This window comes from Phacochoerus africanus, chromosome 11 (assembly GCF_016906955.1).
Source record: "Phacochoerus africanus isolate WHEZ1 chromosome 11, ROS_Pafr_v1, whole genome shotgun sequence".
In the NCBI taxonomy this organism is placed as follows: Eukaryota; Metazoa; Chordata; class Mammalia; order Artiodactyla; family Suidae; genus Phacochoerus; species Phacochoerus africanus.
Genome location: NC_062554.1, coordinates 50635519 through 50707607, shown reverse-complemented (window position 1 = coordinate 50707607; position 72089 = coordinate 50635519). Strand labels below are relative to the sequence as shown.

The window sequence follows — 72089 nt, the reverse complement described above, 5'->3', positions numbered from 1 at the left end:
TATATGTGTCCAGTTTCACAAGTTTAGTATTTACCTATCACCCAAGCCTATCTCTATGGATTTTTGACTCTGTCACCTAAAATAGACTATAATCTTCCCAGCATGTTTTTCCTTTAATTATGAGTTCTCTTTGTGTTCACCTTTTCATCTTTGCCCATGTAGAAACATCAATATATTTTTTTAACTTGAAAGAAACTGGTAGGGAGTTCCCTTCATGGCTTAGCGGTTAACGAACCCCACTAGGATCCATGAGGATGCTGGTTCAATCCCTGGCCTCGCTCAGTGGGTTAAGTATCTGGTGTTGCCTTAAGCTGTGATGTAGATCACAGATGCGGCTCAGATCCTACATTGCTGTGGCTGTGATGTAGGCCAGCAGCTGTAGCTCTAATTCGACCCCTAGCCTGGGAAATTCCATATGCCATGGGTGCTGCCCTAAAAAGAGAAAAGAAAAGAAAAAAAATAATAAATTGCTAAAATAACCTGCTTCAAATGGTAAAACATTTTTCTTTACTAAAAGAGTTGGATGTATTACATATCCTGTTCCTTATCTGAGTAGGGAGGAGATATTGATTAACTTTTAGAATTCTTTCTGTGTAAGTAAATTTGGGGGTTCTAATTAGCATTGCACAAATGTATATATAATAAAATTTCCAGAACCTATGGATTAAGTCAGTCACTGAAAAGACAGACTATCTCATAAGATTCTGGAAAGATTTTATTGTCTTTGTTTTGTTTTTTTCTCCAAAAGAGATTAAGAAATAACAAATTCCATGACCTACCTGGAACAGGATATTTCCTACAAATGAATCAACCATATGAATCAGATGAACTTAACATCCTAAACAGTTGTATTTTTTTTTTCATATATAAAGGGAAAGCAACGTTTGAGTGGAAAATCAGGAATAATGTGTGTAATGAATCAGAAAAACAGATTATTTACTTTGAGTAATCCACCTTACCCTTGTGCTTTATTTCTTCATTGCCTCAAGGAATAACAAAACATCTAAAATTTTTATGATAAAAAAATCGTAAGAGAGCACATAGGCCATGCCTTTTTAGATAACATTTTTATTTCTTTTTTTAAAAAAATTTGGATGGAAAAAATACATTCCATTGATTCTCTTGGTCTGAGAGGAGGAAGGGGGGAGATTATCAAATCAGAGAAATTATACAACACAACAAAATTTGCAAAAGTTTAGACACTGATTGAAAAACTCTCATTCCTACAATGCTAAATTATTCTCTTTATTCAGTATAGCAGACAGTAGCGCTATTCAATGAAATATGGAATTAAGTGAATTACAGAATGAAGATCTAGCTTTTTAAGGTAAATAATAGAATTGCTTTTGTATCTATTGACTTTGAGGAGCCTATGAACCAAGCATTTTGTGATATTCAAAATTCAGATGAATGCATGACTCCGAAACTAAAGAAAAGTTCAGGGCTTAAATGTAACCAAAAAATGTTAGATTACTTCTTTTGTGTATGAACAGGAAGATGAGTACAAAATATAGAACCCAAAGAGAACTGGGAGCATTTGAGAAGTTTGAAGGATTCTGAGTCCCTCCTTCACTCCTTTCCCTCACCATTGCCCATGTTATTCTATGGCTCAAATGCACTGTTAAATCACTAAGTTACATAAATAAATAATAATAGCTAAAGCTTAATTAGCACTCACTCTGAGCTAGAAGACACTATTATAACCCCTTTATTTCACATTAACCTATTTCATTCTCCTAACATCTGTAGTAGATACTATTATTCCCAATGCAGAAGAGTAAACTGAGCCATAGAAAATTAAGTAATTTGCCACCTTACTTAAGATTAAAGAATGAAATAATGTTATTTGCAGCAAATGGATGGACCTACAGTGAAGTACTAAAATGAAGTAATGCAGACAGAGAAAGACAAATGTCAAATTATATTTATATGTGGGATCTAATAAAAATGATACAAAAACAGAAACAGACTCACAGACTTTGAAAACAAACTTCTGGTTACCAAAAAGGAAACATGGGGTGGGGAAGGGTAAATGAAGAGGTTGGGATTAACATATACACACTACGATATATAAAATAGATTACTAACAAGGACCTACTTCATACCTCAGGAAATCTACTCAGTATTCTGTAATAAACTATATGGGAAACTAATCTGAAAAATAATGGATATATGTATAACTGATTCTCTTTGCTGTACACATTATATGTCAAATATACTCCAATAAAATAAAATAAAACAAATGATTACCAAATGGTAATTTCTGGAGCCTTCCCCCGAAATAGAGATATGGTGAGGTGTGCTAAGCATAATTACAACATGATTACAAGTTGGTCTATTTTTTTTGGCCATGCTTGGGGCAAGTGGATGTTCCTGGGCCAGGGATTGAACCTACACCACAGTAGAGACCCAAACCACTGGAGTGACAACACCAAATTCTTAACCTGCTATCCCACAAGAGAATTCCCTGTTTTAAGAGATAATAGTTCTCAGTTTTTCAGAGTCTCAGTCCAGGTTTCATGTTGTGAAAAAGCAGCCTCAATTTGCGTTTATTTTCTGTAAGGAAGTGGTGGAAATTTTGTAATGAGTCTACTTAGAGTGAATGGTGAAAAAAATAGAATAAGGAAGGTATGCAATAGGAAGGGCAGAAAGGAGCAAGAACAATAGGAAAAGATGAAAGGAGAGAGAGGAAAAAAGCAAACAATGAAATAAAAGTGTAAGCTTACACAGTCAAGTAAACAGGGTTCTAGTCCAAGTCAAATGCAGACTTACACTCTTCTGTTCTTCTGGTACCACTTATTCTCAGTCATTTTACTAAGGACTCTACAGACTGGCTTGGTCCTGGGGTCTTTAGACTTGCGGTGTTTCTGTATTTCTACCCTTGAGCTGACTAGGAGTCTGTGCAAATTAACTCTCAAACCAGACTCCACTGATTCGCTGATCCTTTCTCTAGGTTCTAAAACCTCCCTTAAGAGTGGATATCAGAGGATTAAACAGAACTGGCATCTCCAAGGGACCAGAATCCTTGAAGTCTGTTTTGAATCCCTAAGGCTTACAGGTAACATCATTTTCTCACTAATTAGTTTGGAGAAACTAATACTTTTTAGGGGGAGGAGGATGGGATATAACCAGTTGTTCTTTATACAGAAGATGATGAAAATTTTGCCCAGGACTATTCTAGAAGAGCTACCAGATATCCTGGAAAACATTCAATTTATTATCTATGAAAAGTGAAAAAATAGTGCTGCTTTAAAATTTTCATTCCTGACACTGAACAAAGGTCTCAATGATTGCTTCTTCCTCAAACCAATTATAGGGTTTGTGATTGCTGCATAGGAGTCAAAGCATAAGATTTTGAACCGTATGATCTGGGTTCAAATCCTGAATTACTTAAATTGCCTGATAATCACCAGATTTCTTTATCTATAAGGTTGAAATGATAATGTCTTTCATATTATAGTTTTATGAATGTCAGATGAGATACTGTGTGCGCAAATCAATTTTTGAACTGTAAACCTCTCTGTAAATATGAAGAATGAACACTATTTTGATTATTTTTCATTTAATACTAAGTACTATTTAAAATGACTGGAATAACGGGAGTTCCCGTTGTGGCTGGTTCGGTGGAAATGAACCCGACTAGTAGCCATGACGATGCAGGTTCAGTCCCTGGCCCCACTCAGTGGCTTAAGTATCCTGCATTACTGTGGCTGTGGCGTAGTCCAACAGCTGTGGCTCCGATTTGACCCCCCCACCTGGGAACTTGCATATGCTATACCTGTGGCCCTAAAAATAATTTTAAAATTTAAAAAATAAAATGACTGGAATAGGATCTTGAAGATACTTAGACTATTAGCATTTTTAATAACAGTTTTATTGAGATATAATTCACATAACATAAATTAGTTCATCCTTTTAGAGTATACAAGTCAGTGACTTTTAGTGAATTTACAGAGTTTTGCAGCCAATACAATCCAATTTTAGAACATTTCCATTACTTTCAAAAGATTCCTCATGCCCCTTTGTAGTCACTGCTTGTTCCCATCCCTAACACTAGGAATCCACTAATCTTTTTTGTCTTTATGGACTTGTCTTTTCTGGATAGTTCATGAAAATACAACCAGATATCATGTAGCCTTTTGCATCTGGCTTCTTCCATTTGGCATAATATTTTTAAGGTTCATCCACATCCTAGTATTTTTCAGTACTTTATTCCCTTTCATGACCAAATAATAATCCAACTGTATGGATACAGTACATTTTTTATCCATTCATTAGTTTATGGACATATGGATTGCTTTCATTTTAGAGTATTATTGATAATGCTGTTCTGAAAGTTTATGCACAAGTTTCTGTGTGACCATGTTTTCAAATCTCTTGGGTATACATCCAGAGGTGAAACGCTGGACCTGAATGTGAATTGAGGTCCTGAGAATATGATGGCCGAGAATAGAAGTACATGTGGAAGGTAATAGGCCTAATTATCTTTAATAGATTTTGAAAATTATTTGACCATTTTTAATAGATTTTAAAAATTATTTTACTTGCAACCCGCAAGCTTACACCTCATTTCACAGAGCTCAGCGGACCAGCTCTGGTCTGTTGTTGAGTCACTGGCTGCTCTCTCGGTTTCCAGGGAAACCAAATGAGAAAAAGGAGAACATAGACAGATAGGCTAACAATTAATCTCAAGCTTGCTGTTTCTTTTTCCTTAGTTCCTGATCATAGAGACAATGCTTACAGCATGGCTTATGCCAAATGAATATAAATCTATGTATAATGCTATGCTATAAATATTTAATATACCATAAAAATACTATATTAATAGTATACAATAGAAATAGTATATTTACTATACATATATACTTATATGTATAATATGCATTATATATACATATATAATGATGTTTATTATTTGTTTTATAATACTAAAGTACTATATTGTATATTATAGTATATACAGTATATAGTATATACAGTATATATATATAGTATATACAGTATATTATATTACTGGGGGTTTTGGCTAAAGATAAAAACTAATGACATATTTTTCTTATTTCTGTTGACATTTCTATTCATTAGCCACTCCTAGATTTTTTCCTAATGGCTACCTCCCATTTACAACTTTTTTTTTAATGTATAAGGTTTTTTTTTTTTCATTTTCACTGGATTACAGTGTTCTGTCAGTTTTATACTATACAACATGGTGACCCAGTTACACGTACATGTATAGATTCTTTTTTCTCACATTATCATGTACCATCATAAGTGACTAGATATAGTTCTCAGTGTTACACAGCAGGATCTCATTGCTTATCTATTCCAAAGGCAAGAGTCTGCATCTGTTAACCCCAAGTTCCCCATCCATCCTGCTCTCTCTCCCTCCCCTTTGGCAACCACAAGTCTATTCTCCAAGTCCATGATTTTCTTTTCTGTGGAAAGGGTCATTTGTGCCCTATATTAGATTCCAGATATAAGTGATACCATATGGTATTTGTCTTTCTCTTTTTGACTTGCTTCACTCAGTATGAGTCTCTAGTTCCATCCATATTGCTGCAAATGGCATTATTTTGTTCTTTTTATGGCTGAGTAGTATTCCATTGTGTATATATACTACATCTTCCTAATACAATCATCTGTGGATGGACATTTAGGTTGTTTCCATGTCTTGGCTATTGTAAATAGTGCTGAAATGAATGTGCAGATGCATGTGTCTTTTTCAAGGAAAGTTTTGTCTGGATCTATGCCCAAGAGTGGAATTGCTGGGTCATATGTATAGTTTTCTAAGGTATCTCCATACTGTTCTCCATAGTGGTTGTACCAGCTTACATTTCTACCAACAGTGCAGGAGGGTTCCCTTTCATCCACACCCAGCATTTTTTATTTGTGGAATTATTAATGATGGCCATTCTGCCTGGTGTGAGGTGGTAGCTCATGGTAGTTTTGATTTGCATTTCTCTAATAATCAGTGATATTGAGCATTTTTTCTTGTTGCCCATCTGTATATCTTCTTGTTGACCATCTGTACATCTTCCTTGGAGAAATATCTATTCAGGTCTTTTGCCCATTTTTCATTGGGTTGTTGGCTCGTTTGCTGTTGAGTTGTATAATTGCTTGTATATTTTAGAGATTAAGCCCTTGTCAGTTGCATCGTTTGAAACTATTTTCTCCCATTCTGTAAGCTGTCTTTTTGGTTTTTTTTTTTTTATGTTTTCCTTTGCTGTGCAAAAGCTTGCCAATTTGATTATGTCCCATTTGGTTTATTTTTGCTCTTATTTCTGTTGCTTTAAGAGACTGACCTGAGAAAACATTTATAAGGTTGATGTCAAGGTATGTTTTGCTTATGTTCTCTTCCAGGAGTTTGATGGTGTCTTGTCTTACGTTTAAGTCTTTATGCCATTTGAGTTTATCTTTGTGTATAGTGTGAGGGTGTGTTCTAGGTTCATTGACTTGCATGCAGGTGTCCAGGGTTACCAGCAATACTTGCTGAAAAGACTGTCTTTTTCCCATTTTATGTTCTTGCCTTCTTTGTCAGAGATTAATTGACCATAGGTGACTGGGTTTATTTCTGGGTTCTCTCTTCTGTTCCATTGGTCTGTCTGTCTGTTTTGGTACCAGTACCACAGTGTCTTGATGACTGTGGCTTTGTAATATTGCCTGAGGTCTGGGAGAGTTATGCCTCCTGCTTGATTTTTGTTCCTCAGGATTGCTTTGGCAATTCTGGGTCTTCATTTCCAAATTTTCAAATCCTATCAACCAGTAATACATATTCATATGTCATCTCCTTTTTTAGGCTTGCCTTGATATTCACAGATGAAATTAACCCCTTTCATTTGATCCCACTTCATGTTTTAACCATATTTTTTGAGAAGTAATAGGTTATTTTTTCACAGTTAATTATATAAATACCTCTGCCCAATTCATCTTCTCTTTTCCATAGCTAAGTGACTTAGTGGATACTCAATGAATGTTTGCTAAATTAATATACAAGTTAATTAAAATGGGAGGAAATCTACTCATATTTCAGATCCCTTCATGGAGAACAGATCTCCCAATTTAATACATTCATTTCCATCACTCAGCTTCACAGGCCTCTTTTCTCATTTTTAGGAGAGGTGTTAATTTGAGGGATCTCTGAGGTCTCTTCTAGCTCAAAAATTCTATTTAAAAATCATCATCTAAAAATAAGATATAATTATCATGCATTTAGACTAGTTCTTCTTGTGGGACCTAGTCTAAAGTTTTTCCCTTTAGCTCTGCTCACCATTGGCTTCCAAGTGGATATAGACTTAGCTCTATAAATAATGAAACTGGCCAGAGGGCTGAATGCTAGACTACATAAGAATATCATTTACTAAAGGACATCCAACTTGGCATTAAAAATGATGATAAATTTTCACCTATGCTCAGGCTCTGTGCTGAACCACTGTAGGGGGAATAAAGACGTGGTTAGCAGTGCAAGACATGTGGCACACAGTGCCTTTTCTTGGGGATTCACCATCTATAAGATGGGTAAGACAAGTACAAAGAAACTATAAAAATTGACTCTAAAAGGCAAAATCAATAGAAGGTTTAAATCCTAAGTTAGATACCAACCCATTCTTTTCAGTGAAATAATATTGGAGAGCAGAGTCCCTCACTTTGTTCTTACTTGCTCCGTGTTATTGTAGGTATGGTGTTTGGCCTCTCTGGGTTCAGGTGTTTCATCATGTACAAAATGAGATTATTGCTTCACATGATATTTAAGATCTCATTAATCTCTATTCTTTAATGTCTAAAAGGAGATAAGAATGTCGCTCTTAATTTTTATAGAGATGGTTTATTTATTGGGGGCCCTAAATAACTCTCATATTTAGTTTAAAATAGCAGCTTTTATTCTATTGGTGTATTATCAGAATTGTTGTCATTCCTATGATTATATCATGTGTGTGCACATGTGTATTTTCTGTGTGTATTTAAGGTAATTAAATATCCCTTACTGCTCTCAAAATAAATAAGAATGTAAAGTACTTCTAGATTTTGGATATCAAAACTGCGGGGGGGGCATGACATGAGATATAGTAAATTTTCACAGCATGCACTGATGGAAAGAATTAGCAAATACCGAGTTAAGTCATGAGAATCGTAAGGGTTGATAAGTTGAGCTTTCTTCATTCCCTTTTGAATTCACTCAGTAGCATATTGCTCACCCCAGCCCTGCTGCTCTAACTGCCCTTATGTAGTTCTGCTTTTCACTATGTGCTAGGCAAAGCCAGCCCAGATCACTGAAATATGATTGACAGATTCCACTGATCCTTCTTTTGCGGGTAACAAGATTCCACACTCAAAATACGTGGCCATTTGGAACCCTGACATTACAAACTCCATGTTTTCATTGTTTTGTCAAAGGTATTTAATTGCATCATAAACTGGCAAGTTGCATTTTTATCACTAAGTCTCACAGCATAGGATCTCTCTTTTAATGCAGTGATTTCAGAAGTAGTCTCACTTTCAAAATACTAGAAAAATTACATGAACGAAATATTTCATGAGCATGTGTGTGGAAAGCATAGGTTAGTGTATGCATATAGCACACGCATGTTACAGTCACACTTAGTTTTCCCCTGGGATAATAATTACAGAAAGAATCCAAGACCATAAAACTTTAACAAGCCTTCTTGCACCTCCTAAGCCAATTCCCAGTCTTATTAATCTGCTTGGCCCCGTTATGCAGCTCAGAACTGGGAACCAAAAATTAAAGGATAAAAAAAAAAATCCAAAGTCATAACAAGCATGAGAAGCATCTCATAGGAGTGAATACCTTTGAGATTAATTAACTAAAATGTTCTCTTCACAATGATTCCCTTAGAGAAATCTTATAGCTTGGCATAAGTAGTAAGAAAACTTTTGTAATTTTGTTTCTTATCTGGAACTTTATGTGACCTACTTTGGGAAAAAAAGACCATTTTCTGAGTTTGGAACAATGATGTTAATAGGAATGGACATAGGAAGTACGTGCTTTCATCAACAGCACAAATCATATGTTGTCCATGAGAGGCATGTGAGCAGAGCTGGGCTTGAAGTGTCTTAGTTTTTTTAGGACTATGGTGACAAAATACCACAAACTGGATGGCTGAAACACCGAAATTTATTCTCTCACAGTTCTGGTGTCTAGAGGTCTAAGATCAAGGTGACAGAAGTGTTGGTTCCACTGGGAGGACAAGGGAGGGATCTGTTCCAGCCTCTCTCCTGGGCTTGCAGATGGCCACCTCCTGGTGCTTCTTCACATGGTCATTCCTCCACATGTGCACCCCTGGTGTCTCTTTGTGTCTGAAAATTTCCTTTTCCTTTAAGGATACCAGTCATATTGGATTGGGGTCCAACCTAACAGCCTCATTTTAATGTAATTACCTCTGTAAGAGTCCTGTCTCCAAATATAGACAATTCTGGCAGACAGAGGCCTAAGACTTCAACATTCAAATTGTGGGAAAAACCCAATTCACCCCACAACAGAGAGTAAGACAAACGTAGGGCTGAATGCCAGCCGAAGTACGGTTTGGAATAAGTTACGCATGAACTCAATCTTGTTTTTCTAAATTGTAAAACAGGGATGATAACAATAAGTACTAACCTCATGGGGTCACTATGAGGATAAAATGATGTGAGAATGCTAAGGAGCCAGCATAGTAGCTTGGCACATGATAAATGCTATTTAAATTTTCTTAGTATTTTTTTCTTTCTTTTTTTATCATTTATTTATATATTTTTTTTTTCTCTACTGTACAGCATGGTGACCCGGTTACACATACATGTAAACATTCTTTTTTCTCACATTACATATTCCATTATAAGTGACTAGACAGTATTTTAAATACTTCCTGACGGTAGCTTCCATTTATCCTTTTACCTCTACAGTTATAATTTAATGTCTATAAGCTTGTTTCTTCTCTTAAGTCCACTCAGTCTAATATACTGTTTAATCTTGAATTTTTGCTTCTTTTAAATTATTTTGACAAAACCTCAATTTCTGGAAGTAGTTTCAAGCAACAACAGCATGTCTTTTTTTAAAAAAAAATTTTTCTCTTTTGCTTTCTTTTTTGTAAAGTATAGTTGATTTACAATGTTATGCCAATTCCTACTGTATAGCATAGTGATACATTCATATATATATATATATATGAATATATACATTCTTTTTTCTAATGTTATCTTCTATCATGGTCTATTCTAAGAGACTGGATATAGTTCCCTGTGGTATATAGCAAAACCTCATTGCTTATCCATTCCAAATGTAATAGTTTCCATCTACTAACCACACGCCCCTATCCATATCACTCCGTCTCCCCTCCGCCTAGGCAACCACAAATCTGTTCTCTATGTCCGTGAGTCTGTTTCTGTTTTGTAGATAGATTTATTTGTGCCATATTTTAGACTCCACAAATAAGTGATTGTACCAATTTACATTCCCACCAACAGTGTAGGAGGGTTCTCTTTTCTCCACGCCCTCTCCAGCATTTGTTATTTTTAGACTTATTAGTGATGGCTATTCTGACTGATGTGAGGTGGTACCTCAGAGTAGTTTTGATTTGCTTTTCTCTAATAATTAGTGATGTTGAGCATCTTTTCATGTGCCTATTGGCCATCCATATTGCTGATATTTCTTAAGAATTTTGTATCTTATTTACTTTTTCAGACAAATTGGAAACAGGGTTTTGTTTGCTTTTCTTTCTAAGGCGCTATTTATACCTGCCCAGAATATTTTAGTTCTGGCTAAAACCCAAATAGATGTTGGGTTGAGAAAAACTGTGTAGTTCCAATATTCCAATATCTATCACTTCTGTGAGTTCCTATATTTATACGGTTTAGCATCTAAATGACTTCCAATGAAGGAAGATAATAGCATCCATTCTTCACAGTGACCCTGTCAACTGGGTACCTATAGTCTTCTCATAGCACATTTGAAGAGCATGTGCTCAGAGAGCTTGCCTAACACCACACCAATGACAAGTAGGAAGTTAAACTCAGATCTGTCTGGCTACAAAGCCCAGCATACTCTTGAACACTGTTCTTTACCCCTAATATTCTTGAATAGTTATATCCAAAGGAAAACTGTGTGAAGTAAATACTGCTTTCCTATTGCTTTTTTTAAAAATTATAACTGAAAATATATTTCTTAAGAAACAGACGAGAGGAAGATAACACTTATCAAACCCTATTATGATCAAGATACAATGTTAAGTGCTTTAAAGAACCATCTAAGTCAATTTTTACAATTTAATGGTGTAGATTTCAATGTCTCCATTTTACCTGTTAAAATATAGTGATTTAAATAGTTAAATAACTTTTTAAAAGCCACAAAATGCATACATGTTAAGGTCAAATTAAAACTGTGTCTGTCTGATTCTGTCACTTCTCTTGGCTTAACTATTACTCTTCTTGTCAAAGAAGAGCGTGAATCTATTCCTAAAAGATGCTTAATAATATCTAATAAATGTATAGCCTATACAATGTATCATTCTGGCCATCAACAAAGTGTCATTAAAATGACACTTTAATGAACCCACAAGCATGCATGAGGATATGGGTTCAATCCCTGGCCTCACTCAGTGGGTTAAGGATCTGGCATTGCCGTGAGCTGTGGTGTAGGTCACAGACATGGCTCAGATCCCACATTGCTGTGGCTGTGGCATAGGCTGGCCGCTATAGCTCCAATTCAACCCCTAGCCTGGGAACCTTCATGTGCGCTGGTGCGGCCCTAAAAGACAAAAAAAAAAAAAAAAAAGGAATGAAGTTGCAGGTTCGATCCCTGGCCTCAATCAGTGGGTTAAGGATCCGGCATTGCCAGGAGTTTTGGTATAAGTTGCAGACACAGCTTGGATCCCGCGTTGCTGTGGCTGTGGCGTAGGCCAGCAGCAGCAGCTCCAATTAGACCGGAACCTCCATATGCTGCGGGTGTGGCCCTGGAAAAAGACAAAAAGACCAAAAGACCAAAAAAAAAAAGAGTCATATTTTCATTTATTGCTAACAAACGAAGGGCGGAACCATTCTGAACTGTAAATACCCACCTGTTTCCTTTTCCTCACCTCCCTGCATCTAGTTAACTGTTACTTTTGAGAATCACTTTGCCAATATTATTTTCATTTGATGAATTGATGCTTTATGCCATGGCATAAAGTTGAAAAACAAAAGAAATAGGAACTTAATTATGTCTGATATTGGGACATGTCGCAAACGAGACAAGTACTTAGCTTGGGTTTGAAAGGATGAATAGAAGTCTTTCCTGCAGAAGAATCAGGGAAGGGCATCCCAGGAGAGAAGATAAAATTTATAAAGTCACATAATTTTGACTGAGTCTCTTTTAAATGGTTTTTTGAAACTTCAACAACATCCATACACAATCATTTTTGCTTTCATTTACTAGTCTTTATTCTATACATTTCTGTTAAAAACTTTATTTTCACCAAGTGTACATTTACTCTCCTGCTTCTAAAGAATAGGACTTTTAGATCTTTGTAATTCCAGTGCTCAGCATAATACATACTCAATAAATGTGTTGTTTCTGAAAGAACAAGTCAGTGAATGAATAAAAAATTGCAAAGTGGTACATTTAGGAAATGGGGAGGACAATTTAGCTAAATAGTAGAGTATATGTGAGAGAGATGTATATGTTTCTGTGTGAATATATGGTTTGGGGGTCTCATTGTTAACTCCATAGATACTCGAAAGTTACTAAGTTATTTTAATTCAACCTATAAGCTATTGTTAAAATGTTGAAGGTCCTAAAGAAGCAGAGTAGTATTAAGCAGTTTGCATTTTGGAGAGACGCTAGTTTAAGAAATGAATGAATTATGACCATAGCATTTTCTTAGGACTTCTGCTCATATCCCTTCAGCCCCCTCCAGAGATCACCTGCAGAGGATGTCCTGAGGGCTCCCCACATCTGCCCAGAAGTAGTCTCTGGCCAAGGAGGTTTTTTTGGTCTACATATATGAGGCAGGTCAGCAACCAATGTGGGGCAGGGGTTGGTATAAAAATATCTTAGCTTCTTCTGCACCCCAGTAGGACAACTTGGAGATAGTTACACACCACTTTTTAGACAATCTCCAGTGGGTTTGGCCCTAGATCCCCGTAGTGGTAAACCATTCCTTGACATTGGCTTAATCGCCTGTCCTTTCCTGTCTCACTTTCCCATTTCATTACCATGTCTCTTGGGGTCATCTTCCAAATAAATTGGGTTATACCCAAACCCTTGTCTCAGTGTCTACTACTGGACAAATACAAACTAAATAAAGTTTTCTACTATTTTTCTCTTCCCTAATAGAAGGAAATTTTGTGGGGAGGTTGGTGACAGTATCTCTGTGTCATATCTATACATAGGTATAGGTATTGAAGGTATGAAGTTATGAAGAACCCACCCACACTTTCTGGCTTTTTAAAAGAAAAGAGTTCTTACATTCTGGAAATTCAAATTTATTTATAAATTTAAAAACAGCAGAAAATAAATACTGATATATTCACACCATGGGTACTACACTTTGGCAATAATGAATTACTTCCACATACAATGCAATGAAATACGTGTCAAAAAAGTAGGGTGAAGTGAAAAAAAGAAAATTTCAGTAGAATTAGATTAATATAATTAATAATAATAATAATAATATATAATATAATAAAATTTAAAAACTTGCAAGATGGTGTGTAGGGACACAAACATATGAGAAGAAACTTAAAAACAAGGGAAAAATAAATAGAAAATTTAGAAAAGTGATGACTTCTCGAGGGAGTGAGGGGCATGGAATCAACCCAAGTTTCTCTGGGAACATCCAAGGCACAGATGCTTCTCTCCTCCTTAAACTAGATAGTAGGACTCAGGTGTGTGTTATATCATAGTTTTGTATATAGTTTTACATATTTTCTATTAATTTTTTTTTTTACTATTTAATGAAAACATTTTTCAAAGACTTCCAACAGGACAATGACTTATTGATGTTATAGAATATTATTGAAACAAGCATTAAAATAATTTTTTTAAAAAAACAATAGGATGTAGGAGTTCCCGTCGCAGCGCAGTGGTTAACAAATCCAACTGGGAACCAAGAGGTTGCCGGTTCAATCCCTGGCCTTGCTCAGTGGGTTAAGGATCCAGCATTGCTGTGAGCTGTGGTGTAGGTTGCAGACACGGCTCGGATCCCGAGTTGCTATGGCTCTGGCGTAGGCTGGCAGCAACAGCTCCAATTGGACCCCTAGCCTAGGAACCTCCATATGCTGCAGGAGCAGCCCAAGAAATGGCAAAAAGACAAAAAAAAAGAAAAAAAAAACCAAACCCAAAAACCAAAAAACAATGGGATGTAAAATAAAGGGCTGATACATAATTGATGACATTGTTTCTCACTAATTTAGCATCCCAGTAATCACAGGCATATCCTAAGTGAACTAGTGAAACAAAAATACTATTCTGTTAGCTTGAATAATTAGTTTTGTAAAGGTAAAGCCAGTATTCTTGACCAAAAAAACATGCAAATTAGGTATTGAAAACATTCATTTTTGGACTAGTTATTCATTCATTTCAATCTATTTGACTTCGAACAAATCAGCAGGGAGAGCAAGGAATACACAGAAAACTTCTCTCCACAATCCACCCCCCATACCCCACCATGCAGGTAGCCATCATCTCACCACTGCCTGCACACACATGCACACACGCGCAAGCGTGCGCTCACACACACACCCCAAATTGTGTTGTTTCTCCCTGTACAGCACTTCCCAGATAGTCTTCATTTCATTCATTCGAGCAAAAAACAACTCTTCAACCTTTAACACCTCTTCTGTGAGGTCCCTCCCTAGTCCCAGAAAAAAATATACTCCACATTTTCTGCTTTAGTTCACACCTTGACCAGAGTATTTATCCTGGGATGGTCTAGTTACTTGTATATCTGTTTTCTCCAGTAGACTACGGTGTCATTCAGGTAGGATCATGTGTGTCTTCTTGATCTTTGCATCCCCTACTCCTAGGACAGAGCTATTCATCAGATGACATCTGAATGAGTGAAAATGAAGGGAGATTGGATCCCCTCTTTTATTATTACAAATTTTTCTAAGTTGACAATCTGAGCAGCTACAACCAGGAGTTAAGAAATGGGACGGCATCTTTGTATGGACTCAGAGAGGCTTGAGAAGGGTTTGGGAAACACTAAATTTGAAATCATTTGATATGTATCTGCGCCTTCCCTTTTCATGAAAAAAACAAGGGAGAAACAGAACAGAGGGAGTTTTAAGAACTTAAGATAAGTGACCAGGCAAAAGTTTGTCTTGGTTCTAGGAGCATGTGCTAGCTCAACCCAGTGTCAGGAGGCACAGATGCAGGGGTGTTGGTTGGGACTGGAAGGCTCCTTGGCTGGTCTCTGATTCTGACAAGTACAGAGATGGGAGAAAAAACTGGTCTCAGCATCTGTCCCCTTCTCTTCCCTCATTCTATTTCAAGTGTCCTGTATCTATATCACTGTTAGAATGAACTTCATAACAATTCTGTTTCCCCAGTGTGAGAGCATGCTCAGTGAATTCAGTCATAAAAATGATAGTTCATGGAGTTCCCGTTGTGGCTCAGTGGCTAACGAATCCGACTAGGAACCATGAGGTTGTGGGTTCGATCCCTGGCCTCACTCAGTGGGTTAAGGATCCAGCGTTGCCCTGAGCTATGGTGTAGGTCGCAGACGCAGCTCAGATCCCGCATTGCTGTGGCTGTGGCGTAGGCCGGCAACAACAGCTCTGATTGGACCCCTAGCCTGGGAACCTCTATATGTCGCGGGTGCGGCCCTAAAAAGACAAAAAAAAAAAAAAAAAAGATAGTTCCCTGTAATGAAATAGCATGTTTCAGCCAAAAAAAAAAAAAAAATGTTTAAAAATGTGGGAATGGAGACCAAAGTCAAACCCTTCCTGTAAAACAGAGAAGTCAAAGTTACAAAACAATGACAGCTTGGCTCCTGTTTGTTCTGAGGAATATAGAGCCATGTCCATATTCTTTAATACAGCATCACAGCACAGTCACTGCTCTATGGACTCCCCCATCTCCCCTTTCCACATTCCCATCCACATGCTGCCCTTTGACAGCCAGGACCTGCCTCCAGGTCTAAGCCCGGCAAATAGGATTGTAAGTAATAGAGTACACCGGTACCTCTGCTTCACTCATGAGAGAACTGCCTCAGGTCCCAGCCCCAAGTCCTTCTCTTTGCACTATGTTTTATGTTTTTAGAGTTTTCCTCATAGCCTTGGGAATGCAGCTCTACCATTTTTTAAACAACTCCTAGACCAGCAAAATGAGGGCTTCTCCAATGCAGGCATTTGTGGAGAAAATCACTGTACCAAAATGAAGAAGTGTCAGGGTGAAGGGGAAAAGAAGAGAGGGAGGGGATGCAGGAGGATGAAGAAAAGGGATATTGAGAAGCAGGTGGTCCAGGCTGTTCTGATTGCTGGGGGGAATCTCTATATGTGCCTCATCAACAGTATGTTATCCTGGAGCAAGCACAGGTCCCAGAGCCAGGAAGCCAGCCCTAGAGTTTTCAATCTGCCATTCAATCCTTATGTGTCCTTCAACTCATGACTTGAACTCTTCCAATCTTAGTCCTCATATTGTAAATGGAGATAATCATAGTAATACTTGTCCTCTCAAATTCAAAACTATTTGTGAGAACCATGTAAAAATGTTTTCATAAACTATGATGTGCATTTGAAGTGTTAGTTACTCATCTCTCTGCAACTGCTCAGGATGGAAGCCCAGTTGACGTAGGGCCTTTCTCAGAGATGACTTCACCTCCTTATTCCTGAGGCTGTAGATCAAGGGGTTCAGCATGGGGGTAACCAGGTTATTCAGGATCTGGACAGTTGCATCCATCCAAGGACTTGGGGTTGGCCTTAGGTAGATGAGGACCACTGGCATGTAGAAGAGCAGGATGGCAGTGAGGTGGGCACTGCAGGTGGAGAAGGCACGTTGCTGGCCCTCTGCAGAGCGGATCTGCAGGATGGAGTAGGCAATGCGACTGTAGGAGGTGAGGATGAGAAGGAAACAGCTGAGGGGCATGAGGCCCACACTGATGAACCCCACCATCTCCAGGGCAGAGGTGTCGGCACAAGCCAACTTCAGCATCACTGGGATATCACAGAAGTAATAGTCCACCTCATTGGGGCCACAGTAGGGCAATTGGAAGGTGAGAGCAGTTAGAAAGGTGGCCTGAATGCAGCCAAAAAAAGAGGTCCCTATGGCCAGGAGGGCACACGCTCTGTGACTCATGATTATTGAATAGCGTAGAGGGTAACAGATGGCAACAAAGCGGTCATAGGCCATCACTGTGTACAGGAAACACTCTGTACAACCCAGGAAATGGTAGAAGAAGAGCTGGGACACACAGCCTGCGTAGGAGATGGCTCGGCTGTTCCCTGAGAGGTAGAAGAGCATCTTGGGGGAACTCACAGAAGGAAAAAATATGTCACACATAGACAGTTCACACAGGAAGAAGTACATGGGAGTGTGAAGCCGAGTGGAGGAGACAATTGCCAGGAGGATGAGCAGGTTCCCTATAAGGGTAAAGATGTAGAATGACAAAAAGAGGACAAAGAGCATGGTCTCCAGATCCTCTGTGTGTGGGATGCCCAGCAGAATAAACATGGTCACCACTGAGGCATTCCTCATAACTGTGAGAAAGTCAGACCTCAAAAAAGGACCCAAGGCCTCAAAAGTCTGAACACCAAAATCCAATTATTAAGCTTTTTGTTGATGAGCACTTTGGCTCTGTTTTCAACAAGCAGCAACTTGCCTTCTTATGAATAGCAAACTTTATATAAAAATATCAAATAATAAGAAAAAGCTATTTTAGAGCCAGTCTATCCAGCTCCTAGACAGCATGTTTTATAGAGGCTAATGGTTGTCTATGGCAGGATCAGAAGTTTTGAGATGTATTCAAAGCATTCTCAAGTTAAGTCAGAAACATTTTTAGAGTTGTTTGATTCATGGATTTACTCTCCTTAGGCATATGTGTATTTTGAAATCTCCCAATATCTTTGAGAAGCAGACTCCCACTATGTATTACCCTCTGAAAAATATCAAGAAAAAAATTGCGTTAGAAATCAGAACACTTAATTTGAATCCCGGCTTTGCCACTTTTTAGCTATAGTAGTACGAACAATAAATATAATATTTCCCATGGACATAGTTTTATCATACACAAAATGAAAATTATAATTATTGTAATAACAACATCAACAACAGAGATACCCTGGTTATTATAGTAAAGTTATGAAATTTCTGTGAAAGTGTCTGGCAATAACATAAATCCTAACTTAAAGTGTTCCTCTAACTGCCCTCAAACTGTCACTCCTCTGAATCATCCATTTTCTTGGAAAAAATAGTTAGACCCATAAGAAGGAGAAAGAAAAGAAAATAGTATGAAGGAAAAGATAAGCCAAAACGGGAAAAATGCTTATAGCCTAAGGGAAGGGAAATAAGACTTGTCAGCAGCCCCTCAAAAATATTATGATTGTCTTTTCCTCTCTTGGGGTGTGGGGCATTTCCGATGTAAACACTTTGTCCATATGAGGGCGGTTTAAACACTTTGAAAGTGCTAGAGCTTCCTACCTGGGATAAGGTGAGCATAATCTTGCCTTCAGACAAGAGAAGGATTGTTACACACACTCTTATTTCTGTGACTCTTAAAAATAGATGCTGAGAAAAGTTTCTGAATGCTTCTCAGGAACATAAGGAATGTTGGAATCATTATGTGATAATTCAAAATATAGTCTTCCATGTGATCCAGATTAATAGAATTTGCTATGTTTATTTTGTTTTTAAGGCGTAACCAGCACAAATGCATTCTGTTCTAATGGTTTAGTGCTGCTATATATAAAAGGCATGAACAGGAATTTTCAAAACATTATGTTTTCACTTGATTTAAACAAAGAAAGAGTTCCAAACATGAAAATGAACTAAATAGAAAATGATCTAAGCCCTCTACATAGAAAAAAAAAAAGATGAGTATGTTTGTGAATTTAAAAATTAGCCCTCAAATAAATTATTAAAAATTTTCATATTTATCATTATCCTCTTGAAACAGTAAACCTAGAATTAAATTTAACTCCTATAACATACAAACTTAACACAAAAAAGCATTACTAAAAGAAAATCATGCAAAATATCTTTTTTTTTTTAAATCCTAAACATTGGATTCACTCACTCATTTATTTATTTATTTATTTATTTATTTATTTATTTTCTTGTCTTTTTATCTTTTCTAGGGCTGCTCCCAAGGCATGTGGAGGTTGCCAGGCTAGGGGTCAGGATGGAGCTTTGGCCGCTGGCCTACGCCAGAGCCACAGCAACACAGGATCCGAGCCATGTCTGCAGCCTACACCACAACTCATGGCAACGCCAGATCCTTGACCAACTGAGCAGGGCCAGGGATTGAACCCTCAACCCCATGATTCCTAGTGAGATTCGTTAACCACTGAGCCACGATGGGAACTCCCAAAATATCTCAAATAATTAAGTTTGATGGTTGCAGATTAAAAAATAAATCAGGAGGCGCTGCTCTGGTTCTTCTGGTCCTTTTAATCTTTTCTAAATTGACTTAAGGTGACTCTGAAATATTAAGCAAAAGAAATAATAGCAACAAGTAAGGCATCAAATTCATGTTACTTTGATAAAAAGAGAAATGCAGTAACCCGCAGAGCAGAAAGTCAACAGCGCTAACAAAGAACATTAAATGATTCAACAACAAGGTATGGTGCCTGGAAGACACAGGGATTCTTCCTCTCCTTACTCATTCAATACTACTGAAAATTTACTACTTTCCAAGGACTTGGCTCAACACTTTAAAAATATGAATCATTGTGTTCATTAAATCTATAGGAAGAAACTATTATTGCTATTCCCATCTATAGATCGGAAACCTGAAGCTTAGAGAGATTAAGCAAATTGCCCAAGGTTACAAAGCTAGCATGTGACGCAGCCAAGATTCAGACCTGTTTCATTCCATAGCTTCATTCCATACCCATAATCATTAGGAAAATCTACCTCTGTTTTCTATGTGCCTGATCCACTGCTGAGTAGTAACACCCTTCTGGATGGGTTCACATCACTGTTTTGTACTAAGGTGGGAAAAATCTTCTTACTTCTTCCTGATCAGTTGCAAACTTGACTTTAGAGCACACCTACTTAATGTCTAATTCAGTTTCAGAGAGGAGACAACAGGCTCCTCCCATCCCTTTGATACTCTATCTTACTGTCAACTCCAATATATTAGCTTTCCAGTCAGAGCGGTATTCAACACAGGGATTCCAATCATAAACTGTGGCAAGTGCCACTGGAAAACATGACTAAAGCAAATGACCAAGCCAAAATGAGCCGCTCACAGCCCATCCTAGAATTGGGCAAAAGTGAAAACAGCAAAGGAAAAAAAAGGAGGGGTATCCTGGGGGAGAAATGCTGCTGACAGCCTGCTTCTTTTTACTACATCTAGCCTTAGCTGAGTAGTGTCTCTGAGCAATGCAGATTTTTGTGAACTCTGGATCATCCTTGGTCAGCCAAGTCAGAGGTCTTTGGTCCTTTCATATGATCAGACACTATGATTCTCTAACACTGTTTGATTTTTAAGTCAATTTCAGGAAAAAACGAAGCTCTAAGGACCAGAAAGTTCCTTGTCTGTGGTGCCCAAGTGTGTGTATGGAGAGGTAGAGGCAAATGGTGAGACTCAGGCAGCAGTTTGAATACTCACACGGTCCACAGGAGAATACAGTTACATTTCCCAATGTTGTAACAAGACCTCAGGTTTGACTGTTTCTGAGCAGAGCACAGAGTGCTCCAACCAAAGGAGTTTACATTCTCCTACTTATATAAAGAATTGAGTCTCATAGGGTTTGTGCAGTGAAGGCTTACACTTCCTGGATTGCTTCCTTGGAAGTGTATTCAGATCCCCTTAAGCCCTATTTGAGATTCAGTGATAGCTCTGAGGGAGCAATTAGTTCATCAACCTTTTTCATCATCCAGCTATGAAATAACAGTAGGGGGATCATCAGAAAGGGATGCTGTAAGGTGGAAAATGTCTGTGTTCCTCCAGGATTATTTGGATGATAGAATGAGCTTCAATTCTAACTGTAGATCACCTGCAATGCTATTCTTTTTTTTCTTTCTTTTTTTTTTTTTTTGGTTGCCTATACACCTTCAAACCTTTGCTGCTACATTTGAAATTTCTGTACACCCTTGTGATGACATAATTATCTCTAATAAACATCGCTATTCCAGTATAAACCTAATAAGTTCCTTATTATTTACTATGCATCTACTGTTATTATGTGTCCTTCATTTCAAAACTCCTAAAAGAAGTGTTCTTAGGTAGGTAGCCAGTATAAATAATGGAGTTGGCTGTAAACCTTCTCAAAAGAAACATGATTGACTAAATACCTAGTATTTAGTTAACAATTACATCGTAAGCATGCTAAGTGCTATGCTAATTCTTAAAATGTATTATTACATTTAATCTCCAGAGAAACCTTATAAAGTTAGGGGATGTTATTCGACAAAGCAGATTAAATAACTTGAAGATACCAACTAGAAACTGATTGAGCTGAGATTGTAATTTTAAAGCCAGTACTTTTACATTCTATGTTATGATGAATTCCAGCGACTTTTGTTTGTTTGTTTTGCACCCAGAGAGAAACAGATATAATGTGATTTTCAAATGATTGCAGGGCTGGTAGATATAATTTATATGCACTGTTCCATGTGGTAATTCAGGAATCATGGGTGGATCTTGTAGAAAGACAGATTTATTTTCAATGTAGAAATAAAGTTTATTAGAGAATGTTAAGCCTATAAAATAAGCAATGCTTATGATGTAGTTATCTTCTTGTCTGGAAATACCCAAGAAAGTGTAAAAAGAATCATCTGTCATGTATGCCCTTAAGGATATTCCCAATGTGAGTGAACTAATTTTGAAATTGTTTGATTTTATCTATACTGTAAAACTTTTCAATGTTACCTAACACAGTAAACGTGGAACTTTAATGATGATGATTCTGCTAACCCCTTTGCAAAAGAAATTATGAATATACCACAGTGCCTACAAAAGTAGCTATGGTAATAACAAGACTGTTGTGAAAACATTTTAAAAGAGAAGGAACACGAGTTATGGAGGGATTCCTGATGATAGTCTGACAGTGTTTCACAAGAAGAGAGTGGCCTGTTGGGATGTCTTTGTGGATAGACCATCTTCATAATACCAGCTAACAGTTATTGTGCACTGTGCTGGGTGCCCTACATGTTAATATTTTCTCTTTGAATTCTCACTAGAAACTTATTAAGCAGGCAGAATTACTCTCCCCATTTCTAGTAGAAAATTTAGTCTCAAAGTGTTCAGGCAACTTAAACTAGGCAATAGAATTTTAATGGATCCAGAATTATATGCCTCCTCCCTTTGAGTCATAATGAAAAATAAGTTTATAATTTTCATTTTCAAATGCTGGTCCATAACTAATATTACTTTACATTTGTGGTTGCTCTGGTTTTTCAGTGCACTTTTATGCTTTTTACATTAATTCTCTCAAGAACTATGTAAAGTGGCTTTTTTATTAACTCCATTTCACAAATCAAGACATTAGAACTCAGCAATTGTGACTTTCCTAAAGCTGGACAGCAGAGGAGCCCAGGCACTCCCAGGCTTCATTCTCTTCCCACTACATCATCACTGCTTCCCAATACGACCCCATACAGAAAGCAGCTGCCTCTGTATGAGAGGAGAATTATAAATAGATTCACTTTAGAGTTTCAGGAGATTCTTATGTATACCCTGTTGTCTTTAGCATTTTTATCATGTATCTCCTGACAAGATTATGGTCTTAAATTATAATGAGAGAAAGAGAGAAAAGGAGAGGGAGAGGAGAGGAGGGAGAGAGACAGAAAAAGAGAAATACTTGTTCAGCTTAAGTCCTCTTTCATAAGGGTTGAGTTTCAGAAAGTTCAATAGATATTTCTCAAGGGAGCTGTCTTGTTTCAGTTTGCTTATAGGAAATTTTGCGTTTTACTTAGACTATTCTTGTTTTAATTAGAGAAAACTGCCTGCCTGGTTTAATTCCTTTCCTCTCTACCTCAGAAATTCAAGTAAATCACTGGCATATTCTAGCAACAACTGGTTTTCAACTAACCATTCAGCAGAACTTTCTTTGTTTTGTCTTTTTTAGGGCCGCACCCACAGCATATGGAGGTTCCCAAGCTAGGGGTCCAGAGATGAAGCCTCTGGCCTATGCCACAGCCACAGCAACTCCGGATCTGAGCCGCATTCTGTGGCCCCGCTTTTTTCTGCACACACCTCAGGACTGCTTTGGCAATTCTGGGTCTTTCGTGGTTTCATGTAAATTTTTGGATTGTTTGTTCTAGTTTTGTGAAAAATATCATGGGTAATTTGATAGGGATTGCATTGAATCTGTAGATTGCTTTGGGTAGTATATCCATTTTTGCATTATTAATTTTTCCAACCCAGGAGCATGGAGTAGCTTTCCATTTCTTTGCATCCTCTTTAATTTCCTTGATTAATGTTTTATAGTTCTCAGCATATAAGTCTTCCAACTCCTTGGTCAGGTTTATTCCCAGGTATGTTATTTTTTGGGGTACAATTTTAAAAGGTATTGTATTTTTGTATTCCTTTTCTAATATTTCATTGTTAGTATGCAGAAATACAACTGATTTCTTTTTTTTATTGTTATTTCCCCAATACATTTTTCTTCCTAGCATACATCATAGTGACCCAGTTACACATCCATGTACACATTCTTTTTTCTCACATTCTCATGTTCCGTCATAAGTGAATAGACATACTTCTCAGTGCTCAGTAGGATCTCATTGCTAATCGACTCGAAAAGCAATAGTTTGCATCCATTAACATCAAGTTCCCAATCCATCTCGCTCCCTCCCCCTCCCCTCCGGGCAACCACAGGTCTATTCTCCATAATCCATGATTTTCTTTTCCATGGAAAGCTTCGTTTTTGCTATATATTAGATTCCAGATATAAGTGATATCATATGGTATTTGTCTTTCTCTTTCTGGCTTACTTCACTCAGTTTGAGAGTCTCTAGTTCCATCCATGTTGCTGCAAATGGCATTATTTTGTTCTTTTTATGGCTGATTAGAATTGCATTGTGTATATATATATATGTACCACATCTTCCTAATCCAATCATCTGTCGATGGACATTTGGGTTGTTTCCATGTCTTGGCTATTGTGAATAGTGCTGCAATGAACATGCAGGTGCATGTGTCTTTTTCAAGGAAAGTATTGTCCGGATGTATGCCCAAGAGTGGGGTTGCTGGGTCACATGGCAGTTCTATGTATAGTATTCTAAGGTATCTCCATACTGTTCTCCATAGTGGTTGTACCAGCTTACATTCCCACCAACATTACAGGAGGGGTCCCTTTTCTCCACACCCCCACCAGCATTTGTTATTTGTGGACTTATTAATGGTGGCCATTCTGGCTGGTGTGAGGTGGTATCTCATGGTAGTTTTGATTTGTATTTCTCTAATAATCTGGGATGTTGAACATTTCTTCATGTGCTTGTTGGCCATCTGTATATCTTCCTTGAAGAATTGTTTATTCAAGTCTTTTGCTCATTTTTCCTTTGGGTTGTTGGCTTTTTTGCTGTTGAGTGGTATAAATTGTTTGTATATTCTAGAGATTAAGCCCTTGTCAGTTGCATCATTTGAAACTATTTTCTTCCATTCTGTAAGTTGTTTTTTTGGTTTTTTTATGGTTTCCTTTGCTGTGAAAAGCTTGTCCATTGGATAAGGTCCCATTGGTTTATTTTTACCTTTATTTCCGTTACTTTGGGAGACTGACCTGAGAAAATATTTGTAAGGTTGATCTCAGAGAATGTTTTACCTATGTTCTCTTCCAGGAGTTTGATGGTGTCTTGTTTTATTTTTAAGTCTATAAGCCATTTTGAGTTTATTTTTGTGCATAGTGTGAGGGTGTGTTCTCATTTCACTGATGTGCATGCAGCTGTCCAGGTTTCCCAGCAATACTTGCTGAAAAGATTGTCTTTTTCCCATTTTATGTTCTTGTCTCCTTTATCAAAGATTAATTGACCATAGGTGTCTGGGTTTATTTCTGGGTTCTCTCTTCTGTTCCATTGGTCTGTCTGTCTGTTTTGGTACCAGTACCACACTGTCTCGATAACTGTGGCTTTGTAATATTGCCTGATGTATGGGAGAGTTATGCCTCCTGCTTGGTTTTTGTTCCTCAGGATTGCTTTGGCAATTCTGGGTCTTTTGTGGTTCCATATAAATTTTTGGATTGTTTGTTCTAATTCTGTGAAAAAATGTCATGGGTCATTTGATAGGGATTGCCTTGAATCTGTAGATCGCTTTGGGTAGTATGGCCATTTTTACAATATTAATTTTTCCAACCCAGAAGCATGGAATATCTTTCCATTTCTTTACATCTTCTTTAATTTCTTTGATTAATGTTTTATAGTTCTCAGCATCTAAGTCTTTCACCTCCTTGGTCAGGTGTATACCCAGGTATTTGATTTTTTGGGGTGCAATTTTAAAGGGTATTGTATTTTTGCATTCCTTTTCTAATATTTCATTGTTAATATACAGAAACGTGGCTGATTTCTGAATGTTAATCTTATATCCTGCTGCTTTGCTGAATTTGTTGATCAGTTCAAGTAGTTTTGGGGTTGAGTCCTTAGGGTTTTCTATATATGGTATCATGTCATCTGCATACAGTGACAGTTTTACCTCTTCCCTTCCTATTTGGATGCCTTTTATTTCTTTTGTTTGTCTGATTGCTGTGGCTAGGACTTCCAATACTATGTTGAGTAACAGTGGCAAGAGTGGGCATCTTTGTCTTATTCCCAATTTTAGTGGGAAGGCTTTCAGCTTTTCTCCATTGAGTATTCTATTTGCTCTGTGTTTGTCATAAATGGCTTTGATTACGTTAAGGAATGTTCCCTTTATACCCACTTTGGTGAGAGATTTGATCATGAATGGATGTTGTACTTTGTCAAATGCTTTTTCTGCATCTGTTGAGATGATAATGTGGTTTTTTACTTTTCTTTTGTTAATGTGGTGTATGATGTTGATTGGTTTGTGTGTGTTGAACCATCCTTGTGAACCTGGGATGAATCCCACCTGGTCGTGGTGTACAGTCTTTTTTATATGTTGTTGGATTTGGGTGGCTAAAATTTGTTGAGAATTTTTGTGTCCATATTTATCAAAGATATTGGCCTATAGTTTTCTTTTTTGGTGGTATCTTTGTCTGGTTTTGGTATTAGGGTGATGATGGCATCACAGAATGTCTTTGGGAGTGTTCCTTCTTCTTCAACCTTTTGGAAAAGTTTAAGGAGGATGGGTATAAGTTCCTCTTTGAATGTTTGGTAGAATTTGCATGTGAGGCCATCTAGTCCTGGACTTTTATTTGTAGGTAATGTTTTTATAACATATTCAGTTTCATTTCTGGTGATCAGTCTGCTCAGTTGATCTATTTCTTCTTGATTCGGTTTTGGTAGGCTGTAAGTCTCTAGAAAGTTGTCCATTTCTTCTAGGTTATCAAGTTTGTTGGCATATAATTGTTGGTAGTATTCTTTCATGGTTTTATGTATTTCTATAGTATCCATTGTGACTTCTCCTTTTTCATTTCTTATTTTGTTTATTTGGTTTTTTTCTCTCTTTTTGGTGGGTCTAGCCAGAGGTTTGTCAACTTTGTCTACCCCTTCAGACAACCAGCTCTTGGTTTTATTGATTTTTTTTCTATTGTTTCTTGAATCTCTATTTTATTGATTTTCTCTTTGATCTTTATGATTTCCTTCCTTCTGCTGACTTTAGGTTTTTCTTGTTTTTCTAATTCATTTAGGTCATGGTTTAAGTTGTCAGTATTCTTCTTTTTTGAGGAAGGCCTGTATTGCTATGAATTTCCCTCTGAGCACTGCTTTTGCAGCATCCCAGAGATTTGGAGTGGTTGTGTCTTCATTATAATTTGTCTCGAGGTATTTTTTAATTTCCTTCTTGATTTCCTCATTGAACAATTGGGTTTTTAGTAGCATGTTGTTTAGTCTCCAGGTAGTAAGTTTTTTCTCATTTCTTTCCCTGTGGTTTATTTCTAGTTTCATGCCATTGTGGTCAGAGAAGATACCTGACATAATTTCTACACCCTTAAATTTGTTAAGGTTAGCTTTGTGCCCCAGTATGTGATCGATGCTTGAGAATGGTCCATGTGCACTTGAGAAGAATGTATATTCTGATTTTTTTGGATGTAATGTCCTGAAAATGTCAATTACTTCTAATTTTTCTATTGTTTCCTTTAGGATATCTGTTGCTTTATTGTTCTTCTGTCTAGAGGATTTGTTCATTGATGTGAGTGGGGAATTAAAGTCTCCTACTATAATTGTATTCCCATCAATGTCTCCCTTTATGTCTGTCAGTATTTGCTGCAGGTATCTAGGTGCTCTTATATTAGGGATATATATGTATTGATGATTGTAATATCCTCTTCTTGAATGGATCCTTTATCTGTTAAATAGTGTCCTTCTTTGTCTTTCTTGATAGCCTTCATTTTAAAGTCTATTTTGTCTGATACTTTTCTGTCTTGTCCATTGGCATGAAATATCTTTTCCCATCCCCTCACTTTCAATCTGTATGTGTCCTTTTCCTTAAGGTGAGTTTCTTGTAGGCAGCAGATTGAAGGTTTTTGCTTTTTTATCTGGTCTGCCACTCCGTGTCTTTTGATTGGAGCATTCAGTCCATTGACATTTAAGGTAATTATTGATAGATGTGTATTTATTGCCATTTTAAACCTTGTTTTCCAGTTGACTCTATGTTTCTCTTCTTTTCTTTTTTTGGTTGGATGGTTTCCATTTATTTTATGCTTGAGTACTTTTCAGTTTTTGTGAATATAATGTTTGGTTTTGATTTGTGGTTACCCTGTTTTTTAAGTATGTTAACCCCTTCCTATATCTGCTTACTTTAGCCTGATAATCATATAGGCTCAAACACATCATTAAAATAAAAAAAGAATCTATTTTTTTTTTACTTCCCTTGCCCATATTGTATGATTTTGATGTCTTTTTTTGTTTTTTCTTTTTTTAACATCTTCATGTTTGGATCTATATGCTGGCTTATTTAAGTGACTGCTTTCCAATTGTGGTTTCCTCCATCCTAGTTTTTCTTTCCTTTTTTTTCTCTTTAGAGAAGCACTTTCAGTATTTCTTTTAGAATGGGTTTTGTATTGCTGTACTCTTTCAGCTTTTGTTTGTTGGATAAATTCTTTATTTCCCCTTCTATTTTAAATGATATTCTTGCTGGATAGAGTGTTCTAGGTTGCATATTTTTTCCTTTCAGCATTTTAAATATATCTTGCCACTCCCTTCTGGCCTGTAGTGTTTCTGTAGAGAAATCAGCTGATAGCATTATTGGGGTTCCCTTATAATTAATGCTTTGCTTTTCTCTTTCTGCCTTTAGAATCCTCTCTTTATCTTTAACTTTTGCCATTTTTATTATAAAATGTCTTGGTTTGGGTCTGTTTGGGTTCAACTTGCTTGGGGCCCTCTGTGCTTCCTGTATCTTGATATAAGTACCCTTTAGATTTGGAAAGTTTTCAGCCATAATTTCTTCAAATATATTTTCAATCCCCTTTTGTTTTTTTTTTTCTCCTTCTGGAATTCCTATTATGCATAGATTGTCCTGCTTTATATTATCTATAGATCTCTTATATTGCTTTCATGTTTTCTTTTAATTTGGTTTTCTGTCTGCTGTCCTGTTTGGGTGATTTCCATTATTCTATCTTCCGCATCACTAATTCATTCATCTGCATTACTCATTCTGGTCTCTATTGCCTCTAACTCAGTTTGCATCTTTGCAAATACATTTTCTAATTTTTCTATATTCTTCCTTCTATTTTCTAGTTCCTTTGTAAAGGAATCTGCATCACTTTTTATCTCCACTCTTAATTCATTGATATTCAGCCTTAATTCCTTCAGTATTTTCACTGTCTCCCTTTTGAACTCAATGTCTATCAGATTGCAGAGGTCTGTTTCATTGTTTGCTACTTCAGGTGAATTCTCCTGTTGCTTTAACTAGGGATGGTTTCTGAGCTTCTTCATTTGCTTATGCTTTTCTTTTTCTGTGAGTTTAGGGAAGCCAAACTGTAGTCTTGGGGGGGCTACTTCTATGCAAGAGCACCCCTTTGCATTTTGTGGGGAGATTACTATTTATTTTTGGTGTGGGCATTTGAATATTTGCTGTATCTTTCTTTGGTGTGAGCAGGCTGTTATCCCCAGGGTTCTGAGTGTGTTTCTGGGGAGAAGGAGACAGTGGGTAGGGCTAGTAGTCAGTGCCTGGTTCCTGGGCTCTTAACAGCAGCAAAGACCTGCGGGAAGGTACCACTGGCTACTTCTAGTTGCAGGGCCCTGGGAAGTGGTAATGAGCCTTATGCAGATTGACAAGGTGCCCAGAGCATCTGGCAGTAGCAGCAGCAGGGTGTGTGAATTCCCAGAGAAATAAGAGCAATAGCAGGTAATGTGAGATTGCAGTGCCGTTCTCTGAGGTGATTGGAGCCGCAAGTGGTGCCTGTTCAGGGACCCCTAGTGGTAGTGGGCCATGTCCATCTCTGGAGTCAGTGATAACTGGTGATTTGCCCCTGCCACCTGAAGATCATGACAGCAGCACCCAGTCTCACTTAACCCACACAGGAGGTGCTACACAGTCTGCTCCTAGTTGCAGGATCCTGGGAAGTGTCCAAGATCAAGCGTGTGGGCACTGCCCAGAGCATTTGGCAGTGACAGCCACTGGGCTGGTGTGCCTCCAGGGGTTCAAGAGCAACAGTGGGTGGTGTTCGGTCATGATGCCCTCCTCTGTGGTGCCCTTGAGGTAATGGGGGCTGCAGGTGGTGCCTGTTCATGGACCCCTAGTGGTGGCAGGCCATGCCCACCTCTGGAGTCAGTGATAACTGTGGTGATTTGCCCCTGCCACCTGTAGACCATGAAAGAAATACCTTGTCCCGCTTAGCCCCCACAGAAGGTGCTGTACCAGCTGCTCCTATTTGTAGGTTCCTGGGAAGGGACAGTGATCAAGCATCTGGGCACTGCAGCAGCTGGGTGGGTGTGCTCCCAGGAGAGCAAGAGCAACGACAGGTGGTGTTCTGTCACAATGTCCTCCTCTGTGGTGCTCTTTGAGGTGGTTGGGGATGCAAGTGGTTCTCGTTCAGGGATTCCCTGTGGCAGTGGGCCATGCCTACCTCTGGAGTCAGTTTTAACTGCAGTGGTTTGCCCCTGCTACCTGCAGACCATGCAGGAAGCACCCCGTCCCACTTAACCCATGCAGGAGGTGCTGCACCAACTTCTCCTTGTTTTAGGGTCTTGGGAAGGGACAGTGATCAAGCATCTGAGTGCCACCCAGAGCATTTGGCAGTGGCAGCTGCAGGGCGGGTATGTTCCCAGGAGCATGAGAGCAACAACATGTGGTACTTGGTTGCAGTGCCCTCTTTTTTTTTTTTTTGGCCAACCCCTGAGGTGGCTGGGGCTGCAGGTGGGGCCACTCACAGGCCTCCAGTGGTGGCAGGCCACGCCTCCCTCCAGCTTCTGAGAAGACTGTCGCAGACTGTCCCTGCCACCTGTAGATCACGCAAGGGGCACCACATCGCACTTAGCCCTGTGCTGCCACCAACCCACACAAGAGGTGCCCAGCCTCCTGCAGCCTGCACAAGAAGTGACCAGTCTCCCGTAGCCTGAGCAAGTGTCTTCTTGCCACCCATAGCCTGTGCCAGAGTTACTCAACCCTCTGAGAGCCTGCATGTGTGTGTGCAGGGAGATTCCTACGGTGGTCTGCCCTTCCCCCTCTTACCCTCCCCAACAATGGCGCCTTGATTCTCCTGCAGGCCCAGACCTTCTCCCAGGTTCCCTCTGCCGTGGTGTTCCACTCCCCAGGCCATAGTACACCACTCCCCTGCCCATGGCACAAGCCCCTTAGCCTCTCAGGCTATTCCCACACAACCAACCCCGGTCCTCTCCCAAGGACTGACCTCCAGAGCCTAAGTCTCAGCACCCAGTCCCCACCAGAGTGTCTCAGGCTGTGGTGACAGAGCCGGTGGTTCAGATGATCTGTGCAGCTCTCACTCTACTTTTCCCTCCTCGGTCCAGCTGCTCTGCTTTTCTCGGCAACTTTGAGGTCCCTCCATCTTGGCTGATCTCCCCATCAGTTAGGTGGCTTCCCAGGATGTGGGTTCCTTTTCTCCTTCACAGCTCCCTCTCAGGAATGCTAGTCCTGTCCTGATTCCTTTTCTCTCTCTTTTTCTTTTGTTCTACTCAGTTATGTCAAGAGTTTCTTGCCCTCTTTGGAGGCTTAAGTTCTTCTGCCAGCATTCCCTAGATGTTCTGTGTGAGTTGTTTTACATGTGGATGTGTTTTTCTGTGGGAGAAGGTGAGCGAGACATCTTACTTCTCCGCCATCTTGATCTGCCTCCTTTTTGACTAATCTAAGAGATAACTTTTTACAGTAATAATAATAAAGCATTGAATAATTATAATATATGGATGAGAGAAATGAATAACAGCAATGCCACAATGGATGGGATAGAAGAATTAGGAAAACTCTGTTAAAGGTACCTGAACTACATAAAGTGAGATATTTCATATTTGACATATATATAAAATTGATGAGTAGAGATAGAATGAAATCACATAAAATGCTTAATTAAAACCAATGAAAGCAAAATATAAGGGAAATTTTAAAAATATAAAAAAAACCATAAATAGGCCAATTATATCAATGATTACCTTTAAAGATGGTGAAAGTAGCTAAAGACACAGCACCCAAGTATATGTAGTCTACAGGAAATCCTATTTAATTATAAAGACTTAAGTTAAAAGAATAAAGATATATAATATAGATAGGCAGGTAGGTAGATGATAGATAGAGCATGCTAACACTAAGCAAAAGAAAGCTGGAGTAACTATTTTAGACAAAGCATATTTCAGAAAAAGGAAAATGATCAGGGATAAAGTTATTACCTAATGATAAAAGGGTCCAGTATCAAAGAATATATAACCAAATATCCAAGAATATTTAACCCTAAACATGTATGTACCTAACTCAAGAACATCAAAATATGTGAGGTAAAAACTGATAGAACTGAAAGGAAAAGCGATACATGGAGTTAGCTCATTTCATGGGGTTTTTCTTGTTTTTCTTGTCAATCACATACTTCAAGCAGATGGACTGCTTTTAAGGAAGCAATGACTGAGTTGGGAGAGAAAGAGCAAAGCTATTTAATCCCCAGGATGACTATATTGGAATTGGGGGGAAATAAGCAATGGGTTTCACTAAGTCTACAGAGAATAGAGTGTCCTGCACTGGAAGCACTGGGCTCTGTCTGCCTGCAAGAATCCCAAGGCAATGCTATCTGCCTTCCTTCTTGTGGCCAAGTGGGCAGCATCCAGGAAACAACTGTAGAGTGAGGCCAACCGATGAGAAATAGGAGCAGCTTCTCTCCTGGGCTTCCTGCCCAGATCATCAGTTCCTGAAAGTACAGATGGTGCTTTACATTTTCTTAAAACATGAAGCACCAGCCTTGGTAGTCGGCTTTAGTACATGTGCCAAAATATCCTTGTTGATTATGAAGACAGAATTTGTTGTAGATTTAAGGAATTTACAGTTAGTACAACATTTTATAGCATGAGAATTCAAATGAAAAAAAATAAAACCAAGCTACTTTAAAACTAGTTGATTCTGTATTTTAAAGAAGACAAAATTAAGGCTATTCTTTATTTTTTGCTTAGTAAGTTTCTAAGTGTGGAATTTGGGGGTGAGAAAAGGGGAGAAGAACAAATATAATAATAAATATTCTGCATGATAAATGCAAAAGGCCATTATTTTATGGGCAGACTCTCATTCCACAAGTGTTATGGTCCTTAGGAAGCTGTCTCTTCTGTCATTACATCGTTAGAGTCTATCTAGATGGCAAACTTGGATACACCCTATTATATGAAAAGACTAAGCCCTCATTTCTCGAACTTTAATGTTTATTTAATTTTTATTACTCAAATGAATTTATCACATTTGTAGTTGTATAATGATCATAACAATCCAGTTTCACAGGATTTCCATCCCACAACCCAAGCACATCCCCCCACCTCCCAAACTGTCTCCTCTGGAGACCAGAAGTTTTTCAATGTCTGTGAGTCAGCATCTGCTCTGCAAAGAAGTTCAGTCTGTCCTTTTGTAAGATTCCACATGTCAGTGACAGCATTTGATATTGGTGTCTCATTGTATGGCTGACTTCACTTAGCATGATAATTTCTAGGTCCATCCATGTTGCTAAAAGTGCTGGTATTTCATTCATTTTAATGGCTGAGTAATATTCCATTGTGTATATGTACCACATCTTCTTGATCCATTCCTCTGTCAATGGACATTTAGGTTGTTCCCATGTCTTGGCTATTGAAAAGAGTGCTGCAATGAACATCGGAGTACATGTGTCTTTGCGAGTCATGGTTTTCTCTGGATGGATGCCCGGGAATGTGATTGCTGGATCAAATGGTAGTTCTATTTTTAGTTTACTGAGGAATCTCTATACTGTTTTCCACAGTGGTTGCACCAATTTACAATCCCACCAACAGTGTAATAGGGTTCCTTTTTCTCCACACCCTCTCTAGCACTTATTGTTTGTAGACTTTTTGATGGTGGCCATGCTGGTTGGTGTAAGGTGGTACCTCATCGAGGTTTTGATTTGCATTTCTCTAATACTGAGTGATGTTGAACATCTTTTCATATGGCTTTTGGCCATCTGTATGTCTTCTTTGGAGAACTGTTTAGATCTTCTGCCCATTTTTTGATGGGGCTTTTTGTTTTTTTGGTATGGAGCTGCAGAAGATGTTTATAAATTTTGGAGATTTAATCCCTTGTCAATTGATTCATTTGCAAAGATTTTCTCCCATTCTGTGGGTTGTCTTTTTGTTTTGTTTAGGGTCAAACTTTAATGTTTCATGAATCCCCCAGAGACCTTGTTAAGATATAGACTTTATACAGTAGTCCTTAGAATTATCTAAAATTCTGCATTTCTCAAGCTTCCAGGTGATGCCACAACCCTATTCCATAGGTCATACTTAGCTCTAAGTGAACTTAGAAGAAAGTCTTGGGTGGTCAGTTGCCACTGTGCAAATCTGGCAAATCTTCCTCATTTCAGTTCATGTAGCAGCTTAACAAACTCAGCTCTAGGCCATCCTCTACCTTATGTACAGATATGAAGGTCCTGCTCAGAATTCTTGAGTCTTCAAGATAAAAGTGATAACAGAGTTCTAGTTTAATCCCTTAGTTTTATATAGATTGGAATTCTAATCTCCTGAGGGTTAAATAATTTGTGCTTCATCACATAACTATTTAAACATATGGTCAGGGTTCCAATAGTGGTTTTCTGGCCACTGCCCTTTACTTGCCTCATATAAGACAGGAAATCAGCCTACTATAGAAGATATGAGGACAGGACACAGCATGAACAGTGAAGGCGTCAGAAAAGTTGGATGGGAAAAACATGGATAATAAAAGCAATACAGGTTCAATGAGTAAATCTATAAAAGACCATATACAACAAAGTTCAGTATAGAGATAGCTGTTTTAATATTGATATAATGGTATTTTAGGAGACAACACATCAAATAGGGTCATTTTCACTAGGATAGGGTATATAGGACATAAGTCAGAAGCATTGGGAGCTCCTTTCTTCCTTATGGGGTGACTGGTCTAGGTTTAGGTCTCAGGCAAAATTGCCTTTCAAACTTGCTTTTTCCTTTATTATACTAGGTCACATCCTGACTTAGAAGCCTCGTGGGTTCAGGTTAGTACTAAGGATTCCATTATTGCCCTCTTACTGAATTGTGTAATGATTAAGGGAAAACATGTCTTTGTCAGGTAAACCCAACCCAAGTCCCTTAGGCAGTAGGTTGAAAGGCATGGAATATAGGCCAGCAAAGCCCAAGCAGAATCAGTCAAGAGGTCCCCAGTAGTGCCAACTCTCACCATGGGCTTCTTGAGTCCATCTCTTTGTGATCTTAAGGTTATATATATTCAGCCCAATGTTGGCTTTCTACCTCCCCTCCAACTCTTCCTCCTATCTAAAAATAGAAAACTATATATCTTAAAAGCCTAATCCTGAGAAGTATATAAAAACAATCAACAAATAAAATACAGAGAATTCTCTAATCAGGCACTCCCTGAACATCAACCTGCAGCCTTTAGTCTAGAGTCCATGTCACCCATTGTTCATGTTGTCTCTCTAGGAAAACCTATGAGGAACATTATTGCCTATGAATGCTTTGAAGTCCTCCAAGAATGGGAACAGGTTCCAAAGGGAACCCAGAATAGAGAGGCAAGGTGGGGTGGATATCCACTACTTTTAGGACAAGAAGTAAAATACAAAAATACATCACAGCACGAGAGAGGGCAGAGGAAAAGGCGGTAGCATAGAAGAGGCACTTGTTTTTCTGGATGGTATCTTCAGAGGGCAAAGACGGAAGGATCCACGGGTGATTTTAGGAAAGCGATTGCATTTTTCACAAGCAAGTGCCTGACAGAGCCTGTTAGGAGGAGAAAATAAGAATTAAGGCTGAGGGACAGCAAGGACAGGCCATGCTCTTCTCCCAGTCTCCTCCAAACCCCAGATCATCTCTCCTGAACCCTGCTTATCTTTCTTTAATACCCCTGACTTTTCTTTCCCTACTTCCCAGATTCCCTTTCATCTTTTCCATCTCCAGAAATATTCAGTAGCAGTGAGATAATAAACATCCAAGGAGTAAAGGCTCCAAGTCCCATCCTAGAGTATACATAATACTGAAACAATGAGAATAAATGCCACCTCATGTCCTTCCCAGTTCACATGTCCCATTCCCTCCTTACCTCCTCCAGCCCCCCAATTTCAGGTGGCACCCTCATCCAAGGAAGGAACTACCCTAGAGACCAGGAAAGGTCTGAACCAGGATGGTCAGGGGAGGGGATTACAGGGACCCTCCCTTGGCAACCTTCTATCAGGCCTGGGGGCTCAGTACCTGGGACGATGGCTAGCTTCCTCAGGACGGAAGGAGATGGGTTCTTAGGATTGTGTTCCTACCTGCATGGTTGTGAATCCAGGCCACCGCCTTCCTTTCCAGAAGCTCCCACTCACACTTCAAGTCCTGACCATTGGCATGCAGCCAGAGCACCGCCAGGGCTGTGGCCCAGCTTGTTAAATCAGCATTCTGTACAACAGACAGAGACGTCTCTGAAGTCCCCAGGCTGGCAGGAAGCCCCTCCAGGGCATGTAAAAACTCCATTCCTTCTTCACTTATATGTCCCAAAAAGTTACCAAATGTTATTACCTGGTCTTTCTTTACCTCATCTACCAGGCCCTGGACCTTAGGGATAGAAAGATTCTAAGTTTTAAATCTAGTGAAACCACTGGGACAGTGCTTGAAATTCGTAAAACACCCCATTATATATCATCCAGCAGTGATATGAGAAACATGCGTAGTTGCTTTATATTTTCTAAAGTATCTTCATGTATTTTTATTTGAACCCTCACCAAAACAAAATTCCCAAATGAGGAATTATCAATAACTTTATTTTTTAGAGAGAAAACTGATTTGTATAAAAGCGAAGTGATTTGCCCAAAGTCAGCCTTCTAGCAAATGACAGAGCTGGGACTGGAGGCCATGTTGACTTGAGTTAGTCATACTGTTCATATTGTTCAGTAGAAAGTCTCAGCCACAGAACAGGAAAAAAGCCTCTCATGAGTTTTTACCCACAGCTCCTAAATTCAGTTTTTCAAGACAACAGATCAAGGAAAATTCCTCTTTTATATCCTGACTTGGAAAATTTGGAAATAGCTGTCACATCTGCTCTGAGTAGTCTCGTTTCAGACCAAAATTCTCAGTCCCCTTAGTTTGTCCATAAGGGAAATGCACATGTCCAAAGCAGTAGGAAACCCCATGCTTGTTCTCCTAGCCTAGAAACCCTCACAGTGATGTTTAAAATAGATCACCTTAAATGGAGGTAAAAGCACTGGTACTTCTAAAATTCTATGACTACAACCCCCCAATTCTCCACATATAGCTTTTCTGACAACCCTGCTGCCCTCCACCACTTCAAACATGCTGATTCACATTAAGTTTGTCATCATCTAAGCTTTTATAAATGACTGCCCTTAAGTTATTTTGCTTCTGTTCTCCACTTGTGTTTTTGGAGATTTAGAAGCAATTTATTTGGGGATCCTTACTTTCTTGTCTAAAACGCTGTTCTCCCAGTTTTGTTGTATATAAACAGCATCAATCTCCAACTTCATTGAGAATATGGACCTTCAGGGAATTCAGAGGCTGGTGAGTTTAAAATCAGCTTCTGGCGTTGCTGTGGCTATGGCTGTGGCTGGCAGCTATAGCTCCAGTTAGACCCCTAGCCTGGGAACCTCCATATGTCACGGGTACAGCCCTAAAAAGAAAAAGAAAAAGAAAAAAAAAGTTAGCTTCAAGGAAGCTCCTATTGTGGTTCAGCAGTAACAAACCCAACTAGTATCCATGAGGATGCAGGTTCGATCCCTGGCCTCACACAGTGGGTTAAGGATCCAGCATTGCCATGAGCTGTGGTGTAGGTTGCAGACGTGGCTCAGATCCTGCGTTACTGTGGCATAGGCTTTAGCCTGGCAGGGGCAGCTCCAACTTGACCCCTAGCCTGGGAACTTCCACATGCTGTAGGTGTGGCCCTAAAAAAAAAAAAGAAAAAAAGTCAGTTTCAAGTTTGAAAAATTTATTATTCAATATTATGGGTTTTCATCTAGTCTGTACTCAGTCCATAAACTCACCATTAAAAAATTCAAATTCCTTATTGAAGGAATTTTCTTGATTTATTGGCCCAGTTGCCATGTCAAGGAAGAGAATGTTAGTCTGACATGTCTTATTCTCAATGAAACTGAGCTGAAACTTCATAATCCTCATATATTTTCTATTTATAAATTATCCTTTTAATTATGTGTTCTAGAATAATATTTTTCAATATAAATATAATGCTAGATACATATACAAATACCCTAGCAGCCATGTCTTAAAATGTAAAAATAAAGAGGTACAATGATTTTACTAATATGTTGTATTTCACCTAATACATTCAAAATATTATTTTAGCATGTAATCAGTATAAACATAATTATTGATAATAATTATTGTTAGGTCTTTGAAATCAGTTTGTATTTCACAACTATCGCACATCTCAGTTCAGTAAAAAAATTTAATTCCTCATTTGCATTTGTCACATTTCAAGTACTCAATATCTGTATGTGACTAGTAGGTCTTCATTGGATGATACAGTTGTAGAATATCTGAAGTTTATTTAATCATCTTCCACATTTTGAAAATTCAGAATGACACTTGCCCTTCAGGCTTCTGGCATTTGTCTCATTTAATAATCTCTCAATTCAAAGATTTAGTAAATTACCTTGAAATTCTGGAATGTACTTTGTCCTCATCAGCATACTTAAACACATTTGAAATAATAAGGTTGTCCCTATTAATACTTTACCTATCCTGACTTTGGTGAAATTTTGTTTATTTCTGAATCACTCTCTTTAACATAATGAGCAGGAGGAATGTGGGTTCTGAAGACAGATAATCCTAAATTGAAACTAGCTTGGCCGCTGACTAGGTGAGTAACTCAGAGACATTAACATACTTCTCTGGGCTTTAGTTTCTTTCTTTTTTTGTCTTTTTTTTTTTTTGCTATTTCTTGGGCCACTCCTGCGGCACATGGAGGTTCCCAGGCTAGGGGTCCAATCGGAGCTGTAGCCACCGGCCGACGCCAGAGCCACAGCAACGCGGGATCCAAGCCGCGTCTGCAACCTACACCACAGCTCACGGCAACGCCGGATCGTTAACCCACTGAGCAAGGGCAGGGACCGAAGCCGCAACCTCATGGTTCCTAGTTGGATTTGTTAACCACTGCACCACGACGGGAACTCCTGGGCTTTAGTTTCTTCATCTATTAACAGCAACTTGTGTAGGGTTTACCCTATTTAATTGCTGTGTTGAAAAAATAAGATCATGGATGTTAAGTGCATAGCACACAGCCTGGCACAAAGTAATAAATATTAGTAATGATAACTAAGATGATTGTCAGGGAATGTAGTTAAAAGTAGAAGAGGCTTTTTATTTTCCCTTTGTCATTCTTCAACTCTAAACCATCAACTCCTTCTAGCCAGACCATCAATTCCTTGTTCTTTCTGCTCTAACATAGCCAGGAAAATATTCAACCTCTATTTATTAGAAATTAATTTAGTCTATGGCCTCCTGTATTCTCCTTCCTCAGGTGAGTCATGATTCACCCCAATTCTCGTTAGTGACCCCCCAACCCTTCAAAAATATACTCCTTTTTTTCTTCTCTAAATCTCACCTTGATAGTGAATGCATCCCGTATGTCTTGTAACTTCATGCCCAGGACGATGGCCAGACCTTCACACAGATCCCAGGAACCATCTGCCTTTTGGAGGGAAATCAGCTGCACAAGATAATTTTCTCCAAAGACTTTGGGAAGGAAAAAAGAGAGGATAGATAAATTATGGAGCTTCTGGCCCCTTCACATACCTGAGAGAGACAGGTCTGAATTCAGAGGTGGGACGGAGCAAGGGCTCAGCACTGACAAGATCCCACCAAGACCCCCATTTCATTCCTTCCTCCAGGATACACACACTTTCTCTGTAACAAGTAGACCACTGAGGTAATGTTCTGACTTTAGCGAAGCTGCCCCTAAAAATGCAGCCATAAAGGAGAGATATGGGGAACCAAAGACCCCTATGGTGGTACTATTTAAACTCTCATCCAGTCTTGTTTTAAATGTGCCTTAAAACTTTGGGTATATTAAAAAATTCTAGGCAAATAAAGCTTAGATTTTAATTATCAAAACTTTCAAAAGAAGCAGCTATAAAGGAAGCTCTCAACAGTCTACCTCAAAGAGTAGTCTAGCATCCAGTCCTGGTGGCATGAAAATTGCTTAAAGACCACACAATTTTCATAGACAGTACCTCACATCTGGCTATCAGATAAGATGATGTACTTAGAACATCTTAGAAATTAATTGGCAAGAAAAACTGTAACTCAAAAAACAATTTAATGGGAAAAAAAATCTAAGGCTCTGAATTTCAAGTCTTAGTTTGATTGATTCTCTGCTCTGTTAACACTCAAAATGTAGTAGTTCTTTAACTAATGGGCATCTTGGCCTTCTCTTTAAATTGGAGATAAATAGATGAGTGCCTCACACATGAGAGAGAATGTAAAGTCCCTGGAACTGTCTCCTTACAGATATTAGTTGCTAATTAATTCATAAAAACCACCAGCATTATGCTGTAATTTTTCTTTCTACTTCAGAAAGAGGATTCATGAAAGAGAAAGTTCAATGAAGGGTTATCTAAGTTACTGAGATGTTAGGAGAACATAGAAAACCAATGCAAACTGAGAAACTACTCTGGGGATAACACTGAGAAAGTTCTCCTGACAATGGAAGGAGCTGACTCTGAGAAGTGAATTAATTTTCCTAAAACCCCACAGCATTTGGAAGCACAGAGATCTGAATCCACCTTAGACCCTGAAGCCCTCCCTTTAATTAGCCTAATGAGAATAAGTTGAGAGGAGGTGGAAAGGAAGATGTTTAAACAATGAAATAAATGTACAGCACAGACTCTTGCCACAACCACTAGAGACTAGAAAGACTCTGCCTTTAAGCCTATGTTAGTAGAAGCCCCCCCCCCATGGTGACACGTACTTAGACTCCATTTGCCATGTACATGAGAAGTGTAGCTGCTTGGGACATAAGGCAGTGACCAAGGAACACCCTTTGGTTGCAGTCGCCAGACAGCATCAAGAAGATTTATCTGTGAACTCAACCTGTAACAGGATGACCAGTGTAGCAGGTAGCCTGAACACAGCAAGTTCTGTAAGAGAAGGCCCCAGACTGAAGGGATATGAGCTGGGATGGCAAAAGCGGTTTGTTTAACGAGGGCTCAACCCAGACTCCACTGGGTAAGTTTCAGGGTCTATACTGTAGGCTAATCAAGCTGGGCTGATTATGGCAAATGTAGAAACTGGATAAATCTCACCCTCTGATGTTTTTCAAACAGATTACCTCATGGATAGAGAAAGCCACAGGATAGCAGAGCGTTGGAGATTAGTGCTTTAGTCCCCAAAGACCAGAGGATAGAACTGAGGCCCCTCTCACCTGGATGGTGAGTTTCCAAGTTGGTCCTTTTGTTGGAAGAATGAGCCCTTTCCAGCTCAGGAGAGGTCTCTTTGAGAGACAGGCCTTTCTTCTTTTGTCTATGACCAAGAGCGTGGGATCTGTCTAGTCCTATATGTGTGGTAAACAAACACTGGTGAGAAAAAGTCCCTGAATCATGCTCACCTAAAGAGAACAGGATCTTGTTAGTCAGGGACCTACGGGTACCATGACCATTCTGCTGGTGTGACATGCTCGAGTAATGAGTGATCATCGTGGGCTCAGATGCAGGAAGACGGTAGTAGGACGAGGCCTTTGAACGAGCTGAAAAACACCAACACATACATTGAGACAGAGGCACCCTCTGTTCTCTGTTGTAGCCAAAGACCCTGATAATTTGAAACACAAACCCTCATATCCCTGTCAGCTCAGCCACTATCTTTACTGGGCATGTTTTCTTCTTCCATGAGCCTACCTCCTGTTCGCACGCTCACCCTCTGTGTCTTCTGGAACCCTCACTACATGACAGTACATGAGTGATCCTTCCTGCATCTTTAGTTTCATCACAGGAGGTTTCTTCCAATGGCAGTTGCTCAAGGTACCACACCCCCAGTTCCCAGGTTCAAGCCCAGTTGCTGCATCTAGATCATTAGGCCCCTACCCTCACCTGGATTACCTTCTTAATATCCTCACTGTTGTCAACCTGCAACCTCTTTGTCACTTCCCATCATTCACAGAAGTGTCTGAAAGCTAGAGCACAGGCTTCCACTTCATTACAAGGCCTGCAATCGCCTTAAGAGATCCCAGTACCCATGCAGATAACCCATCCAACACTAATTCAAAGACTCTTGACTTCCTTAAATCAAACAGCTTCAGCCTTCCTTCTATTTCACCGTTCCCTCCCAAGCTGGGATCTTGTTATCAAGCAGATGGTTCCACCTGTAAAGAATAAGCTGAAAAAATAAATCCTATTTTTAAAATATGGTATCCCCTTTTTCTGTCTTTCTAACATAGAGTCCTATTGCACATGGTCTTTAACCCTATCCCGATTCTAAATCTTTGTTTCCTCCGTTTGTTGTTCTTATATATCAATTTCCTTCTATCTTTGCTTTCTTCTCTATTTAGCCTAAATCTCAGGTCCAGCACTTTCTATATCAACTTCCTTCTTTCTTTTCTTTCTTCTCTATTTAGCCTAATTCTCAAGTCCACTCTCATCAACATCTTCAGTTCCATGTCCCTGATTTCCTTTTCATCATTCTCATCTGACAAAGCCCAAGCCTCAAAAGCCAACACACTATCCCCTCCATTCTTATCAACCAAAGCTGCTGAGAACTGCTGAAATGAATCACATAAACTGTGATTCCCCTTAGTAGTTTGACGCCACTAAAAAAGGTAAAGTATCAAAACTAAACTGGACTCTCAACATTCCCTGACAAGGGCTCTATTTCTCTCTGGGTATTTCATTCTTCAGTTGTCCACAAGGAGAGTTCAAACTCTTTCCCCAAATTCTCTACCACTTCTACTCCCATATGTATTAGCTAATCTTGAATTATGGAAAAAAATCCCTAAAAAGACAAAAAAAAAAAAACCCTCTACCTTAAAAAGACCAAAAAAATGATAGAAAAACTATCATCCAGAACTCTAAAAATTTGCCTCTCAGTCTATGACCAAAAAAACTACTCCCATCACCTTTCCTCCACATCCCAGCAATACTGAGAGAATGTCCTAATACTTGTCCTATTAAAGGGTAATCCCTCCAGTGCTTCCCTAGGTTTCATCCTCTCTCATTTCCTCAATCACCTTTTTCAATAACCTACCTTTTTCTTCCGCAATATTGTCAGCCTTCTCTACGTGCACCTTTCTGTTACAGTTACAACATGCTCAAATCGCTCCTGTTCTGAAATATTAAAGAAATATAACACAGAAAAACCCACCTCAACTTTACAATGTCCGCCATAGATACCACTCTCTGTTCCTTACCTTTTATAGTGTAACATTTATAAAAAGTGTCTATACAAACTGCCCCTCATACCCCACCTTCTATTTATTCTTTTTAAAATTACTATATATGTTTTAGGTATACAGCATTATTGTTTATCATCTGTGGACACTCCAAAGTGATCACCACTAGTCAACTTACCATTCATTACCATACAGTTGACCCAACCCATTTCACCCAACTCCCATGCCCCTTCCCCTCTAGTAACCATTATGTCTGATTTTTGGAAAATGTGTTTGGAAGGTTTCCATTCTCTTTAAGTTTTGGAGGAGTCTGAGAAAGATAGGTGTTAAATCTTGAATGTTTTGTAGAAATTGTCACTGAAGCCATCTGGTCCAGGGCTTTTGTTTGTTGGGACATTTTTTCATTACTCCTTACTAGTAATTGGTCTATTCAGGTTTTATATTTTCTTCATTATTCAGTTTTGGAAAGTTTGTATGTTTCTAAGAATTTATCCATGTCTTCTAGGTTGCCCAGTACGTTAGAGTATAACTGTGAGAGTGGTTTCTTATGAGTCTTTGTATTTCTGTGGTTCTCTGATTATATTTATTTGAGTCCTCTTTCCTTCTAGGTTAGTCTAGCTAAAGGTTTGTCAATTTTGTTTATCTTTGCAAAAAACATCCTCATTAGTTTCAGTGATCATTTCTATTGTTTTATTTTTTAGTCTCTATTTCATTTATTTCTGCTCTGATCTTTATTATTTCCTTCTTTCTACTAAATTTGGGCTTCTTTTGCTCTTTTTTCCTAGTTCTTTTAGGCGTAAGGTTAATTATTGGAATTTTTCTTGTTTCTTGAAGTGAGTATGTATTGCTATGAACTTCCCTCTTAGAACCGTTTTTGCTGTATCCTATAGATTTTAGATTTTTCAGTACATAAAAATATGTATTTGTTTTCATATGTCTCTAGGTATTTTTTATTTCTCCTTTGATTTCTTCAGTGACCCATTGGTGGCTCAGTGGCATGTTGTTAAATTTGGAGGTTTTATCCCTTTTTTTCTTGTAACTGGTTTCTACTTTCACTTCACATTATTTTGGTTGGAAAAGATGCTTGATATCATTTCAATCTTCTTGAATTTACTGAGACTTGTTTGTGACTTAACACGTGATCTATCCCAGAGACTGTTCCATGTGCACTTGAGAAAGTTTAAGAAGGGATGTTTTCAGTCACTATTTATCCAAATCATAGTCCTGCCCATTCCCTTCTCTTCTACTTCTGAGACCACTATAATGCAAATGCTATCCTGCTTGATGTTGTCCCAAAGGTCCCTTGAGGTATTTTCACTTTTTTTTTTTTTCCATTTTGCTGCTGTGTGTAAGTTTCATTGTTTTGTCTTCCACCTCCCTGATTCATTCAGTCTTGATAAGCTCCTCTTTGAGTTCCTCCTTAGTGAACTCCTCTAGGGTATTTTTCAGTTCAGTTATAACTTTTGTTTGATACTTTCTTATATTTTCTATCTCTTTGTTGAAGTTCTGTGTTCTTCCACCCTCCCAAGTTCAGTGAGCATCTTTTTTTCCGTTACTTTGAGCTCTTTATCAAGTAGATTGCTTATATCCACTTCATTTAGTTCTTTTTCTAAGGTTTTGTCTTGTTCTTTAGATTGGAACATATTACTCTGTCTCATTTTTCCTAATTATTCGTGTTTTTTTCTATGCATTAGGTCTTGAACAAATGACCTTATTTAGGAGATATTCTATGGGGCTCATAAATGCAGTCCCACCTGGCCACCACAGCCAGGTGCTCAAAGGGTGTCCACTAAGTGGGTTGTGTGTGTCACCCTATTGTGGTAGGGTCAGAGCTGCTGCAGTGTGCTAATGGGTGGGGCTGGCTCCTGGAGCAGCTGCAAAGCTGGGCTGCAGCTGCTAAAGTGTGCTGGTGGGCAGGGCTATCATTGGCCAGCTATGAGGATTGACCAAGTCACAGATGGGCAGGGATCTCAGTGGAGCATGCCACTGGTGCTCACAGGATAGAGGGAGAATTCCCAAATTGTGCCAGCCAGCACCGTCATTATCAGGGAAGACTGAGATCATGAAAATTGCTCTTGACAGTGTCTCAGTCCTGGAGGAGCAACCCTACCGATTACTCTTTCTCCGGCAGACACTTCAGGGTTAATGAGTGGGTCCCCTTCACCTACAGTATGTGAGTTTTTCAGTCTGGTGTTTTTGTGTTGTTTTTAGATCAAGTAAGTTTTTACACAAGCCCTTTAAGAGTGTATTTTCCATTCCTTTCAGCTCTATAGTTTTTCTGGACATATTCATCAATGGTTTTCAAAGGTAGAGGCTTATCTCTCTTTTGGAGGATGTAAGGTTTCTGATGCCTGAGGTGCAGCTCAAATTCCTTGCTCTTCAGGGAGATGATCTTTACCTTTACGATCCCTCTTTGATATGGACTGCCATGGCTCAATGTGGGTTTTTCCTTGGCAAGCCTAAATCTCTGCCTTTCCTACCTGTCTTGATGTTGTCCTGTCATCCTTTGTTGTGAAGGCTTTATTCGTCTAGTTTTCAGGTCTGTTTCTGAGGGAATTACTCCATATGCAGTTGCAGATTTGTTGTGTGGAAGAAGGTGAGCTCAGGCTCTTCCTATGCTGCCACACTCTTCTCTCATTTTCTCTTCAGCACTTTGTAATATGGATTCTACCCTGATCTAAGTCAACACAATTGCTTTTAATTAGATTAGTAAGAGCTTCTTTGATATTAACCCAATAGCGTCTCTTCAGTTTTTACTTTGACTTCTCTGTGATATCTAATACTATGATAATTCCATATGAACATCACAGTTTCCTTTTGTTTTGAATATGCATTCATTTATTTTCTTCCCACTACATTTACTTTTATTCTCACATGGAACATCCTCTGCCATCCATCTCTGGATACTGGGGATTCTTCAGTGTTTTCATTTCATCTCCCTTCTCGTCTTACATAATACCTGCCCTCTGAATAACATACATCCTCATGACTTGACTTATTACCTAGATGCTAAATATTGCCAAATATGCATCTCCATTCTTGATCTCTTTTCTGAACATCAAATCCATCTAACTCCCTTTCCACAGGATATCTTTATGTAGATATTCTATAGAAATCTCAAGTTCAAAATGCTTGAAAACAATTCAACATTTCACCCTCAAACTTTCCCCAGTTATTTTGTTATTTAATTTAAATAAATGGTACCATCATCCACTCAGTGGTCCAAACAAAAATCTAGGCTGACCTTGAAGCCTGCCTCCAGATCTAGCATCCTATATGTCCCTCCAGCTGCAGAATCCTGCCCATGAAATTTCTCCATTTGATTCTAACCCTGAAGCCCCTAACATCTATAACAAGCTTGCTTGGCTTATGCCTTAGACAGCTCTAACAATCAGCATCCATTCCCTAATACTACCAAGTAGTTCATTAATCATTAGCCACTGAATTATCAATAGGATAAATCAGTTTCAAATTTAAACAATGTGACTTCTCCGTGTTTGTTTCTGTTTTAATTTTCCTTATTTTTCCCTTGGATTTTTAAAAACCTTCTTTCCAATGGAATATATTCATGTTCCTTAGGAAAGAAAAGTTAAACACTAGTCAGAATACCTAGACATGGAAGGGTTTAGGAACTCTCACAAATTTTTTCTTTTGTGCTCAGATATCCAAGTTTTCTTATTTTATATCAGTTTGAATGGGGTAAAACTCACTACATGCTCGTTTCCATGGTGTCATTGCAGTAGTGCTCAACAGAAATGGCGTTGGAATGTCACGACGAGCCAGCGGCCCCTGAACTGGCTTGTTCAGATCTTTGTTGATGGCAATGTAAGCTGTGTGGGAACTTATGACTCCACTTTCAATGCTGACTTCCAACACCTCTTTTTTATCACCTGCTGAAGTCTCCCTGAAGCCCATGTCCTTGGTCTGGAGAAAAGACTTGGCAGCAAGTCGGTGAATGGTGAAGCTGAAAGAAAAAAGTTTCCTATGATTTAGGGATAAGCACATGGGTCAGATATTCGGGGCCATCAAAATTAGGGATGGAAGGGAGGGAAAAGCCATATAAGGGGAAGGATAAAACTTAAATGGGTTGGAAAGAAGAAGCAACTGTAGAGACTCAATTAAGCCCAATGTTAAGAGAAGGAAACCAACCCCAGTGGATGGCAGAGACCAAAAAAGAAAGAAAGAAAACAGCAAAGTAAAACTGAATTCTCACTTGTCATCATACTTGGGTTGTAGAGAAAATGTCACCTTATTCTCAAAACTCTTGCCTTGTAGTGTGTACTTGAGGCAAACTTCTCCTGTTGCCTCTGCGGACTACAAATTAGAGAAGGGTAGAAATGATAGAAGGATGAGATCATCCAAAGAAAGGGTGGAATTGGGGCAGCTCCTCAACTCAACACATTAAACTTTTTGACTAAGACCCAGGCAGCCCAGGAAATCAGAGACCTGAAATGATGGAGAAGGGGGCAGGCTGGCCCCACCTGGCAAGTATAATCTTTTGATGAGGCTCTGTCAGCTTTAATGCAATTGTCTAGAGCAGAGTTTAGGGCAACAGCTACTCTGACTAGAGGAACAAACAAGGATGGGAACTCACCGGCATTGTCCCAGTCAACTGCGCATAGACGATTAATCTCTGACCCCTGAAGATGACAGTCTGTTCTGGGGAAAGCATTTTAGCAGAGAGGCCTTGAGGCAAATCACAGCTCAAAGAAACATCCTCTACCACAGGTTGTAGAGAACGTTTCAGGGCTCTAAGAGCCTGGTGGAGGAAGAGAACAGAATAATCACAAAAAAGAAAGGCAACAATAATACTAATAGAATATCATGTAAAAAGTGCTATGCAACACAAGGCATGTGATGCCTATTCCTTAACACTATTCCAGGAGACAGGCATTATTACTCTTGCTTTACAGATGAGGAAACCAAAGCTGAGAGATTTAATAATATAATTTTAAAGGAAGGAAGGAAATGTCTTAGAAAGGAGACCCTGGAGAAGTGGGGATTAGATAAGGGATCTGGGAAAGAGGAATTTGGAAGTAGAACTAGAGGTGGAAGATGCCTTCCCTTGTGCATATTAATCAAATGGAATATCAGTCTTCCATCTTTTCCAACCTATTAGACATATTACAGTTCTCCCTTCTTTTCTTTGTAGCATTTGCATGGAGGATAGGATATAGTACCAAAGGAGGTCCTGAAGTACACACCTAGAATCTCAATCATGACACTCAAAATTCTTAGTTTCTCTGCTTCTGGTCTTAAACGCAAAGCCCTAACTTCCAGCATCTTGTCTCTAGGCTTCCAACTTCTAGAACCAGATGTCATTTCCTCAGAAACTATACTGGACTCCTTTTTCATAAGGCTAAAAGTAGCTTCAACTAAGTACACAGCCCAAGGCTTGGGGATGTAAGAAAAAGAATCCTGGTGGCAAGTTGTTGCCTCTGCCCTTGCAGTAGTGCCCCCACCCCACTCCACACTCTCCCTGGATCATCACCTTGAACCACAAGGCCTGCCCCTCACCTTGGCCTGCATCCTCTCCTTGCCTATGATAAATTCTGAAGTACCCCGTGAAACCCGGGCAATGCCTTTTATTAGGCTAGTGGAAGCTCCTTCTCCAATACCAAATGAAAAACATCTGTAATTATAAAAAGACGTTAGAGACAGACAATAAATATTAATACATAATAGTCAAAAATACATAAAGCAAGTCTTCTTCCTTGACCAAAAGTGTAGCAGTTACCATTTATTAAGCACATTCTACATATCAGGAGGCCAAATGCCTTAAATTAATAATGTAGTTAAACCATCCCAAGGTTCCTAAGAAGTAGGATGATGCTTCAATTTGGAGATAAGGAACTGAGAGGCCCAAAAGAATTTAAGAAATATGTCTAAGACCACACACTGACTAAATGGCAGAAGTGGCATTTGATCACTAGTCTGATGGCAAGATGCCATATAATAATGCTAGTATTATAATAGCATTAACCATTATATATTGTTCTGATTCTAGAAGCAGAAAAAAAATAAGAGGACTATCTCCCCACCAATTATTTTAATAATAAATCCAAAGAATGAGTTAATCAGAAAGCAGAAGAATTAGGAAAAAACAGCAGTGCTTGACTAACATTGTGCTGGAACCACATCTGCCCTTGCAAGGCTAGACTTAAGACGGTGGAAAAGAGTGCTTCCTACTCCTCTAATCAGAAGGTTCTCCCCCTGCCCTAGTCCATGTGCACCAAATAGCTTCTTAATCACAATTTGGATTCTCACATAGAACTGTCTTAAGCAAAGAATATGTTGATAATACGAATACAAGCATTTTTTTAAAGGCATGACAAAAATAGTTTTCATTGTAAATTAACACTCTGTAATTTTGGCTTACACATCAGTCTCCTTTCAACTGGGTTAGTGTGAGTCATCATCCCTGAGCCTAGTGACATCAGCATCAGGATTAATGTTCTAAACTAGTAGGGCTAAGAGCCTGACTTCTAATTATAGTAACCTAACTTTGTTAATGTCCCCAAGAAACCAAAGCCTGCCAGCATCTTGATTATCATCAAATTTCCAACATGATGTCTGAATTGTAGCCTATGTTCTTTATGGCTTATAAAGGGCTTTTATGGGAGTTCCCTTGTGACACAGCAGGTTAAGGACCCACCGTTGTCACTACAGTGACTTGGGTTGCTGCTGTGGCGTGGGTTTGATCCCTGCCTGGGAACTTCTGCACGTCACAGGTGTGGCCAAAAAAATAAAATAAATTAAAGGGCTTTTATGTATATGTTTAAGTGTTTTGAGTATAAAACAAAAGATAAATACTATTTCTTTTCTTTTTTTTTTTTTTGTCTTTTTAGGGCCACACCCGCGACACATGGAGATTCCCAGGCTAGGGGTCTAATCAGAGCTATAGCCGCTGGCCTATGCCAGATCCACAGCAATGCCAGATCCGAGCCACATCTGCAATCTACACCACAGCTCACAGCAATGCCAGATCCTTAACCCACTGAGTAAGGCCACGGATCAAACTTGAAACCTCATGATTCCTAGTCAGATTCATTTTCACTGCGCTACGACGGGAACTCCAAGCGCTATTTCTTGATGGTTAACTATGTCTAGAACTTAAATGCTTCAAGTGGATGATAACAAGAAAGATAATAATTACAATAATGGCAAAAATTTATATAGCACTTATTTTTTGTCAAGCACAGTCCCTAACACTTTATGTAGGTATAGTCTTTTAACCATTAAAATAAACCTGTAAGTACTAGTATTATGTCCATTTATGACTGAAGAAACTGAGGCTTAGAGGGTTCAGTTGATTTCTCCAAACATTCTGTAACCACTGACAGTAATAATATTTGAGCAATAATCATCTGTAAATGCTAAAACTACTGAGTAAACATTTTCTGAGAAAAAGGTATTTACAAAGTTTCAAAGTTATCCACCAGACACCACTTTTAACTAAGTGATCAAATTTGTACCAGGTCCATTGTTGCTTTTGAAATATTTCTTCCAAAAATATTTAATATTAATCTAAACTTGAATTTAAATAGTCAAAGATAAATTGAAATACTACAAAAATAACTAGTGAGTACTCTTTTAAAATGTCAATGTCACAAAAGATAATGGGAGTTTCCATTGTGGCTCAGCAGGTTAAGAACCCAGCTAGTATCCATGAGGATGCAGGTTCAATCCCTGGCACACTCAGTGGATTAAGGATCCGGTGTTACCACAAGCTTTGGCATAGGTCGCAGATGTAGCTTGGATCTGGCATTACTGTGGCTGTGGTGCAGGCTCCAGCTGCAGCTCTGATTCATCCCCTAGGCTGGGAACTTCCATATGCCTCAGGTGCAGTCCTAAAAGTAAAAAATAAATAAATAAAAACAAAAGATGATTAAAAGCTGAGAAACTACCCCACAATAAAAAAGACTAAAAAGACATAACAACTAAATAAAATACTTGTTCTTAGATTTGCCCCTGGAATAAAAGCAAACAAAAATCTATAAAGGACATTATTAGAAAATTTGGCAAATATGGCCTGAATTTAGATAATGGTATTATGTCAAAATTAAATATCCTGAATTTAGTAGTTTTATTGTGGTTGTTTATATTAATGTCCTAGTTCTAAAAAGTTGAATGCACAATTGTTTGTATATGAGGGGTTTTGATATCTGTGGCTTGTTCTCGAATATTTCAGACAAAAAAAATATGAAGTAAATATGGTAAAATGTTGATAACTGGTGGACCTGGATAAAAGGTATAAGTGTCTATTGTTTTATTCTTGCAATTTCTCTATTGGTTTGGATTAAATTTTTTAAATAAAATATTAGAAAACACATTTAGAAAAATGAAGAAAGACCTAAATAAAATAAAGGACATATCATGTAAATATATTGGAGTGTTTAATATACTAAATTATACAAGTACTAAATTTTCCCAAAACCAATCTCTAAAGACAATACAATTCTAATCAATATCCTAACAGATTTCCTTTTTTTGGTAAAAACTGATAAGCTGATTATAAACTACAAAAAGTCAAAAATGCCTAAGATAGCCTTGAAAAAGAACAAAATTTAAATCAGGATTTATCAGAAAGTAACATTAATTTATATAGTGTATCACTGGCACATGTCTAGATAAAGAAACCAATGGAATGGAACAAAGGATCCACAAACAATCCCCACATGTATAGATGCTTATTTGTGACAAAAATGGCACTGCACATCAGTGAAGAACCAAGTTTATAATAAAATGTACAAGATGTACAAGGCCAATATGATATCCACATTAGAAAAAAAATCTGGAGCTCTTGCTGTGGTGCAATGGCATCAGCAGCATCTTGGGAGCACTGGGACGCAGATTCGATCCCTGGCCCAGCACAATGGGTTAAGGATCCAGTGTTGTTGCAGCTGTGGCTTAGTTTGCAGCTGTGGCTCTGATGTGATCCCTGGCCCAGAAGCTCCATATGCCATGGGGAAGCCAAAAAAAAAAAATTGTTTTTTGACTCCTACCTCACATAATTCACAAAAATAAATTCCAAGTAAACTGTAAATCTAACTGTAAAATACAATATAACAAAACTTACAGAAAATTACATAGGAAAATAGCTTCATGACTTTTGGTAGGAAAAGCCTTTTTAACAGAACACAAACATATACTAGCATACAGGAAAATATTTTAAAAAGTAAACTATACTAAAATTAAGAACAGCTATTAATCAAAAGAAACCATCTTGAGGGTTAAAAGGAAGGCTACCAAACATAAAATGGTATTTCTAGAATATATCAACAAAGCACTTGTACCCAGACAACAGAATAGCTCAGTTAAAAAAAAAAAAAAATCTAATAGGAAAAAAAAAATGTAAGAAAGGGACTTGAAGATCACCAAAGGACATCAAGTGGTCAATAAATATCAAAAGGCACTCAACTTGAGTAGTCACCAGGAAATGCAAATTAAAGCCATAATGAGACACTACTGCAGACCCACAAAATTAGTTAAAATTAAAAGACAAACTGTGCCAAATTTTTCATAGGTAATCCTGGTGTGTATTAAATCAGTACAATAATTTGGAAATGATTTAGGCATTCCCAAGAAATCACACAACCATGCACTGTGTATATGTGTGTGTGTAAGTGAATATACATTTATATAAATATTTATACATTCATGTATATGTATATACATGTGTATGTCCAAAAAATGCATGTACAAGAATCCAAGAATACTCCATAGAAGTATTTTTTGTTTGTTTGTTTGTTTGGGGTCACACTAGTGGCAATATGGAGGTTCCCAGGCTAGAGGCTGAATCAGAGCTGCAGCTGCCAGCCCCTACCACAGCCACAGCAATGCAGGATCTGAGCCGCATCTGTGACCTACACCATAGCTCACAGCAACACCAGATCCTTAACCCACCAAGCAAGGCCAGGGATGGAACCCACATCCTTATGGATACTAGTTGGGGCCATTATCCAGTGAGCCATGACAGGAACTCCAAGAAGTATTGTTTTTAGCAACCAAACCAAAGTCCATCAGTAGCAGAATCAGTAAGTAAATTATAATATAATCATTTCATGGAATACTATATACCAATAAAAATTATGGCTCCAATATAAAATGTGTACTAATCTCAACAAACTGCTGAGGAAAAGAAGCAAAATAGACAGAAACAAAAACCATACTGTATAACTCATTGTTTCTATTCAAAAATAAGCAAAAATCACCCATGGTGCTCTAAGTCAGGAAAGCTGTTTCCTTTGGAGAAGAAAAAGTGGGTGATGAAAAACAGGATGTGATGGAAAAGGGTATAAAAGGAGAGGTACTAGAAACTTTCTAGCTCCTGACTTGTTGATTACTCTGATAATTCTTCCAGTTGTCTACTTACAGTTGTGTAGTTTTCTGTATACATTACTTTGAAAAAAATGCTTATAGTAAAAAAAAATCTTACTGTTGAATTTTTGTTCCCTTTATGATTGAGAAAGAGCAAAAGAAAATGATTTTGATGTGCTGTTGATGTTATTTATAAAATTACTTTTTTCTTTTAGTAGAGAAGGGGAAGTATATAAAAAAATATTGTCAGCTGGTAAAACTAAAATTCTTGAATTGTTCTGTCCTCTGAAATGATTGTCAACACTGGTATCAGGTGGTACAGGGTTACATGTGACATTACTTGGGTCCTGTCACCCAGAAATCACATTCTCTTCATACCTGTGTCTTTCACGGTTGCTCCTAACTTCTCTAATTACACTAAATGTGTCAGTAACTTCTCCATCTGTGAAGACAAAAAGCTGTAGAAAGAAGACATTCATCAAGTCTCGCAGTTTATTTAAAGATACCAGCAGTTGCCCTTGAAAACCTAACAATTTTATTCCAGAGACTCTTCAGACAAGCATGAGATTTTTTTTTTTTGTCTTTTTGTCTTTTCTAGGGCTGCTCCCTCGGCATATGGAGATTCCCAGGCTAGGGGTAGAATCGGAGCTGTAGCCACCGGCCTACTCCACAGCCACAGCAACGCGGGATCCCAGCCGTGTCTGCAACCTAACCCGAGTTCACAGCAACACTGGATCCTTGACCCACTGAGCAAGGCCAGGGATCGAACCCTCAACCTCATGGTTCTTAGTCAGATTCGTTAACCACTCAGCCAGGACAGGAACTCCAGGCATGAGATTTCTTTTTTTTTTTTTGTCTTTTTGCTATTTCTTGGGCCGCTCCCACGGCATACGGAGGTTCCCAGGCTAGGGGTCGAATTGGAGCTGTAGCCACCGGCCTACGCCAGAGCCACAGCAACGCGGGATCCGAGCCACGTCTGCAACCTACACCACAGCTCACGGCAACACCGGATCGTTAACCCGATGAGCGAGGGCAGGGACCGAACCAGCAACCTCATGGTTCCTAGTCGGATTCGTTAACCACTGCGCCATGACGGGAACTCCCCAGGCATGAGATTTCTAATGTTCCACTGTCATGGGCACCATGCTCTCACACGGTCTATTCAGAACCTGGGGAATATTTAGCATTTTCCCTTCTCATTGCATCCAAGGCTTCTGGGGCACTCCACAAAGAGCTTCCATCGTCCGCAGTCCATAGGTGGGGTGAAGGAAGAGGACTTCTAGTAAACGCCTCTTGTCTTATTCTCTTTATTATATAAGGCTATATTACATACCATAGTTCAACAATCCTACAATGAGGATCATAGCTATGGATTTTTAAAAAAAATTTTTAGTTGAAGTTCAGTTAATTTGCAATGTTGTGCTAGTTTCTGGTATACAGCAAAGTGATATATTTATGTATATATATTATATATATGTACACTTTTATATATATATATATATATATATATACTTTTATATATATACATTCTTTTTCAGATTATTTTCCATTATAGGTTACTACAAGGTATTGAATATAGATCCCTGGGCTATACAGTAGGACCTTGTTTATCTGTTTTATCTATAGTAGTGTATATCTGTTAATCTCAAGCTTCTAATTTTTTCCCCCTCTCCTTTCTTCTTTAGTATTGTGTGGATTTTTTTTTTTTGCGGGGGGGGGGGGGGAAGTGTTAAATTTTATTGGCATATACCTGATTTACAATGTTGTGTTTGTTTCAGGGGTACAGCAAAGTGAATCATTTTATATATTCTTTCCCTGTATAGATTATTACAGAATATTGAGTAGAGTTCCCTGTACTATAATCTAATTTAGAAATGATACAAATGAACTTATTTACAAAACAGAAACAAGGGAGTTCCCGTCGTGGCTCAGTGGTTAACGAATCCAAGTAGGAACCGTGAGGTTGTGGGTTCGATCCCTGCCCTTGCTCAGTGGGTTAACGATCCGGCGTCGCCGTGAGCTGTGGTGTAGGTTGCAGACACGGCTCGGATCCCGCGTTGCTGTGTCTCTGGCGTAGGCTGGCGGCTACAGCTCCAATTGGATCCCTAGCCTGGGAACATCCACATGCCACAGGAGCGGCCCAAGAAATGGCAAAAAGACAAAAAAACAAAACAAAACAAACAAAAAAAAACAAATGCACAGATCTGAAAATCAAACTTATGGTTACCAAAATGGTTGGGGGAAGGGATAAATTAGGAGTTTGGAATTAACAGATACACTCTACTACATATGAATAGATAACTAACAAGAACCTGTGGATTTTTTTTTTCTTGGCCGCACCCATGACATATGGAAGTTCCTGGGCCAGGGATCTAATCTGAGCCACAGTTTGATCTACATGACAGCTGTGGCAATGCTGGATCCTTTACTCACTTATGCCAGGCTGGGGATAGAACACGCACCTCAGCTTCAACCCAAGCTGCTGCAGAGACAATTCCAGATCCTTAACCTGCTGTGGCACAGTGGGAGCTGCCTAGAACCTTTGGATTCTTGAACAGAGATTTCATTCTCCCTGCCTCCCCTGTTGGCTCTGTTCCATTTCTTACCTGAAGGGGGTGACCTGGGATGGAAGGTCCTCTGTAAATGAACTGGAGGGGTATCAAGATTTCCGTACCCCCTAGGTCAGCCCGCATAAGCTTAACTCTCCTCAGGGCCTCCTCCATGGTTTGCTGAGTGTACTGCACACTATTCCTAAGGGGAAACAAACAAACAAACAAACAAACACCTCTAGTGAAATGATGGCTACTGGACATTGCCCAGTAGTGAGTCCCTGAACTGTGAGCTAAGGTAAACCACCTTCTCTGAAATATCCAATGCTGAATCAATTCTGCAATAACCCCTTAAACAATCTAGTCCTTTCTTTAAAGTAGTTTTGTGGATTCTCTATAGCCTTTCTAGAAACTTACGGAAAGAAAGCTTCATAAGATGATCCAAATCCATAGACATTGAAGTAACAGCCAATCGGCAAACTCTTCAGAAGCAAAGTTAGTGTTTCCTGAAGAAAGAAAGTGTGAAGAGACGAGAAAGGGGATCCTCAGTCACAGAGACCCCTGAAAATGGCCTCTGCCCTCTTCATGCCTCCCAGGCCGTTATATTCCAAGGCTCGCCTCAGAGTGGCCATGTTAGCTAGCTTAGATGGGAAACAGACCCGTAGCTCCAAATGGACCCTGATTTAATCCCCGAGATTCATTCCCACTTGAGCAAGTGACCAGAAAAAAAAAGAAACTAGTTTTACCTTGGCTGCATCTATGCGCGACTGAGATTTATCCTGTTTGCTCATGGGGCCCTGCATGCTTCCTGAGCAATCCATGAGGAAGACAAATTCTCCACAGGTAACTGGCTCAGCTTCTGGGATATCTGGGTAGAAACTTACCATTGCAGCTGGATCTCCCATCAAAGAATCTACTCAGAAAAGATAAGGATGCTAATCAACTTATTTTCAGAAAAGAACAGACTCACAGACTTTGAAAAACTTATGGGTACCAAAGGCAACAGGTGGCCGGGGGGTGGGGGGGGGACTGGGGGTTTGGGATAGTAATGTTCTAAAATTAGTTTGTGATGATGGTTTTACAACTATAAATATAATAAAATTCATTTAAAAAAGATAAGGATGCTGTAAGACAAAAGGGAACTCAAGAATCCTAAAGATCCCCAAAATCAATTGTACTGAGTTTCATAAGGAGCTGAGAAAATACAAATCTCAAATAGTTTCATCTTTATACCATATCTTCTGGCAAAGGGTTTGAGGTAAGTTATAAATATAACTTACTGTTGACTGAATCACTTTACTGTACAGCAGAAATTATCACAAAATTGTAAATTAACTAATTGTAAATTAACTTCAATAAAACCTAAAAAAAATGAAAAATAAAACATATGGAAGTAGAACAGATATGAAAGAGAAGAAAGAAAGTAGAGGTTACCACACACACAAGCAATAATTAAAACACTATACCTGGATGCTAATCTCTTAGAAGCTAGGAGTGAAATATACCAAGTTAAAATGTCCCAATATTTGCCATAAGAATCAAGTTAATTTATCTGCAGAAACAACTTCTCTGAAGTCAAATCAATGGAAAGTGTATTACATGGGTCCTTAAGTCTTAATCATTTGAAAAAATGATGCTCATGTGGACAGTTCTTATGTTGACAGTTTACAAGAGCTGAGAGTATAGTAAGTATCATACATGACAAGGAAATCCATCTACTTTTAGTATGAACCACTTACTGATACTCTCCAGAACAAAGATAGAGAAACACTTGAATACGTGTTGGACTCTAATACTAGCATCATCCAAACAGTAATGTGGAAGAGACCAGGGGAGCCTAGCCTGTGTCACCAAGTTGTGAAAGCCATAGCTGTGTTTGTTTTGAGAAGCAAGTGAAAACAGATGCAGGAGATGAAATGAAAGTGGCTGGGTTATAGCAACTCTAGTTTTTCTGTTCAGAGACTATAAGAAGACTTAGAATTAAATTCTAATATCCTATTTTTATAAAGTGCTTCTGAGATTACAGGTTTAAATTGTCAGTAGCCCTGGGATTCAGAATGTTCACAGGACCTGGCTCAGTTTAATCTCTTAGCTGTGGAATACCTCAATAACCAAATTGGCTTCCAAATAAAATGGGTACAGCTCAGAAAATATTTGATAGAACATTGGTTCAAAAAATAACTTGTACACAATCCAAGTCTCTGGATATATGATGGAAGAACAGCTTTTTCCTATTTTTTTTTTTAATAGGCAAGGTAGGGTCCTTTCCATTCTGAGAGACACCTGCTTGCAGTAGGACTGGCACTGTACTGAGAAGTCAGAAAGGTTGCCATGACAGCAAAATGAGTTAATATATCTAAACTGCGGAACAATGCCAGGTACACAGGAAGCACTATATATATATATGTATTATCCACCATAATTCTTTTGGCATAGCTCAAGTTATTTTCACCTCCACGAACCACAGCTTCCTCTTCTTTAAATGAAACATTTCAAACCCTAGCTCCTCTGCCTGCTAGCCTCAGTTTCCTCATCTATGGAATCCAGGTAGTAATACCTTTCTCAAGATTATTTTAAGGGTTATGTGATATAATATCCAGAAGGAACTCAGTCTAAGGCTCAGCTCAAATTAAGCTCTTAATAATAATTTCATTATTTATACATTGTTTTGTGCAATTTTTATTAAATTATAAATATGGTTTTTTAAATTATGTCATGTTCTTAATATGGAAAGTACATTCTAAGTTTTACAAAAATATGCTGTGTGTTTCTGTTATGTAGTGGTATGGTTCATTTGGCAGATTTCTAAATGGTTTTAGTGAGTCAAGCAGTCAGTTGCCATTTGCTTCTTTGTGTGGATGGAAATGACAAGTCATCTTGACCAAATACATGATCTGGAAAGCAAGATTTGAATGGTCCTTTGGAAAGGATTCATAGGACTTTAAAAGCTGCCCCTGTGATGTCCCCCTAATGGCCTATATATGTCCCTATGGCTGGTCAAAGGGAACAGATGAGGAAATCTGCCCAGGGGCCAAGGGAACTTCTTGGAAGGAAAGGGCTCAAGATCTCAACCCTCATTGTTTGAGGGCCAACATTATAAAACCTTCTCTGGGAGACTAAAATAATCCTGACTAAAGACCAGGTCACTGTTGTGGGGGGATTTCAGGGGCACTCAAGGGGGAAAATTCCTAAAAGGAAAGGACAAAACCAGGTAACTCATGTACAAAGACAGAATGTGGGGCTTCCTGGAAGAGGAGCTGTTGCACACCTGGTTGAGGCTGGAGGCCCCTTGAATGGCTTTAGCATGAGCATCTTCCCAAGAAAAATGGTTGAACAAGTGAGAGCATGTTGAGATGAACCAGTTTGTGAGCCCACGTATAGAACTACCTTGGCCCAACATGGACAGTGACAGAGAAGAAAGGTGTATCGAAGATCAGCTACCAGGAATTATCTTCACAGCTATTGTAGTTATATAAGAGTTATTGGCCTAACTCAATCCATAGGACTTTGACTATGACTGTCCCCAAGGGTGAAACAGCAGCATCCCTCCAGTTGGGTGTCATGGTCCCTGCAACCATGTGGCCTGGCAGTCCAGAAAGGCCCAACAGAACAACAGACTGACATGGATAATATCAGTCATAATGACAAGGAAAAGTACACATATATTAAGGAAAATTTAGAAAATAAGAGAAACTTTAAGAAGTCACAAACTACTTAAAGTCATAAACTAAATATGAAGGAACTAAACATAGTCTGAGAAGTAAGGAAATTAAGGCAAGATGAAAAATCTCTGGAGATGGATGGTAGTGATGGATTCCCAACAAGGTGAATGTGCTTAAAGTAATGGAACTGTACATGCAAAAATTATAATGGTAAAGCTGATGTTCTATAAATTTTACCACAGTAAAAAAAGAATACCAAGTGAGATTACATGAAAGTGTATGAATCAATAAAAGTTATTTACTAGATTTAAAAAGTAAAAATAAATTTAGTTTTAACTCAATCACAATTACTACTTACATACTTCCTGTGCTTTTATTTTTAATTTTTAAATTTTTTTTATTGAAATATAGTTGATTTACAATGTTATGTTAGTGTTCTTGTGTTTTCAAATGTTTTTCCCAATGCATAGGCTATTTCCTAGTGGCATCTATTTATACAATTCACTTTTAACATTCTTTGGAAGCCTTTTTTCATATTATTTCAATGTGTCAATGTACATTATTTTAGAAGCCACATAATAACTCATCAAATACCTAGAACATAGTGAATTTAGCCACTGTAGGACATTTTGATTGTTTATCAATTTTTGATGTTATTATAGGACATTCAGCGCATTTTTAAATTTGTATTTAGGTTTATTTTCCTATGTAAGATTCCCAAGATGGAATTACCAAAATAAATATTTACTTTGATGCATTTGACCACATTTCCTCTCAGAAGCTTGATAACAAATTATTCTGCTTCAAGCAAGCTCTGAGTGCCAAATTCACCACACTTTTTAATAGCATGAGGCATCATCAGATTTGGAAATCTTTGATAACTTGAAAAGTGAAAATGTTACATTATTATTTTTGTTTTATTTTGCATTTGTATAGACTGATCATTGCCACATATGTTTGTAAACTAACTGTATTTCATCTTGTGATTTATTCATGTCCTTTGTTCAATTACCTACTGATTCATTTAAATTTGGCTAGAAGATATAACTGTATGATATTCATTGTTTCATGATATTCAAACATTTTTACGCATCATAATGTAAGCTATTTCAGTGTTTTACCCACTACTGGATAGAAGAAAGAAAACTGAAAGTAATCTGAAGATAATTCCCAACAGGGAATTACCCCTTTAGGAGTTGCCTATGAAGGGAGAAAGAAAATACCTGGCTTCTGCATAGGTTTCCCCATCTCCAAAGCCACACTGGGGGTATGCACATCACTGTAGTAAATCAGCAGTTCCACATCTCTGTCAAACTTGTGTCCATCAGCCAAGGAAACCTGAGGTGGGCACAAGCAAAGAAGCCATGTTAGAACTATCACTGCTTGCTGCCTGGGGCTGAGGTAAGACCCCAGGGCTACACGCTTCTTCCAGGAGGGAGTATGATCAGGAGCTCATACTGGGGCAAGAGTGGAGAGAAGGCCCTAGTGACTAAAGGCAAATGAAGAAGGAGCACAGTGTGATTCCTTCTGCGTTAAGAAGAAAAAGTAAGGACCATTTAGGAAGAAATGGACCAAGGTCAGGTTCTAAAGAAAAGGGGTACCAGCAACAATAATGGTCTCTTATGAGTTACCTGAGCAGAAGTCTTTTTATCGTCAAGGTACTCAGTGGGACTCAAGGTGCAGTTAGACTGAATCCTCTCAATGCCGTGCTGGGAACTGATGGTGGCCACCAGGCTGATTGTGTAGGGCAGGTCTTCCAAAGGGACGACGGGAGCCTTCATTTTAAGGCAACTGTCCTCAGGCCCACCTACAAAAAGTGACATTAGTTCTGTTTTCCTTTCCCACACTTTTGAGCACCCTATACTTTGAAGGGGTTTCCTCAATTATCCACCCACCAGTAGTACTCAAAGGGAAAGAACACTCACCAGAGAGCTGGTATCGAGGATTCAGGATAGCTGGGAGCACATAGCGCAGAGCCCCATCTGCCTCCAGAGGCAGCTCCTGCACATACTTCAGGGTGAGCGCTGCCTTTGACCCAGGGGGGAGGTTCCCCACGTTGCAGCAGAAGACATCCCTGGAGCACTTGTCCTCCTCTAATAGGAAGGCTTGCTGGCCCTGGCTAATGGCATTCTCATAGTTGGAATGTGCCTAAGGAGAACAGTGAAAGAAAGAGGACATGGTTGATGAAGGTGCGAATGGTACAGGAAAAAAAAAGACTGGTGGGAAGGGGCTATGATTGGTCTTGCCAAGTTCACAGCTATACTTTGAGTGCCTCTGACTGACTTTCCCTCCAAATGATTTTAGGAAAATAGCAGTTAGAAGGCAGTAGAAGAAAGCATGTTGGCATTTTTTTTTTTTCTTTTTTGGTGAAGTTGCATTTGCTAGAGGTCCTGAAGAGCATCATTAGGAAAAGGAGGGAGGAGAGAATGTGTTTATCCCTAGTACCTTCATCTTCTCTTGTAATTCTGCTTGAATTTTCTTCCCATCCACCATGGCCTCAAAGCTGTAGACAGCTGAGTCTTCATCCATGGGGAATACAAAGAAGACCTCCAAAGGAACTTTCTCCTCATTCTCATAGTTTAAGGTTGCAGACACACCAGCCACAAACTCACAAATGGACAAGGTCACAGAGATGCTCTTCAGTGGCACTGGGGATAGACCAGAGTTCAAAAGTTCACCAAACTTTAACAGAATGCCTTCGGCAGGCCAGGCATTGTGCTAGGTGCCAGGGATGCAACAGCAAATAGGAGTGCCGAATCAGGCTTACCTGGCTCCTCCTGGCAGGTTAGGAGGCCACAGAGGTGCACCATGGTGACACAAGGTTACTGTGGAAAAGATATATTGTGAACAGAGGGACGTGTTGGGATTATCCGTTCAAGTACCAGAACCTTATGTGCTTCTCTCCAGCATAATAGTGGAGACCTCTAAATGCCAGACCCAGGTGGGGAAGGCAAAAGATTTAGTAAGTACCCACTAAACAAGAAATCTCTGAAACACTCTGAGGCTTGATCAAACTCTGGCTCCACTTTTTTCAAAAGCATATTTAATACACCACTCCTTAGATATATTGAATAAGTGTAATTAGTTTCACTCTTCTGAACCTGTCTTTTTTGTCTTTTTGAGGGCCGCACTGGCGGCATATGGAGGTTCCCAGGCTAGGGGTCTAATCGGAGCTGTAGCCTCTGGCCTACACCACAGCCACAGCAACGCCAGATCCGAGCTGTGTCTGCAGCCTACACCACAGCGCACAGCAACGCTGGATCCTTAACCCACTGAGCAAAGCCAGGGATCAAACCCGCAACCTCATGGTTGGATTCGTTTCTGCTGCGCCATGACAGGAACTCCTGAACCTATCTTTTCTTTCTAAAATGAAAACCATAATACTCATACACTGTATATACACATATGAAATAATCCATGTTAAGTTCCTAGAATAGTGCCTGGCCTATAGGAAAGCTTTAATCAATGCTGATACACATTAGTATTGTTCCTGTCATTGTTGTTACTCTTGTTAAAGAGATCTCTGTGATAACTTTGGGTCATGCTATTCAGACACTGGCAAGTAGGAAACTCCTTGATTCAAAATATCCCCCTTTCTAAAATTGAAAAAAATGCACCCCATAACATGGAGCAATTACCTTGTGACTTTTTTTGCAGGAGGCTCGTAATTGAAACCACTGTTGATTTCCCTTGTCTAAGATATTCATATATATATATATATATATATATATATGATATTCATATATATCTATGGTATGCAACATATCCTCTATTTTAAATCAGGCCATTCTAAACATATCCTCCAAATTTTACAATCTTAAACAACCATTTCATGTGATACAATAACATAAATTTATGTACATAGATTATAATTCACTTGATTTCTTTATCCAGAAAATCAACAGATGGCACTAGTCCTAGTCATTGGCCCTTATACCACTGGAAGCCTGCCCTGGACTATTCTGAACCCAACAATCCTGTTTCTTATACACTGTGCCCCACCCCCACAAATTGGAGTCAATAAAACAGGCTCTTCCCTCCAGAGTCCGTTTGTCTTTTGAGCAATTGGGTAAAAACTCTGTGTGGCAAAATGACTCACAATTTGACAGAAACAGAGAGGCATGCAGCAGCTGGGAGGGGGTCAAGTGTTGCGGAGGTGGGGCAGGTTTCCATGCAGACCCTGGACTGGGGTAAGTTCCCCAGTAGAACAGACTGGGGCTAGAGAAGGAAGAATTTCTAGTAATGCCAGCAGGGTGCTGAAAGCAGGGAATGACATAGATGAAGAAGTCACTGTCAGGCAACCAAAGCCCCATGGGCAGGCAATACCTACCGAGGCTGGTTCTCAGATGGGGAGGGAGAAGCAGAAGGCCACGTCTCCTACAACGAGACAAGCTTCTTTCCGGATTCTAACAGCAGGACAAATTCCTCATTGAGAGAAATCTGATTTTCTGCACCCCCTTCCCAGTATAACGATGTTGTGACAGAATCAGCTCTCTGTCCTTCAAGGGGCACTTCAGAAAGTCACTCAGCAACAGGTGGGCAAAGAATGGCCACGGGGGCTGGCAAAGATCAGTGCCTTGAATCCCAGGCAGCTGGGAGAGTAGAGAGGGTGGCTCAGAGAGCCAGGGGGGTGCGCATTTGTCAGATCCTTGGGAGTCCAGAAGTCCTGGCACAGCAGGGACAGGGAGGAGAGGGTGGCGCAGTGGGCCACACCCCTGCAGCCTGTTGCAGGGAGAAGTGGAGAACGAGGGACCCAGAGAGTGGGTGAAAAGTAGGGCTTGGATAGAACTGGAGAGTGATTTAATCTTTAAATGCTCAGATTTTTCAGCCTCCAAATACTAACGGAAGGGATCAGAGTCGGTCCTGAATTTCTGTATAAAAGAGCTCAGGAGCTGCAATCCAATTGGAGTGAGGTGGGGGGAACTGAGGGAAAAGGCTCAAAGCTCCAAAAAGAAGTAAAGTAGGAAGACAGGTCTTGAGATTATTTGGAGAGAGCTAAATCCCCCTTCCCTCTCCCCCCATCCCCTGCCCCCACCAAGATTCCCCTGAACTGCGAAAGCCACGGAAACCCTCAGGGGATCGCATTCCAGAACTAGATTCCCCACCGTAGGCCTGCAGTTAAAACAAGCCCCAAATGATTTAAAGGTGTGGAAAGGGAGTAAGAATGGGCAGGTGTTAGTTCTCATGGGCAGGGGGTATGACGCAGCCCCAGTTCGGGCTGCCTGGTCCCTTACCTCCCTCCTCCTGCAGGTCTGAGGACTCTGAGTCACTGCACCAGAAAACTGCTGCAGACAAAATTTCCAGGAAGACCCGCCCCCTCCCAGGGACCGGTTATAAAGTAGCAACTATGTGACTAAGGGATCGATGGGAAATTCTTAAACAAATATTCTAACATTCACTTTTCTCTGGATCAAGGGAAAATGCTACAACTTCAGAATATTCGCTTTTCTCTTTTGCCTGGTCTCAGCTAAGGAACAATCAGAAGACAGGCCAAAGGAAGGGATTTTTTTTTTTTTTTCCCCAAGTGAAAATGCTGTAACAGTTAACATCAAAAATATCAAAAACTACATATTTCTGTAATAGACCTAAATACCACAGGCATGATGTGTGCTAGGCTGTGAACTTTATCTGCTTTATATCACTGACTCCTCATCTCTAATTTGAGTCACTTGTCCCAAGATGCAAGCAGGGAAGATGAGGAACCGGGCAATGCACCAAGTCTTCGAGTCATGGTTCACTTATGGGTTTTTCACTGTGAGTGTAAAATCATGTTTGAGGAGCTAGCGGTGTAAGTAATTGAGAATATCTGTGCTCATTTTCTTGGCTAAAGGACACTGGAAATGATCAGCTTGCTATATCATCTTTCTTTCAAAGTGACCTATTAAACATGAGGCTTAAAGAAAAGGTCCTATTACTGATGAGAATCTGCAGCAGGTACAGAATATACAATGTGTATGGAAGGCTTAGTTTGATTTTGGTCTCAGCTGTGGATTTGCTGCAGCACATTTCTTCTGAGTTTGTTCTCTTCTGTGTAAAATGGGGATGTCAAAGTTACCTCTTTGGTAACTAAAAGCTCCAGTACATTTTAGTGGATATGATCTACATATATAGTAAAACATAACATTAGCACAAATTCTGTTTTATGAGTATTAAGTCCTGGGACCATGTTCTTCCCGTGTACCCAACTAATTGTGAGAGGGACTAATCTTTCCCCTTTGGTAGAAATCATGTCTAATATCATTTCTCTTGGCTATAGTTTCTCTCTTTTGGCTGAAACATCTGGGCCAAAAATAGGGAGAAGCTAGAAAAGTGGGCAGAGTTCATCACTGATGCAGCAGGACTAAAGATGTTAGAACTACAAGTCTTCCAAAGACTGGACATAGCAGCTTGTTTGGAAGGAACTGAATCAGAAAATATACATATGCTGCTGGCTATTGGAAGGATAATTATATGAAAAGTCTCTGAACCAGGCATAATATATATAATCTTTATAGTTATTAAAAATATGAATTCATCTTATTTATCTTTTATTCATTTATAACTGCAATGAATGATTTCACTCTTCCCATATAAATTAAAGAATCCCATGATCAAACTTTTGAAAAACAAACATGTAGTTCATTCTTTTAGTCACCATACAGCTTCAGCTATATTGGGGCATTGTGCTAGAAATTGACATTATGGCAATTAACAAGACACAAAAATCCTTACCCACCTGGAGTTTACATTGCCAGAAGAAATGTTCAGTAAATAAGAAAATACATAAACAAGAAAATATCTGGTAATAAAAGTACTTAAGAAAACAAACCATATAGTATAATAAAGAATGGATAGAAGCTACATTAGATTAGGTATCTCCACTCCAAAATCTGCCCTATGATTTAATGTTGCTAAGTATTCTCTAATATAGATTCTCAAGACTAGCCTAAGGTTAGCCAAATCTGTGACTATTCAGAGTAAAGATATTTCCCAGACTCCCTTAAAGCTAGGTGTGACCTTAAGTTCTGACCAAGAGCATATAAGAAATGATATATGCAATAGCACATCACACCCTTGTCCTTCTTCCTGCTTACTGGGGAGAATGCAGATGTGTTCTGGGCCTTTTGGACCCTGAGGACCAGGGCCGTAAGAATGAACAAGCAACAAAAGGGAAGGATTCCAAGTCCCTGAGGCTTTCATGGAGTGGAACTGCTGTATCAGCACAGACTTTAACTTGAGAAAGTTATGAATGTCTCCATGAGTTTATGAGGCTATGAGTTCATGAATCTAAGTTTATGATTTCTTTATGAGTTCTGTGCCACACAGCCCATATCCTACCTAGGACACCTGACTGTGATCAATTACAAGAGTAAACTTTTAAGGAAACTACCTTCTTTTGAATATGAAAAGATTACGTGCATAAAACGGAGAGAGAGATCTGTGCATTATGAGAACATAATTCGTTTCAGTCCCCACCAGTGTAACACACATGCCCTAAAGTGTGCCAGTGTGTGTTGATTCCAGGATGCCTCTTACTTTCCTCCAGTTCTGAGAGTCATTTCCCTTCCTGAAACAAGAGCCATTTGTGTTACCACACAGAATACTTAGCACTGGTTCAAAAGAGACTTTCAATGCTTTTGCTTATCCTCATTTCCTGCTGTCCTGCTGTTGTGTCATTATCCTCTTTATCTATCATCTTTATCATCAGGGAGTTTCATTTAAGTCTCCTGTTCTTTCTCCTTTGATGTTTCCATAGCAAATCATTTAAGACTCCTATCATTCTAATCATACCTAAAGCCTTTATGTGGTCTTAAACCATCTAAACTTTTAGGTAAATAAATGCCCCAAATGTATAACGTGGTTAATTAAGAATATATATATGCTGATGTCTACTATTAGGCCTTATGATTGTTATCCACTATAGCTATTTTGAAATAGACTTCAAAACGACCAAATGAGCAAATGCTCACAAAGGTACACAAGTCTTATAAGCTGTTCTTAGACCTATTTGTGATCACAAGTAGAATTAATAGGCATCATTTTTTTTTGTAATTACTGGTAACTTGCAAATTTTATGTTTGTAAATATCACATGAAAACAAAGCCCAGCAGAAACATATCATAGGTGGATGACTAGTAGATAGGCTAGATTGGCTATTATACATTGAGTTCTTACTGTAAACCTATGCTAAGTCTTCTACCTGGTTAGACAGACAGCTTTAATTTGAGACACAAATAATGGCTGTCATCACAAAGCCACTTAGTTGTTTGTCCAAAAATTCCTTAGAAGATGCTTATCATTGGTGAAGAGCAATAACTCATTGGTGTTGAGTCATTGGTGAAGAGTCATACACTAAAGCAAATATGCTTTGGGCAAAACAGAGCATAAAGAAGTATGAAAGGAGGCTGCTCTCTTGCCTTTTGAGATGGACTACATTCTAACTGTAGAATGTGTATCTTCCAGGCCACGCATGCCTTCTGAGATGGCCCACACTCTCGATCTCTCTCAATAAATCTACTGCTTACCTATAATTTTGTCTCTTCTGTGCTGAGACACAAAGAACCTGAACTTCAGTAAGTTCTGAGGCCAAGAACTAAGGCCCCCACCCAGGTGGAGGATGGAATGATGGTATTGACACTCCTGATTTCAGTCAAATAAAGCTTGAACATTGCCCCAAGTCTAGGCTGAATTCTCCTCCACTTAACACCCCTCATGAATATGCATGTATAATTAGCTTAAAACTTCCCCAGTTTTGCTGTTCACTGCTTTGGGAAAGATCCCTGGTGTTCTCCTTACTTGTTGCAAGTAGTAATAAATCCTTCCTTCTCCAGGGTAGAGTGGTGGGACTGGTGTGAAAGGAGATAAGAAAGTTGAAGCTCAAGGGTCTAACTCTCTGAGGGCTCCAAAGGGCACACCTTGTTCATCCAGAGCGTCAAAACTGGAGAGAACACTAGGAACCAGGTTCTGATGTATTAGAGTCAACTTGGCTGTGCCTCAGAATTAAGTCTGTGAGCTTTAGATTCAAAGAGTTTGGGGCTCAGTTCCTACCTCAGCTACTTAACAGTTGTGTAATCTTGGGAAAACAACTTCTCTGATCATCCATGACATTTGTAAAGTGGACTAATAATAGCTACTCTATATGTATGTTGTAAGAGTTAAGTAAAACAAGATTTTAAAGACATTTGCCACAAGTGGGTGCTCTTTAAATGTTAGTTTCACTTTCCCTTTCTTGGATTGGCCAGTTGAATACTGAGAATCTGGAAAATATTATTTCGATTGCATAGAGAATAGGCCATTGTTGTGAGAAGATTCTGAGATTACCTGTATTTTTTCTGACTTTGTAAATATTAGTTTGGTTTTGATTTGGTTTGATTTCTCACCATCTCTTTCATTGCAATTGGTGGTAGTTAAACCAAACCAAGTTAAGAAAATAGACAAAAGCAAAACAAACAAATAAAAACCATCATCTTAAAATGGGAAAGGAAAGGAGTAAGAAAAAAAATAAGATTCTAGCAATGAAGTTAAATCTATGTTCCATCCAATTACATTACAAATCATAGAGGTAAATAGTAGGTGTCGGGAAGTTTATAAGCATTATCTCATGTTCCTCTGATTTCCCAAGAAGTACTACTATAACTCCATTTTATGAATGACAATATTATGGTTCAGAGAAGATCAGTGACCTTTTAAAGGACTTAAAGCTAATGAGAAACAGACTGGTTCTTCATACCAAAACCTTCCAAAGTGGTGCTTTTTTCATTATGTTACAAATTCTTCCACAACTATAAGAATTTAAAAAAATAGATAGAAGCTGGAAAAAACACAGATAAAGAGGTCACATCCCTGAGATCTGTTGAGAACAAAAGGGGTTCATAGATGTCTACACAGAACAGAAAAGGAGGGTGGCCATGGGGGATCCACAAGCTCTTTGATTCCCAATTAAAGATTATTTTTATCTCTGTACACCTTCTCCCTTCTAAACTCAATATCCAGTATTTAATTGCTCCCTATCCTCCAGAGCTTCTGACCCCTGAGTCTCAGGATACATTTTGGGTGGGGCTCCAGAGGGACTATGAGATCATTTTAAAATCCTACAAAATAGGAGATATTTTTATTCTGCTAACACTGAAGAAATCACCCTGGAGATGGGCCACCATCAGCCCCATCCTCTCTCTCTGTAATTCTGAAGGAAAAGGACCATTTGAGATCTGTGGTTAAACAACGCATGTCCAATTCCATGCCACTTAGGGATGGAGCATCCCACAATCTATAGAAGAAACTGAAGATTAAAAGGTGGGGGTAAAAATGTTTGTTTTCCTTAACTGAGCCAGTCATGGCCCTTTTGGCAAAGTAAGATCTCAGATCTTCTCCCCATCTTCTTTAATTTTTCCTTTTATCTCTCATTCTGGAGTCCCAGGTAGCAAGGATTATTGGAAGAAATCACAACTATGGACTCCCTTCCCATTTTTTGCAATGCCTAGAGTTCTTTCCTCCATTCTGTCCACCAAACAGCATGCAGAAATGCATTCATTTATTCTTTTTTTTTTATTGTTCCTTATTATTTCAGCATCTGTCACGTTCCAAACATCCATACTTGTTTAGGATTAAAAAATTAGTTGCTTATATTTCCTGACATGTTAGACCTGTAATTCAAGTTCCTTTTAATTTGCTGTGTTGTCTCTTGCCTAGACAAGCATATGCATTTGAATTGAACCTTCTAGAAAGCTGTGTCTGTTTCTTACTATGGATGCAGCCCTGCATTACTACTGTTTAAATTATTCTCAGTTCTATGCATGTGGTGCCTATGAACCTGTCGGATTGTGGTGAGGAAATGAAATGGTGATAAGCTTGAATGTTTAGGATTTAAAAAATAATGTTTGAAGTTATAAAGACAATTTTAAAAAGCATATTAAATAAATGGTGTTATTTTCATGGATTTTTCTCATAGTTTATTTTTGCTTTCAGCTTTTATCCTACAGAAAATAATATTTATGCTGCTTCAGAACCAATAGAAGTATGATTGTTTTATCTTGCATGGCACTGATATCATGCGTTAGCATGATTTATATTTTACTGTGTTTTGAATGATTGAGAGGGGAGCAGTACTTGTACGTAGAGCATGGGAATTGAGATCCCACCTCAAGTCCTTGCACACCACAGCCAAAAGATAAAATAAAATTAAAAATAAAAAGGGATTAATAAAACACATTTAAAATAGCCAAAAGACAAAAGGAATTATCTCAGAGCATTTTAAAATTCTATTAAAAACACATCTGTTGGGTTCTATTTCCTAGGTCACAGCAGTGAACAAGAATAACTATGGCATCTTCAGGAAACTTAAAAAAATATACTCATAAACTAATTTTTAGCTTTTCATTCAGTAATCTGTCTAAACATATTTAAATGCCATCTATTCACAGGCACTGTGATAAATACTGCAGATAATTACAAATTATAGCCTTTACTCTCAGGGACCCTATATTCTAATAAAACCTGTACTTGATTCCTTTTGTAAATATGGATAATATTAATTTATCTCACCACTTTCAATTTTTTAGAAGACAAAACTATCAATTAGTAATTATTATAAAATAAAATCAGAGAAAGTGACCAGAAATTGTCATTATAAGTCCAGGCAATTATAATTAGATAATTTTCATAGACTCTGGATCTCCAAAAAGCAAATCATAACAGTAAAAACTGTAACTGAAAACAGCATCTCTTCTTGAATGATTTATAAACTCAAACATTGTAGCAGACAACTGACCACAGCACACCCTACTGGCTGTTTCATGTTCTCAGTATATCTGGTTTTTCCTTTAAAATAAATCAAAAAGTCAAACTCTTAGAAGCAGAATGCAAAATGTGGTCACCACAGGCAGGGCATGGGGAGGAAATGGGGAATTACTGCTTAACGTGTATAAAGTTTTACTGATGCAAGATGAATAAAGTCTCGAGATCTGCTTACACCTTTGAGTCTTGTAATTTTGTACAATTAAAAATCTGCTAAGAGGTTAGATCTCATTTTATTACAATAAAAGTTGAAATTTTAAAAATCAGAAAATACACAAAAAATTGCAGAATTTAAGGACTTTTATTGGATTCAAATTTTCAACTGTTAGCAAACACCAAGTATCGCATATCTACATCTTTATATATGAATCAACTTCAATAACACCTACAGTCTACATAAGACAATCTAGCTGCTAAACTTTAAACAATGTAAAGCACCAGAATAATGGCCAAATTTATTAGTGTTAAGTTTCGTTTTAGCCAAATCAACATTGCCAAATTAAAAAAAAATTCTCCAACTAAGAAATGTATCTAACCTGAATCTTAATGCTTGTTGCGCTGCGTCACAATCTATTGTTCTCAACAGAGGTGTG

At 38.8% G+C, this 72089-nt stretch overlaps 2 protein-coding genes across 10 annotated transcripts; both read right to left on the bottom strand.

Annotated features, from left to right (window-relative positions):
• Nucleotides 1-16717: 16717 nt before the first annotated feature.
• Nucleotides 16718-17670, bottom strand: LOC125112126 (olfactory receptor 149-like). The gene has a single exon (XM_047754368.1). It carries the CDS (start codon nt 17663-17665, stop codon nt 16718-16720), a length of 948 nt encoding a protein of 315 aa, XP_047610324.1. The 5' UTR covers nt 17666-17670.
• A 16934-nt stretch (nt 17671-34604) lies between these two features.
• On the bottom strand, nt 34605-65019 carry VWA5A (von Willebrand factor A domain containing 5A). 9 transcript variants are annotated; one of them, XM_047752537.1, is made up of 19 exons: nt 64959-65019; nt 62492-62549; nt 62170-62372; nt 61650-61872; nt 61356-61531; nt 60948-61062; nt 56809-56975; nt 56480-56568; nt 56120-56264; nt 53892-53971; nt 48711-48825; nt 47788-47952; nt 47407-47507; nt 46904-47157; nt 41454-41555; nt 41235-41363; nt 39417-39547; nt 36115-36241; nt 34605-35584 (listed from the first exon to the last, which is right to left on the bottom strand). In XM_047752537.1, the coding sequence occupies exons 2-19, from the start codon at nt 62532-62534 to the stop codon at nt 35505-35507; spliced, it is 2445 nt and encodes an 814-aa protein (XP_047608493.1). In that variant the 5' UTR covers nt 62535-62549; nt 64959-65019; the 3' UTR covers nt 34605-35504. The 9 variants fall into 9 exon arrangements, with proteins under 9 accessions (XP_047608493.1, XP_047608494.1, XP_047608492.1 ...); XM_047752538.1 differs by having other exon boundaries at nt 41460-41555; XM_047752536.1 differs by adding an exon at nt 64055-64130 and having other exon boundaries at nt 41235-41555; nt 64959-64982.
• Between the last annotated feature and the right edge of the window lie 7070 nt (nt 65020-72089).

Excerpts from the sequence above, each read along its gene's own strand:
- VWA5A (XM_047752534.1), bottom strand. The coding sequence starts at position 62,534 with ATGGTGCACCTCTGTGGCCTCCTAACCTGCCAGGAGGAGCCAG. Across the intron at positions 56,265-56,479 it reads TCTTATGAAGCTTTCTTTCC|GAATAGTGTGCAGTACACTC; the intron begins GTAAGTTTCTAG and ends GTTTCCCCTTAG. Across the intron at positions 39,548-41,234 it reads CTTGGAAACTCACCATCCAG|TCTTTGGAGAAAATTATCTT; the intron begins GTGAGAGGGGCC and ends TCCTTCCCAAAG.
- LOC125112126 (XM_047754368.1), bottom strand. The coding sequence starts at position 17,665 with ATGAGGAATGCCTCAGTGGTGACCATGTTTATTCTGCTGGGCATCCCA.